The sequence below is a fragment of the Phalacrocorax aristotelis genome, chromosome 4 (genome assembly GCF_949628215.1).
Source record: "Phalacrocorax aristotelis chromosome 4, bGulAri2.1, whole genome shotgun sequence".
Taxonomy (NCBI): domain Eukaryota; kingdom Metazoa; phylum Chordata; class Aves; order Suliformes; family Phalacrocoracidae; genus Phalacrocorax; species Phalacrocorax aristotelis.
Window position 1 is genome coordinate 43,610,180 of NC_134279.1, and position 70,936 is coordinate 43,681,115.

Here is a 70,936-nt window from a genome sequence, read left to right on the forward strand (position 1 = left end):
TTGGGGTGTTTTTCTTTCTCTTTTCCCCTCCTTTTTCATTTTATTTTATTTTCCAAGTGACCCGGCCGTCACCCTGCGGTGACAGGGGACCCTCCTCAAACAGGGGAGGAAAAGCCAAGACCCGGCCCGGGGCTTCCTTCGCCCCCGGCCGCTGCGGGCGATGCCACGGGGGGAGGCGCTGCCCCTCGCGTTTCTTCCGTGAAGAAGTGGAGGGGCTGGGGGAGGTGGGAGTAAAGCCGAGGGTTTGCCTATTTTGCGTTAAAACGGGGGGAAATTACAATGGGGCGGAGCGGCCACCTGCTCCGCGCCCGGCGCGGCGGGGCCCCCGCGGCCGCCCACGTCCCGCGGCCCCCAGCGGGACACGCGGGGGGCTTTTATTGTCCATAAACAGTCAAACAGGAGCGGGGCGGTAATCGGATCAGGAAAGGAGGCATTAGGCGGTCACGGCAGGCGGAGGAGCGGCCTCGGCCGAGCCGCAGGAGAGGTTTTATCGACGACTGAGCAGCCGCCCGCGCCCGCGGGTTTGGCATTAACCACCGCCGCCGTGGGGAGAAACCGCTCGTGGGCGAGCCCCGCCGGGCACGGGGCGCCGCGCCGCAACGAGGAATTACTGAGGCGGTTGCTGCCGAACCGGCGCCGGGTTTAGGCTCCCATTTGCCGGATAGGCTTTTAAGTAACTACGAGAGCAGGCCAACAGCTTTTATAGAGGAAAGGAAAATATTTAAAGGCGGTGACTTCTCTAGTAGCTGAAAATTAGCTTCTGACAGCTAACGGGGTTTTCCCTCCTCGTTGAATCAAAGGAATGTCTATACTTAAATTTCGCCCTGACAGATCTACTTGAAAAAAAAGAAAACAACACCACCCCGCAGGGCAACTTTTTCAGCTTTAGAAGAGCCCTTTAAACCAAACGGAAGCGCGGCGCTGCCTGGGGCAGGCGGGTGCGCTCGGAGGCGCTGCGAGCGGGGCGCCCGCGGGGCTCCGGTTCGGGTTTCCCCGTGTGCAGGGAGCACAGGGCTGTTATTCACCCCCGCAGATCCCGAAGTTCTTCCTGCAAGATTTTCTTTCTGATCTGCTTGTTGTCAAACGAAGCAATTAGGAAAGGGAATTACCCGCTCTGGCGCTGTGCCTTCTAGGTAGCGGAGGCATTACGCCTCGCCGTTCCCGAACGTCCCCGGCTCATCTTCCTCCACCTCCACCAGCACTGGACCTTGCAGGGCTTTTAAAATGTGAAGTTACTTCTGTGTTATTCAGGTGGGAAGGGGTGGGTGATGTCGCCGCCTCTGCCCATTTAAAAGTAATAGCCTGGTTCCAGTGACTTGGCGTCTCTGGGTAGGGACAGAGGGAGGTTTCGTGGGGGAGAGGCAGCATCCCGGCCTGCCTGCCTGCCTGCCTGCCTTCCTTCCCTCCTTCCTTCCCTCCTTCCCACCGCCTCCCGGCCCGCTCCAATGGCAGGGCTGGGATTCGCGGGAGGTCACTGCTAGGAAAATCGGACGGGGTGTCAATAAACCCAGCTCCCGCTGTCTTTGGGGAGGCTCCTGCCCTTTGCCATTGAAAATCTACCACGAGAATTTCCTCTGGTGGGCCCCTATATATTAATGCTCTTTAATGTTAAAGTTACTTAAAAAAAAAAAAAAAAAAGAAGAAGAAGAAAGCGAAGGCGCATGTGACTAATTAACCTTTGAATTTTTACATTTTCTCGGACATGGTTCTCACCTCTTAATTTTATCCGTGCAAACGAAAGCACTAAAGACTGAAGTACAGATTAATAAAGATACAGAAACGGAAACGTAGCTATAGTGTCAGTACATATATAAGCAGTTATGTCACTTGTTTAGAAAGAGGCCAGAGAAACGGTTATCCTTTCGTTAGATTAAAATCCTCCTGTTATTTTTAAATCCTTTCATCAGGATTATGGCTTTATGCCAAACGACGAAATATAGAGGTTTTGCCTGTCGCAGGAAAACACCCCAAGCAAACAAACAAACCAATCACCAAACTTTTTCTCCACCGCCCCACCTCCGAAACAACAACAAAAGCCCAGAGCATCCCAGCCGTTTTGGTGTTTATTTTGCTTTCGTTATTCAACGCTGAGACTTAACAAACGATTACAGGTTGGAAAACACCTTTGAAAACCGTAGGGTCACGTTACGACGAAGGTCTGGCCAGCATTACTCTAGTGTTTGGAAAAAGAGTTGACGGTTGCGAGGGTGTGTGTGTCGTGTCTGCCCCCCCCCCCCCCCCCCTTCCTTTCCTTTAGAGATAAACCCCTTCGAAAAGAAGCCCTATTTCGGTTACTGTAGGCAGAGCCCCCTCTCCCTTTCCCCTTGCAACCAGCACGAAGAAGTAAATTGAAAGATCATTTAATTATTTTCATTCTAATCACTTTAATCCCCTTTATACTAGGAGCAAATGATGATAATGGGATCCACATGGAAAAGAGCCCCGGGAGGGGGGCGGTGAGGGCAGGGGCATCCTCCCGGCCCTGCGCCCTGGCAGGTGGAGCCCGGCGGGGCGGATCTCGGCTCGGGGCTTTAAAATAAAGAAAGCATTTAAACTAAAGAGAGTATTAGGGAGGCTCCCTCATCTGTGGGCAGCTTATTTTTTCATCTTATTATTTTATTTTTGCTCCAAGTGACCCGGCTGTCACCCTGTGGTGACAGGGGACCCTCCTGAAACAGAGGAGGAAACACCAAGACCCCGCTCTCGCCGCCCCCCGCCTCCTCGGAGCCTGGGCAAGGACAAGCTGATGAATTTGCTCCCGTCGCCCTCGCAAGCCCCGAGGGCCGCTTCCCTTCGCTGCTATCCGCGGCCGGCGACCGCGCAAATCCCTCCGGCTGCGGGGGCTCCGCTGCAGCCCCGGGGGGGGAGGGGGGAGGAGGAGGAGGAGGAAGGGTAGCTCGGCGGCGGTGTTAGCTATAACCACCGCCGTAGTAATGCTCCTACCTGAGACTGCAGGAATAGAGCCAAGAGCGAGATCTCCGGGCGCTTGGCGTTCGTTGGGTGTTTGCAGATCTGTACAAATACGGGACCTGCCGGTTTTTATAAACATCTTTCGGGACGCAGTCAATCAATCATAGTGGCAGGCAAGCAGACCAGGAGCCTAGGGTATATACAAGGCATAAATATACACATATAAACCCTGTCAACTTTGTACTGTTTACACTTTTTGTTTTTTTCTATAAGCCCTTCTGAGAGAAACTGTATCTAAAAAGATCCCGACTTTGTCAGGAAATCACAGTGAAAAACTAGGAGGTATTGTTAGGAAGTTATGTTATGTTGTATGTTTTAATACCAGCAAGGGAAATGTTAGAAAAGAGAAAGAAACAAGGTGTCTAAGCAAGTCGAGAACTTAAAAAAAAAAAAATAAATAGAATCCTATTATTCTTACAGTCAAGGACACAATTTCAGGAATATGTGGCTGAAAAACATGAAACCTGGTCATTTTAAAATACAATGCAATAGATATATCTGGAAAAGACATGAGTTTACCAGATTTTCTAGTCAGCAAAGTATTCTTGACATTGCAGTCATTTCTAGTCTTACTTTAATTTGAAACATATTTGTATCCAGGGATAGGTCCTTGCAAATGCACTGGGGATTTTTTTTGTTTGTTTTTAATGATCTTTTGATAATAAGAGCTCTGCACAGCATGGAGTTTGTGCCCTCTCTTTCTGACATAGGGTATTTTGCTTGCAGAAGGACATTTGTGAACAAGGAATCCATAGCATGAAGAGCACAACAGAGCTGAAGCATCCCAATAATGCAAAGAGAACAGTTACATATCAAGGTAGGAGAAAATCAAGTTTCAGGATGTAAAAGAGAAGGGCAGATTCGGAGCTGGTGTAAATTAGGAATTTCACTGAAACAGAGGAGTGGCTGGTGCTGCAGAAATGGGGTGTGTGTGTGTGTGTGTCATTCTTCTGTTGCCATGGCCCGAAACTTTGGCCCCTTCTTCTGGACAGTGAGCACGATGAGAAATCCTGGGCTGCTTTGGCCTCATGGAGGAGCAATGCTCAGAGAGCAGAAGCTGTGCCTTGGCAGAGAGTATGGAGGGGAGCTTCTCCCAGCTGGCGAAACCTGCCTAACAAGATCATAAATTTGGGGACCAGAGTGTTGGTTTTGCTCAGGAAAGACCTGGTGACTGCATTGACTCTATGGAGCCACTGTCAAGCATATTTTTCTTCTGCTGCAATTGCTGCATTTGGTGTGCAAGTTTTTCTATCAAGAATAAACTTGATATTAAACTCACTTTCACCCCATGCTTGTCATCTGTTAAATCATAAAAGGAGCCTGAGCCAAGTACTGCTCTCGTCAGGAGAATGGGTTTTGGTGCTGCCCTTCCAAGCTGGCTGGGTCTTACAGACATAAACAGTATGGAAAGCTGGTTTCATTGGCTTCTCAGGAACTTAAAAGCACATGTTTGAAGATGTGTATCATCAGCAGAATAGGGATTGGGTTATTCATCCGCTTCCACCTAAGACCCCCTTGTAAGGACTTGTGTTTAAAATGGATTGAATCACTCGCTTGCTTAAAAGCCGTTTTCATTTTTATATAACAATTTATACTTATCGCCATGTAAGTGAGCACTTCATCAGGCAAAGCTTTGTTCTTGTGAACCTGATGTATTATTTTCCATAGCAGTGTATCATGAAGCCCTTTCACAGACACTTGTCTTGATCTGCGGTAGGTAAGACTGACACAGTGAGGGATAAAAGCATTAATTGACAATTTCCAGTTAAAATAGCACATGAAATGAATAACAATAATTAAAATAGTAGGTGAAGATTCTGTAAATATTTACTAACTTCAATGTAAGTGATATTTTTATAAGAACGGTAACACCAGTTCCACGTTCTAACCCTCTCGGGTGGTAACTGTAAGGTGACTCTCCTTTGCTCTCAGGTATCAGTGGATCAGTTTGGGCTCACATTAAGTTTGCAGTCTTTATTAGCAAAAAATCTTGGCAACCACAGGAATGATATTTTAATGTTAAGGAAAAACTGTGAAAGCTCACACATTTTTTTTACCCTCAAAGATTCACAGCCTTTTTTTTTCCCCCCCAAGATAAATTATTGTCAAGAATGATATAAACAAGCTTTTTTGGAAATGAAGAAAGTGAAGAAGGAGGAAAGGGGAAGGGAAGCATACAATACACATACCTGACAGTATAAAACTCCCACCCACCCACCCAATCTGGCTTCTTCAGCCTTTGAGCATACCTTCTAAACTTTGTGGTACAGCAAGTGACAAATCTCTCCCTGGAAGCTCTTCTAAAGACAACGCTACTGACTCACCAAAGACCGTTTGTTGAAGGGCCAGCCAGAGCAGACAGATAATTACTCATCAGCCTATGAACACACAAATTCTCCTTTGCTAGATTATGTGGTACACCTGCACCCTGAGAATTGGCTACAAAGGTGGTGAAACCAAAAAGGCACTTCAGTCACCATTTGTGAAAACTAGATTTTACTACAACTGAGACATCTTTTCTTTTAGACCAATATTCTGCTATGCCCGTACAGGTGGGCCTCTGCTATTTATTTCACTGATCTCCTGTGCATCATGGGACTTGAATTTTACTATTTCTCTTTTCTCTGAGGTTAAATGGTTTTTGACTAAAGCATTACTTTTATTAAGTAACAGTACTACTTGCACTACTTGTAGTAAGCATAAAGCCTCCAGAGAGTCAACCTGCTTTTGTTTCTCTTCCTTATTGAGAATGGGTTATCAAAAAAAGTTTGAGAATACTTCTGTATCGCAACTGTTAACGCAGTGACATTTACCAGCCTGAACAGTGTGCTGAGACCACAGGTCTGTCAGGAGGTGAGGCACTGGAGATAACTTCTAAGCTTTCGCTTCTTCGAAACCGTAATGACATCCCAAGATGTAGGGGAATAGACAGGGATCGGCGACCGGAAGATCACGGGATGTGACGGAAAGATAGACTCCTCCCCATAGGAGTGGCAGGAACAGGAAGCGCAAGAGCTATATAAGCGTGTGACGCAGCTAAATAAATGGACATTTTGTATCCATCATATTGATGTCTGTGCATCGCTGTCCCCAGGGTGGGTAGAGCCCTGTGTCCCGGAGATATGCGGCCCAAGATAAGTTCTCCCGTAGAAGCGTACAGCAACACCAACTCTGCTTCCTTGAGTTACTGATTTGCTTTTGACAGTGGTGTGGCCAGAATTTTACTGTCTGTAAACAAGATACTGGTGTATCTTGTTAAGTGTGTTGTAAGGATAATGCAGATAAGCCTCTCCAAGTGTTATCTCATATCCTATGTAAAATTCTGCTTAGCTCAAGTATGTAGTAAACAACTTCTAAAATAGACTAAAGATTGTTAATCAGCACTTGTGGAATTAATTTGAGGATGATTTTGGAATAATTATGAGATTGACGTTATTGACATAAAACTGTATGATCGGCAACATGGCCTTCCTTTTCGACTTCTTTTGTAGAATGTAACAACTGTCTGCACTTAAAAAATATCAGCCCTCACTGAGAGTACATCTTAACTACTAGTTTGTTTTTTTTTCTGTTTAACCAGTGTTAAGAAATTACACAGAACACTTTGTATTTTTAAAACAATGAGATTACACACGGTCCATTTACTAATCTGAGGGGAAGAGAAGAGAAGGCTGCAAAGGAAGACTCTGCTGCGGACAGCTGTGGAGAGGAGCAGACTTGCTGGACAGGGCAGGAAGGCTGTTATGTTACCACAGGAAAGAGGGGGGGGATGAGGTATGAATATGGCTGGGACCAGGTAACCTCTAACAGAAACCACTAACTTCTTACAGAAACCTCTTCAAAACTTCTGTCTTTATCCGCATTAAAACTGACAAAATTTTAGTTTTAACGAAATCTTTAATGAAAAGTCTTATCAAAGAAAATGTCTTCCTTTGGCTTTCCCCCCCCTTTTACTAATTTGTGTCTTTAGCCCCAGACCATAAATCTTGATTTAACAATGTAACTTAATATTACTAAATATTACTTATTTAAAATAATTCTCAATACATTTCAGGGTCCTTATGATTTTAAATAAAACCTACTTACACAGGAAGTCGGCACAATGTCTATGTACCATTTAAATCTTCAAATTAGGCCTTTAAGTCCTGCGATTTTTGGTATAGTTATGCAGTGCAATGTACATTGTGAACACTTAATACCAAGAAAAGTAAATAATATTTTTAAAAAGCTGAAAAAAGTTTTAACAAAAGCTGAAACTAATCATATGACTTCTGTATTTTATTACATATCTGAACCTTATATATAGGGAAAAAAATTCAAGCATTTTTTATCATATTTTTACTGTGACAGATGAATGTTGTGTAAATGCTGTAAATTTTGCTGCTATTCCAGCTTAAAAAAGAAACCAACAAAACTAGCTTTTGCTAGTACAAGTCAGAAGCGGTACTGTCAAACTTTAGACAGCATGGAACAGTAACAAATATATTTATTGATATAAATTCCTAAGTGGAATATGGAAAGGAAAGTCACATTTAATATGAAAAAAATGCAGGATCTTGATTGTCACTAAGCAGCGCACTGGGAGATGCACTTCTCTGGCACTTTTAAAGCAGTTCTGTGATTTCCTCGCTTGTTTTGTCGTGCAGGTGATTAATGCTGCAGAAGGCAAGTAAGCTTAAGAAGTTCTCCAGTTATAAAAATACATTTGACGTCAGTTGTGTGACAAGTAATTATGACAATCAGTCTGAATTCTGGATGTGAAGACAGGGAAACAGCAGTTGTGAAAATACTTTTTTTTAACACATAATAGCTAAGATGAAAGTCATGCTGAGAATACCTGCGGCATCAGGCCCCATAAGGAGTACGTTCTGCCTGGAGCAGCAGAGCAGTACTAAATCTTGTTCACCTCCTACATCTCTGTGAAGCCTCACAGGGTTTTTGGCCTGCCGAGTTAGTGGATAGAAGTGATGTACAAAGGGGTCCACAGGAGTGAATGAAAGGTCAGTTTGTTGATCCAGGGTCACGGGGCTGCAGAAAGCCTTGTGCAGCGCAGGCAGACGTGTATTTTGCTGGAAGGGGAAGGCTGCGTTTGAAATTAAAGTCTTCTTTTCAGTTTTGGCGTAGTTCATGCGTAAGGAGAACACAATGCTCAAGCTGTGGCCCAACAGGATACATTTCCACAGGGAAAGCGGAAAAGACAAATAGTAAATGATCTTCAATATCTACCTTATATTTCAGAAAAATTGCTCGTTTTCTTATGTTACGGTTACATATGAAAAGCATTGCGAACTTGTTACGTTTTGGCTATTAGCACACGTGCGCACACAGATGCCTCTGCCTCGAGTCCGCCAGAGCATTCCTTGCCACTCGGCAGCCTACGTGCGCGCGCAGGGCTCGGAGGACGAGATCCTCCTAGCGGAATACAGCCAAAACCCAGACAGGTTGCATAGGTGGTCTTTCTCCAGAAAAAACTTACCTGAACAAGCTTTGGTAATTTTTGTTTTCCTTTAGAGAATTTCTCATCTGCATGGATTGTCGCACTTGCCATAAAGTTACTAACAAAGGCTACGCTTGCTCTGAAAACTTAAGCTTATACTGGTGTCCGCTGTCAAAACCAGACTACTGAAATAACGAATGAGCTTCACTTCCTCAGAATGTGTAAATGTCCCAACTTAGAGTTAAACTTTCAACAAGTGAAAGACAATACCATTGACATGTACCTGGCACCAGTTACTCAGGTTTATTTTTTCCTGGAAAGCTGTTTTGGGCGACAGAGTGGCGTCCGGGTTTCCCAGGTTGTTGTGCTGACAAACTGCAGTGGTAGTAAAGGCAGGGAGTCTGACAAAATCTCATTAATCATTTTAAATTAAATCCAACATTCCTCTCCAACACTGCCAAGAAGAAAGCTAACTTTTACAAATGAATACTCTCTCCGAAAAGAACTGGTATCCTGACTATGTTGCTTTCACATAAATACGCTTGATTTCTGTCACGTACACCTACTCAATAAGTAGTATTTTTAAGCTTAAAAAACAATGCATTTTTTATAATTGCTAGAAATCTGAAAAAGTGCTTTTAGCTCATTTTTTGTATCAGGTGCTGAGTGAACCACATATCTGAAAATCAGAGCCTCTTCATTCTTTCAGTGAATTGTGGGGTTTTTTTTGCCTTTTTAAATCATAAAGCAAATTCAGAAAGCTCCTTTTTAATGCAAGAAAATTTCACATAGGGAATGGAAGTATTCTGTGTAACTATTTTCTAATCCATCTCTTGTCTAAGCTTTTTTACATGAATAAGGAAGGAAAACTGCAGATTTACTAACATCACTGTCGGCAAAAGCACTGAAGTGATGAAGGAGCAATGTGATCTCTCTGAAGCTTTTTACACACACATTCATTTCTCAATGATGTAACTAATCCTAGCTATCTGGCTAAGATTTAATTACACACATCGTATGGTAAGTCTTAACTTTTAACATCTGACAAATAATATTAGAAGATCACATAAAATTTTATCTTAGTAAAATCACTATTATATGTAGATTATAAACATTTGTATATTATTTCTCTTTAAGGCAAATGAAACCATAATGTGCCTATGGGAGACACAGGAAATCCTTTAAGTCTGTCCTTTGTCCATTTTAATAGTGCTTTTGAGATTAGAGTGGTAGACTTCACAACGGCAGAGAACAAGTCATCAGCCTTAATGTTTATTAGTTTTGATACTTACATGAAATACGTGAAAAGAAAAAAAATCCCAATCCCATATAAGGCAAGTAAATCTGACTTTTCTAAATATTTAATATTGTTATTTTGACATTCTAACATGATCAAGTAGGTATACCTCAATTTTGCTTAAGTACTTAATTTAATACTTGTTTTCTAAAAACAGAACTAGAAAAAATACCAGATTGCACAATGACAACCTTACACAGAGAACAAAACTATTACCACTTCAAAAAGGAGCAATTCCTGTTGATGAAGTGGTGTAAAGAACATTAATAAACTGCAGCATACTGAAGAGGGAACAGTAACATTTATTTGCCTGGCTAGTCAGTTTATTTTCCTAATCTGTATTTTGAAACTGTTTATAATTTTTCTTTTTCCAGAGTGGGGGGTGGGAGGGAAAGGCTGAAGGGAACACACTGAATGGTTTTTTCCTGAATGCGGATGTCTTGCCCACTTCAAAGTTGACAAACGTGTCTCTAACTTAGACTTGTTTGCGCTTTTGTATGTTGAAGCAGCTTTGATTAATTTTAAAAAGCCAAAGCTGTATGTTTAGAGTATGAATGGATAGTAGTCAAGGCAGAAAGTTTTAAGAAAATGTAGAATCTCAGACACTGTCTATAACTAAACCACGCAAATATGTACTATACGCAGTATTCCTTGAATAAATGCAATGAGGGCCTCAGAATTTAATACAGGCAAAAATGAGCTGTATTATGTGACACTTTACAAGGACACAGGTACACTCCTTTCCCCTGCCTGAACAAAGACCAGTTGTCCTTCTGTCACATCTGTGTATACTAAAATTAGCAAAATTTCAGAAATGGCCGTTCAGAACACAACTTCAGCGTCTTTTAGGACCAGAACGACTAGCGTTTGCAGGGGGATGGGCTGCAGGCTCATTTCTTCCTTCAGTGCTGCGTACAGTTAGCACGAAGGCAATATCACGTAGCCAAAGCTCAAAGGGCACGAAATGGTGGAATCACAATAGCTTGGGAATCACTTTGCAGTTATGAATATGATCATGCTCCTGTAATTAAGCCTTGGGATCCTCTTCTGAAGCGCTTGATCAAGGAGCTTGTTTCCACATCACATCATTCATTGACACCTGGATCAATGAAGTATCTATCACCATTTTCTTTTAAGATGTACGTGGAGACACCACTAGTGCACTGAAGAAGACACTGCCCAAAACTTAGTTTTTAGAGGGCTTTTGGAGGATGACTAAGAGAATTCAAACTTGATCCTTCTCACTTTGTAAGAGTAGTTACACCTGCGTAAGGTATTTTTTCCTTTTAAGGCAGAAAATTGCCTAACGTCATGAAAAGTCTAGATTCTTAAAATGAAAAAAATTATTCCTCTGCCACTCTGGAGAAAGACTCAAACTTCAAAAGAAGGACAGAAGAAATGTCTATTGTCATTTTTTGTTTCTTGGTTACCTCTAGGGGAATTCACGCTTGGCATACTGGGTTTGCCGTTTTCTGTTCTGCTCTGAGTTAGTAACATGATGTACAGCACGAGTCGGGCACTAACCATCTAACACAGTTCAAAATCCTGTTGTGAGGGTCAGATGCTGTCATCCGTACATGGTTAGGGTTTTGGTTTGGCTTTTTTTCTTCTCCCCTAGACTTGTGTATTATGGGAGCTATAACCATATCATTCTGTTTCTACTTTATCTTCTTGGCTGTTACATTGGCCTTGAAGCTTTCTAAACCTTGTTAATAGATGTACTCATCTACTCCAGAAAAACACATTCTGTCTGCTTGGAGACTTTGTTCTGTATCTGTCTGAGGATGGGAACCGAGGGTAACTGGAAATTAAGAGAAATGCAGATTAACAATTCGTACTCTCGTATCAGTGCAAAATCAAATCTAGTATCACTAATGCCAATATATAACTACCAGTCAGAAGACAATTAGGCCTCGCTCTGCATTTGTGTTTTGAGAAGAAAACATTTCCCGATAAGATTAGCTGTAATTTCAAAGTTCACTAAATTCTTCTTTTTAAGTGTAAAACTTCTGACGAGTATTTTCTAGAAAGCCATATTCTGCAGTCTGGATGTAAGATCACTTTAAGGAGCACAGAGACACTTATCCTTTTTTGTTGGTTTTACAGATTCTGCTAAAAGTTTTCCTTTTTTTTTTTTTTTTTTACAGGACCAGGTACCTGTGCCTTAAACAAAGTTCCCCAACATACCATATACTCTTTATTTGTGTTTCGCGTTTCAGATTAACTGACCACTGCCTTGGGCTTTCTGAAATATATGAAATGACACAGGGTGAAGTGATAACAAGTTATCCTGAGAGAGGGGAGTGGTATTGTAAAACCTGCCCAGCACATAGCTGCAAAACTACTGGCTCCTGGCTTTGGCTGTGTATGCTACCCAAACACAAATGACATCTACACTTGATTAAAGGTAACATAATTAAAAAATTACAACTTTTTCTGGGTGCATTTTTGCATGTGGACCAGAGCTATAATAAAAATCTTCTAAACACTTGAAATAGCAGCAGTAGCTACATTTTTTTTCTCCCTCTCATTTATGTAGCCCTTACGTGGACTGTCATTGTCATCACTTCTCATATTTAAGACAAATATAACACCGCCTAGGTGCCAAACGGAAAGCAGCAGTGTGGGTAAAGTGCATGCCTATGAGGACTACGACCTGCATTCAATTCCTGGTTCTGCCATAAGCATCCTACATAAAAAATCAGATTAATTTGTAAAACAACTATCTTCCTACCTCACCTCACAGTATGGTAGGGGAAAAAAGGTAAGTCTGCTTGTTACCACAATGAATCCAGATGCTAGCGATGGCTGAATAGTACGTAAACAAATATAATGAGGAATAGCTCTGATTTCAACTACATGTTATGACAATTTAACAAAAGCACTGCTCTATGAGTTATCTGAACAAAAACAAGGCAAATCCTCATTCAATTCCTGCACATGCACAGCGGTTGCACTGCTAATATTCTAGACACTTCAGAAAATACAAGAGACAACCTGACCGAAACCATTCTTTAAGTATTTTCATAAATCTAGAACTATTTAAAATCTAGCTACATGACAGATTTAGAGAAAGCAGTTCAGTGCCTGAGTCTGAAACAGCTCTCCAGTCCTGCTTAGTCACTGCTCTAATCTTGCACAGTCACTTTTTAACAGCTTTAGCAATGAGTCATCTGGTACATATTTGCCTAGGCATTTCCATCATTGACACTTCTAGACAGAGGGAAGCAGCTGAAAGCAGCAACACGTTAGCTGCCCCTACCACTTTCCCTGCTGAGACTTCTCCTTGCCTACTGTGCTGAAGGGATGACTGCAGTTGCCTTGTGTCCCCAATAACCAGTGTCTGCAACACAGGTTAGCTCTCTCAGTGTAAACTGCACGGTTGCCCTAGGCTATCCCTGTATGACATCGGGGTTCATCTAAAATAGAGGTTGTAATCGCCCTCAGAATTGAGTGAACAGCAGATTGGCAATATACTAATTCAAGTTAGTCAATATAGTATTAAATATCAGCTTAGATATTTCACAAGTGTTCTGTCATCTCCTAGAATAAACTTTATTGTAGTATTCAGACAATAGTTTCTCTAAGTTACGTATCTGAGGTAGTCAGCATTGTAAAAAAATGCTAAAGAAAGAAGTACAACGCTATTTTTAAGAGATAAAAGAAGACATTTTAGTTAAAATATTTTACAATAAAATAATTATGATTATAAATCTCTTTAAATATATACACATTACATGGTATTCTAAAAAGAATGAACTTATTAAAGTTTCAAGCAGATTTAATGCACAAATTCACCACTTTGTCAGCTTAGATTGTAATGTCAGTTTAACATTCGTAAAAGGCTGTGTCAGACTAATGGCATTGTTTTGTGCAAAACTAAAAAAATTATGAAAACCAAATCTCCAAATCCTTCCGTTTCCACAGTAAACAGATAGAAAAGGTAGTTTACACATACGCACACTTACACACACAAACTTTGATTGTATACAGAGGTTAGAATGACCAGCACTAAAATAACCCCCATCTCTACAAAATAATTAATTTCTTGAATGGATGTAGTTTTTGAAAATTACAAATTTTAAGTGCTAGCAAATTGTGCTTTTAGGCAGCCACATGGCCAATAAGGTAGATGTTGTCATAAAGGTGCCCTACAAAATCTTCGCTAATATTCTGTGCAGCTCGTCGCGTATTTCGGATGAATTCCCTTTTTGACATTTTGTTCTTCACGTGAGGGCTTGTTAGATCAATGGAAAGTAGAATCAAAGAGTAACACAGTACGTAAACTGCATCTAGAGAAAAGAGAATGAATGAAAATAATTAAAAAGGAAACTGTGGTCATTAAAAATATTGTTCCCTATCCAAGAACCTTATGGTCTTCATCATCTGGGCTTATAATTTTACACATGTATCTATACACACACATATAACAATTCAAAAGGGTATCCCAGTGAAACAAAATTTAATATAGCAGTTTTCAAATTAATAATGACAGCACATTACCAAATCTCTTAATATTTCTACATTATCCAAAAGTCACTAAGGGCTTTATTCACATTAATTTAAACAGATTCTTGAAGTTTTTGTAAATTAAGGCCAAGATCCTGCTAAAGCTTATCTTTAAATATATAAGTAGTCCCACTGCTGAAACTGGCTCCCCCCCCAAGCAATTAGAAATGCTTGTTAATTCGGTGGAGGCCCAAAATTCCCTCTCATTTCTGTGGGACCATCCACAAGGTAAAACAAAGTGTGTAAGTCTTTGCAAGAGGGAACTTAGAGATAGTACAGAGCTTAAGCACAGACAAAAGTGAAGGAAAGATAACATGAAAATAAACCCCACTTATCAGCTAGGTCTAAAAAAAGAATCTGTATGTTTTGGGTTTTTTTCAACCTGAGTGGGGTATACTGTATACTGAACCCTCCTAAGCCATATTTGTACTTTCAGAAATACTTATTTAGGTGCTGACTTTGGAACTGTTATAAGCAGTAGCATCAGCTGGAAACATAAAGGCTGATCCACTGAATCAAAGCTCTTTTTTGCTTACCAGGGCTAAGGCCAAGCTCTCTCATCAAATCGGGGTTACAAGCACAGAATCTGTGAGAGAACTTTGTTATGAGAGTCTCAAGGTACTCCCCACGCTCCTCAGGAGCATGAATGTGTCTGAAGAACTCTCTCAGTGCATTTGGCAAGAACTGATTTCTGAAGTTGTGCAGCGTCACAAGGTCGTCCAAAACATCTCGCCTGATAGAAAAAAATCCCACATCATTAGAGAAGTTTCTTTCAACTGTTTAAATATGAAAATGTAGGTTTTAAAAATAAAAATGAAAGCTTTAAAATAGTTTATGAGCTTTGTTTTTTGCTGAAAGACAAAGAAAATTATCACTAACAGCACGAAGATAATATAAACACATGTTCTTTGGACACTTACAATAGTAGCCAAATACTATAAAAATACACGTTAATCAGAATTCTAAAATTCTTTACATGCATATTCATGGTCTACATAAAGGCTTAGCTTCCTTTAAACTGTCTGACAAAGCCATTAAAAAAAGACAGTAAAGGGAATAGATTCATGTGTGTCACACATTTTAGTGCCTAAGTAGAAGCTGTTACAGGATTATCTTGTTAAAACCAGGCTTAAGTTAGACAACGTTTGCTCACAAAACCTCTTTAAAGTCTAACTCCATCAGGATGTGATGCTCTCTAGCGTTTCCCACTGCACACAGAAACCTCTAAAGGATTCAGTCTAGCCTACATGATCAGATGTGCAAAAGACACCTGAAGGAAAGCTGGAAGCAAATTTGAAGTGAACCAAAGAATATTTTTGTATGTTTCTCCTTTCTATTAAACATTTCAGTACTAAGAGGGGAGTCTCAACATTTAGAAATCTAGTTTTTAGTGCCTGATTACAATCTGTTTATGAAGGGAAGATGCATGGCAGTAGGGGTTGCTAATATTAACTTGCAATCTCATCTGTTAAATAATTTTGTATTTTTTCTATTGTCAAAAAAATTGATAATCTGAAGCTTTACAGCACAGGACTGTCTGTCAGTGGTGACAACACTACAGGATGACTCCTTTCATTCCTTTAGTGGTACAGGCTGAGGAGGATGAGAAGCAGGAGAGGATTCCTGCTAGAAGCACTGCTGTCCCTATTTAGGTTGTTATTACTGTCCTCCTGTTTCAACTTCACTTGAAGTGAAGTTGGTGCTCCTCTTTCCTGATGCTGCACTACCCCAACCTGAAGGTATCCTGGAGGGCAAGCGAAAGCATTGCGGAGGCAGAAGAGCATGCTACAGCAGGGAGTGTGTTCCCTACTGCAGCTCATCCTGTCTCCAAGAGGATGCTCTACTGCATCTTAGGAGGTGGGCGTGACTTCCATTCGAGAAATATCAGACAGCCAAATGACGGTTAGATGACTCAACATTAGTTAAAAAACTAACATCACCTGGTAAAGTGATAACCACATTTTCTAATTAACACCCCTGCCAGATAGGGAAAAAAGAAACCCAAGTCAAAGAGAGCAGCAAAATACCTGAATGTCATACAGCACAAAGATTACCCTGTGTAGTTTAAATGCTTACTATAACTTCAAAACAATTTATGCCAGAACTGCAAAAATGCAGAAAAAGCAGAGAATGTGAGATTTATTAGTTATAGGTGGTATTTTCAGGGGTTCTTATGAAGTGTTACAGTCACGTGAATACTTGAACTGAGTAACTGTTCAGATTTAGCAGCAGCATTACTTAGTTGCATTTACTTGCATTTTTACATCTTTAAAACTACATCAGTACAAGCAAAATATTGTTGAATGGTCTTGTATATTGAAAACAAACGGGGAATGTCTCAAGAGAAATTCAAATTACCTTTCATCAAGGTAGATTCTCAGCTTCTTCCAATTTAGTGTTCTTGTGCAAAAGATAAACTTAGCTATTTCCTTCGGTGAATCGTCTAGTATGCCCTTGGACATAAAGTAGTTGACTCCCTGAGAGAAAATACAGGTATGTTTAATCTTCATAATGTGTTTAGGATCAAGCATTATACTTGGCAATGTAGGAACATAATCATACTAATTAGTTGGTTTGTTTTTCAGAATGACTCCTCTTCCTCTAAATATCATTTCAACATGCACAATGCACTCTAAAATTATAAATCAAATGCAAAGAAACCATTTATTGTTATGGTTGAGATTTTACATATACTTACAGTAGGAAATTTAAAATTATGAACCCCATAATGAGCATGATGGTTCTTTAATAATTTCTGTACTGTGTAGACTAGTATTTTGGTTTTCATACTTTTGTAATTGTATTTAAAATGCTGTGGGGACCATAACTTTTAATTTCATAACTTTTGTAAATAAGAAAATCTTAGCCATGATGCGTTTAGCATTTAATATCTTTCATTAAAACATTAATGTTCTCACATGTATACAATGTATCACATTCAAATAGATGCATTAAATGCATTTGTTTAAATGTGTAATAATGCAAATAAACACAAGCACGCTGATTTCAAAGCATAGGTAAATATCAACATATATAAATATGCATACACATAAATAAGAGCACTGTGCCTAACATAAACAAAAGTTTTAAAAGAGAGAACAATTGTGTATATTTTATATTCATATTTTGATTTCCAGAAATTTCCACACTTTGTCAAGCACATATTTCTTACAGAATACACACGCCAAACTTAATTTAAAAATATTTTCGTGATATGCCGGATTCTTTCTATTCATTGAAATATTCTAAAGCGTAAAACTATTTTGCTTACGATCTCAGAAACCAAAACTGACCTAACGGATTTTAAAAATATTCGTATTTTTCAACAACACGAATCTAAACTTGAGAAGAACTAACCAACTAGTTTCAATTCAGTTTGGCAAGGGCTGGGAGTGGTTCTGAGCATTTGTTACAAAGAAGTGTTACAATACTTAAGTACAGTATCCCTTGACTATACCATAATGTTGAAATAATGTAAAATATGTAGGACAGGGCATTTCTGCATAGGATAGGATAATGTACCAAGGCCACGACCTAAATCACCTTTAAAATACTTCTGAAATCTTTTTTCATAAATCTTCTGATATCAGACTTCACAACATTTTGCAAGTCTGCCCTTTTAGTTTACATTACGTCTATAAAGATGTAGGGGCAACCTGTCATGTAGTGTATAAACTAACTTCCCAGTGCTTTTCAATTTTCCTTAAAAAAGAAATAAAGGACTGAGTGCAGGTTTGGGAAGTTGTTTTGTGAAGTGGATTAGTAAAGCAAAGTCTCAGTTATAACTATCAAGCGAGAAAGAAGCTAGAATATATGCTTAAGATATTGATAACACAAGTGAAGAGCCAACAAACACCTGTAATATTATCTAGCTGTTTTTACCAGCCCATAATTTTTGCTTATATATTTATAGAAAATAGCAGTCAACAGCATACTTTTTTATTTACCCTTAAAAGACTATTTTATAAAATAAATAAAAATATAAAGGTTTTATTAAAAAAAAAATCCTAGCAATTTTAGGCCCCGATTTTAAGAGGACTCTTTATTTAGGACTGTAATGAAACACGTATTGCACTATAAGCGTGCATTTAAGTCCGAATTAGACCATATTTAAGTTTGTCCATAATATGGACGGACAACATAAGGTTGAGTACTTTCTTGAATTAGAGCTAAATAGGAAACTAAAAAAGGGAGATCAAAACTGTATTCCTTAAGTATTATAGCCACTTATACAAGACTAGCAGCAGAACATCTCCTTTATATATCCTGACTTAATGAGACATGCATTTGCTTCAGTAGTATTTGCTTAAGGCGATACAAACTGAAGCTTGGCGAGGAAGTCTCAGTAGTATTCCTGCTGCAATTATTTAACAAACACTTCTGCAACATATCCAGAAAATACCTGGCAAGTCATAGATGAGGCAGGATGAAAATAACACCTTCTTTAAGACAGACAATGATTGGTTTCCCTGAGACAGTAAATGCCGTAAGTTATTTTCTTCACGCACTAGATTTCAACTCAGTGTAGAATCTTCACCTGATAGCCTACCAAGTCTTTGCAAAGCATTTGTATTCCATCTCTAATTCCCCCCCCCGCCACTCCCCAAATGCTTGACAGTATCTTTCTATGTGAATGCAGTCTCATTATTCATCTTCCTCATCTCCTTCACAAATCAACACAAATATTTGAAGTAAATATACTTTAGCACATGCCATCATTTTTACTTGCTTTTTACTTCTTCCTAAGCAACCACAAATACTTTGCAACAATAGAAACATGATTTCTCTTTAAAGTTCTTAAAATTTGGTTCACAGCGAATGAAATTTATTTACAAGATTTATGGCATGTCATCGAATCTGCTTTTTGTAACACTGTAAACACTGCCTGGAATTCCTCTCAGAACCCACACTTCAAATAAATCAGTTTTGGTAGCTAAAACGGTCGCTTGTGGCAGGTATACTAGCTGAAATAAGTAGTTTTACACACTATTAAAATCTATGCTAAGATTATTAATCAGTCATCTGGTGATTCTCTAAGGAAACATTTGACTGAAGTCAGGCAGGCCGATCTGTGCCACTGTCTACCAGGTCTGATGAGGTCTTTTTAACACTTAGGAAACATTGCAGGATGAGCACACACAGTATGTTCCTCCAATTCTTATTTAGTGGAAGAGTAGTTAGGTGAAGAGTACAACAGCCAAGATTTCCAGTAGCTCCGTGCTTGCCTAACTTATATGAGGACCCTGCTTTCCACTGTAATGTTCTTAGCATTAGAGAATTAGGAAAGATGCCTTAAGGATACCTTGCCTTTGTGGCAAGAACGTTACCACTGAATTTCAGACAGCTCTGGATAAAATTTTACTGCATTAGAAGTGTTATTTGCGTATGTAATTCAAATCAACAAGCATAGCCATCAACTAATAGTAACAACAAAAACCATTTGTTTTATTTCAACATGTTTTTTACAGTTGTTCCTTTTTTCCAGACACACAGTGCCTGTTTTACCAACCTATTCTATTACAACCCTGGCACCCCTAGCTTGCTTTCTACCTGTTCCCAAGAGACTTTGCATTCATTTGTATCCATACAGGATATCTAAAATGGAAGAGTTTTCTCTTTCAGTTCCATTTCTGTATTGATTTTCTTCCCTGCTAAGAGTACTTTCAGAACATTTCAGCAGTCAATATTAAAACTTTTGTAGTTGCCTTTGTTTAGATGTCTGTTTACATATGCATACAAAACAAACCAGATATATTCTAAGTTAACTGTATAAAAATTTTGGAATCGGTATTCTTTTACACATATACACAATTTCTCTTTTTAGTATTTAAATGGAATTGTTTGCAAAATCAGAATTGGGAGACAATGAAGCTTTTTACTTAATGTGCATTTAAAAGTAGTGCAGGAAAATATATGACAAATACATTTGTCAATAAAGACAAATTTCACTTAATATTTGAAGTTTCGAATTCCACATAAATGGTTGTATACATGCTCTATTTGCTTAGCTTTAATAGTTTTAAAAGGTGACTAAATAAATCACTAGTGGGATATTAACGTTTTTAGGTAATTTATATTTCTGTGAGTTATATGCTTTTACATTTTGGTAGGATTATGTAAGGAACAACAGAAAATGCGGATTTCTTTCTAGTCTGTACTGTATTAAAAAAAGATGATTTTCATCACCAACGAACCAAATCAAAACATTCTTAAATAAAAGCTGAGGAAATATAGGAAATCAAGCTTAAATACTAGATTAATTATTTAGATAAATTCTTCGGGGGCAGTAACTGTCATTTTATTCTGTATATACAGTATCTGGCATAGTAGGGCCTCAATTTCTAATTGGGGCTTCTAGGTAACATTATTAGTAAATATTAATTAGACATTGTGCTGGTTTGGCTGGGATAGAGTAATTTTCTTCACAGTAGCTTGTATGGGGCTGTTTTTTCAATTTGTGCTGAAAACAGTGTTAGTAACGCAGGGATGTTTTTGTTACTGCTGAGCAGTGCTCACACAGTGAGTGGGCTGGGAGGGGGCACAAGAAGCTGGGAGGGGACACAGCTGGGACAGCTGACCCCAACTGACCAGAGTGATATCCCACACCATATGATGTCATGCTCAGCATGTAAGGCTGGAGGAAGAAGGAGGAAGGAAGGGACATTCAGAGTGATGTCTTCCCAAGTGACTGTTATGCGTGATGGAGCCCTGCTTTCCTGGAGATGGCGAAACACCTGCCTGCCCATGGGAAGGAGTGAATGAATGCCTTGTTTTGCTTTGTTTGCGTGCGTGGCTTTTGCTTTACCTGTTAAACTGTCTTTACCTCAACCCATGAGTTTTCTCACTTTTACTCTTCTGATTCTCTCCTCCATCCCACTGTGAGGGAAGTGAGCAAGTGGCTGTGTGGTGCTTGGTTGCTGGCTGGAGTTAAACCCAGGCAGACAAGTATGGTATTTTTATTCTCATTTTTCTAGGGAAATGCAATGCCTTAATTTATTTCATGGTGCATCTTCTGGAAGAAAATGCACAGTACTGATGTTATATTTTCTAACAGAAATTTTTAAGATTCTTTGCCTAAGCTACGAATCAAGTAATTGGTGACAAATGTGGACACAATACAGAACACACATTTCAAACAGTGTCTCCTTCACTGTTTGTCTTTAAAATACAGTCTCAGTGATACACATTTATGATGGCAGAAATCACAAGTAGAACGTGTAAGTATTTTTCATGTTACACAGAATCCATAAATAATAATTTATTTAAGATTAAAGTTCTCTGACTTCAATGTAGACTTTTCAAAAGGTTTCAGCCGCCTGGTTCATTCCAACTTTTTAGATAAATCCCACAAAAGAGCTTCTTTCCTCTACAACATACACATACTTTCAATATTCTTAGGACAAATAAATCAAGCAAGCCAATTCTGAGATGTATTAATAGATCACTATGAAATAGGATAAGTTTTAAAAAAAAATTCATTAGAAGTATACCTCACAGTAACTATTCCATCGTCTAGACTATCTATAATTAAAAGACAGGTAAGGTAGCTTTATGCAAGTGGCTAACAATTCATTTATAATCAAGAAAAGGTCAGAAAACTGACCTCCCTGGCAAAAACTAAGGGCAGTTGGTAATGAATGAGACAATCAGAAGAGTAGAAAGCCAGGCTTAGTATAAGCACTGCCTTAGTATCCTTTATTGTTATTATGCTACATAAAGGAAATCCTAACCTTGTTGTCCCAGAGTTTCGGTACAATCCAGATTCCAATAGCAAAAAATTCCATAAAAATAAAATGTTATTAAACAGAATCAGTTAGGATTGTTCTCATTAAGAATGAAACAAAAACTAGACCTTTCCTGATCAAATGATTCTCTTTTCCACCTTCAGTTCCAATTTTAACTACATAGCATAGCTCCATGTAGTACACTTGACAAAATATTTTGTAGGGAGTTAGAAACAGTATACAAAACAGGGGGAAATAACTACTGGTTGCTTACAAATTCTGAGTCTTAAGTGTATGAGATATGAAATGAGCACTGCATGAGAAACATTTCACATACACCATACGCTCTTTAGAATAAAATACAGCAGAGACCATGTAGGCAGATTAAATAACATAATATTAATATTCAAGTGTTAATACTAACACTAAACCTCCCCTCTCCCCAAAGAAACAAAAACCAAGTTCCAAAATCTTGGCTACAATGGTGCTGCCATATGAAAAAAAACCCAAAACAACAAACAAACAAACAAAAAAGAGAAACCAAACATGCACTGGAGGTTTTTTTTCCGAATTATGTGTAATGTGATTAGGCACATCCTTTCAGCAGAATGTGAGCACCTGCTATGAATTATGCAAGCTCATGCACACAATCAATACATTAAGTTACAGCAGATACCACAACACCATGCACACAACAATGGCTAACCAGAGAATCCTACCACAAAGTGTGTAGATGCTCTTCCCTACCCCGTGAGCCACCGCTAGCTCTGGAGCTGTTGCTGTGGAGCCTGGTTACCCATTTTCATGACATGGGCGGTGTCCTTTGGAGAATCTTGCTCCTGTGGCTGTAAGTATTCCTATTTTTATAGTAATTTGATCAGGTCTGTTATCAAATGTAAAGCAGAGTTTGGCAGGAAATTCGGAGACGCAATTTGTAATAGTGGAATGTCATATCATATATTCCAGTCACAATGTCCTTATAATAATAATAATAATTCTGCCAATATCACAGTCATAAACAATAAAAGCAATAGTATCTGTGAATTCTCCTGAAACTCAGGCCCTGAATAATTCCTACCAGGCTATGGTGCTCCACAGGGAGAGAGGAACAGAAGCCCTCAAGAGATATCCTGAGGTTCTCATTTCTCACTAAGCCTGAAGCAGACTGTTTGTTCTACTACTGTAAAATATAACCATAGTGAACCCAGAAGAAGTAAGTGTAGCATAATAAATTTGATACCCAATTTAGTATACTATAAGGTATCTCTAATTTGCTGATCTTAATTTCCTTTAAAAATAACAGATTTTTTATTCAATGCCTCTTATGAAGACTCCAATTGCTTTAAACCTACCAAGATTACTTTAAATTAGGTTGGAATGTAACAGCATATTATAAACTAAGATATTAAGTGAAAAATTATGTTAAAACAAATTGAAAGACAAAGAAGAATTTGGGTGGGTGGCAAAGCTGCTACCAATTAAAGCCTGATATATTCTTGAAAACACATTTAAGTTACCTTAAATTGCATTTCATTTGAAAAGCTTTGCATTTATTACTAAATTCACTAAAAGCCTGCTGAAAATCAATGTTAATCGCTCAAGCGGCAAGGTGCTGATAAGATGTCTCAGCAGTGCATACCACAGTTCAAGGCAGAGCTCTACCAGAGAAATTACAAAATACTGTAATCTGCAACTAATAAAAGTAGGGTGTTTCTTTACCAAGCAGGATATGAGATAAAACAAGAATTAAACAAAATCACATTCGTGTAATGATTCATATGACTGATTTATTTCTGTCATCCCATGGTCACAAGTTCATGTCTTCCATATCACATCAGCAGAAAAAACTACTGGCTCCTAGAAGTATATCTTTTTGTGTCTCTTAACCCTTTTCCTACTTTGGATTTATTCAATTAACACTTCCTTGTGTATGGATAAATATATGCAAGAAGTTAATCATATTTTTCATTCAGTACTGTGTACCTTCTTTTCCTAGGAAACATGAAGCAGGAGTCTGGTTTTGGACACAAAAGACTGTCAGCTTGGGTGTTAACTGTGTATCTCCCAGGCAAAAGCCATCTCCTCTCAAACTCCTTTCTTCTTTGAAAGGTGACAGTGAAAGCAGAAACTGACGTCTTCAGTTAGTTACATGAATCAATAAATGGAAACCTTTTAGTGTGACATGGGGGATTTTTTTAAAATATGGTGTTATATACTATAACGAAAGATTATGTTTATGCATAACAAACATCCACAGAAACCAAACGAAACTGATCTTTAGGACAGTTCAGCAGTACATCTTTTTCACAACATTTTCAAGATTTGCTCCATGATCGTGGAGAGATTTAAAAATCCCTTACAAGAAACCATAATTGTCATAGAAGTAATTTGGTGTTAATTTATACCTCATCGTGCTTTAACTGAAGTAGGATCAAACTCATACTCTGTGGAAGCATTTTAATTTATGTAGGTGTATTATCATCCTTTTAAAATTAACCATTGTCTCTTCAGTTAGGATCTCTGCCTCATACCTAAGTCAATATGTGGTTACGAATTTCTGGCATCCATAGGTTGGACCACTGTACAGAGCACTTAAGAGGCAAGCCATGTAAATGATGTGCACAGGTACCATATGCAAAAAAAGACCAGGATAGGGCTGGAGCTTAGTATTAACCATTCCTACAGTAAAGCAAACACCTATTAAAACTTGGCTTTCAATACGGCTGTACTTATAAAACAACAATCACAATTATTTTAACTGTTTATTACTGTGAGCAACAATTCACTTACCTCATCAGGGTTGGCGTTAAAGGTGAGACTGCCCTCGTCTAGCTGCATATACAATTTTCTGAAAGAAAATCCTAGAGGTGGATTCTTATTGTATATAGAACAGTGACCCCAAGTGGATTTGCACAGCCTATGAAAATAAAATGAGTCTATTATCAAAATTCTTTTCTGTATTTCATATATTTTACAGAGGCAAAATGTAATCAACACTGCAGGGCCAAATATTCAAACTATAGGAAAAGTTAGAAATAGCTTACTTGTAACACTCAGTTATTAAGCCTTTTGCATGTGTGTTCCTAAAGTTTTCATTTATGTGATCATTGTTTTCTTCTCACACGGATCTTGGTGTATTTCAGTGCAATCTCAAAACATATTCCGCTAGGTGGCATCGTAATGACATCCACTCAGCTGAGACCTCTGGCACTCCTACCACCTGAACACTGGACGACTGTGACAAGTTGTTCTGCAGCAGCATGACAGTTTTAAAAATTGGGTTTCTTTTCTTGTGCCCCAGCTGTGCAGTGAGTGGGACACCACATCTGCACAAAATGATGCCATTAACTCACTGCTTTCCCCATCTGTCCTCTTCCACCTGACTGTCCTTTTTTCCAGTCTTGACCACTCCTAATTATCTGATCCAGCCCCATTCCTCTGTATCTTCCATCGCTTCTCAGTTTCTTTCCCTTCTATCCCACCTTGACTCCATATCTCAGGTTCATGGGTTTCTGTCCCATCATCTCAGTCTCTTTGATGACACCATCTGAAATTCCCTTGAACTTTTACTTTCTAGGCACTCCCGTCGTTATCTAGATTCCTTATTGAACTGGTAGTTCTGCTTCAACACATCTGTTTTGCAAAAAATTAGGCACAATGCTTAGGACCCAGCAAGTAGCCACTGAGTACATGGGAGAGGCTGTGTTTTCAGTTCAGGAACCTTGGTCTTATTTGGACTGAGTTCAGAACTGCAGCCACAGGACTTGCCAAAGCCTAAACTCAAAAACATCCAATAAAGGTGCAATATTGAAGGCTAAGATGTCTACAGAGATTATGGGTTTGTTTAGCCTGGAGAAAAGACTGAGGGGGGATCTTGTCAATGCTTATAAATATCTAAAGGGTGGGTGTCAAGGGGATGGGGCCAGACCTTTTCCAGTGGTGTCCAACGGCAGGAGAAGGGACAATGGGCACAAGTTGGAATACAGGAAGTTCCACCTGAACATGAGGGAAAACTTCTTTCCTGTGAGGGTTCCAAAGCAGTGGCACAGGCTGCCCAGGGAGGTTGTGGAGTCTCCTTCCCTGGAGACATTCAAAACCCGCCTGGATGCGTTCCTGTGCCCCCTGCTGCAGGTGTGCCCGCTCAAGCAGGGGGGTTGGACAAGGTGATCTCCAAGGTCTCTTCCAACCCCTACCATTCCGGGATTGTGTGATTATGCAGTTTGAGGTTTTTATTAATTTGCTAAATCAGGACACATTTTCACTACTTTGAACTGAGTATTATTTGGGAAGCTTTTACTAAAAACGGTTGAGCTATTTCCCAAGATGAACTCTGAGGAGAATATGGGATTTTTTCCCCTCTATGTTATGAATATATACTGCATACAATTAAGAAGTTCTAGTATCTTCAGGCTTTGGTCCAGGGAGCTTATTTGTATTTAGCGTGGTTTTGATACCAAGAACCAAGTACAATACAATGCATACTTACTCAACTGCCAAGCTATTAGAAGCTTAGCAGGATCTTCATTAGAATTCCTGTTTCCTGCCAAGACAACAGTCCCCAACCACAGAACAATTGTGACTAAGAAGTTATAATTGCATTATCATACTGCTGAGTTCATAAAGCATGACAGGAAGGGAAGCTGTTTAATTCAAATGCAGCGGAGCAAAGAAATAGATGAGGAAGGAAGAGACACAGAGCACCACGAAGGGAAAAGAAACAGAACTTGAACAACCACCCAACTATTACAGTAATACTATTTACTGTTTATTAAGTTAAGAGGTAAGAATATGTTGTGAAAGAAGATACAAGTTCTGTTGACCATCTACTCTAAAGCTAGGTATGATTTCATGAGTCTTTCCTAGTGTTGTAAAACACCAAATATTGAAGAAAATATTTTTAATTAAATTTTGATTTTATACTATTTTATTTGATAGTGTTCCTTTAGTTTTTTTCCTGGACATACAAACTCTGCATATGTTATATAAATGCATTTCAACTGTTAGACTGCAGAAATTCTACTTGACTCTTTTGCAGAACTGACTTTTTCTTTCCCCTTCCCATCACTGCCACCCAAAACCCATACACTTAAGCTGCTCTAAGGCAAGTATAGTAGCTGAGTTCTCATCCTTTTCTACCTGGACCTTCACCTGTATAGGTTAGTTTGCTCAAGTAGATACTTGTTTGAAGTTCAGAAAAAGAATAATACAAACATTTGAGATGCGCTTTGAGCCAACACAGAAGCAAAGACAAAAGTCTTTGTTTTTTTCCCCATGATAAGTCAAATAACAGATGTGTAGTAATACACACGTATACTTGTATCAAGCACACTTGTGCATGTAGTAATCTCCACTAATACCTGACAGTAGTTAAAAATGTTATTCTGGGTTTCTAAACTATATTCATGTTTCCCCTATACCAAATCTCATTTAACTTAAGAAACCTCTGCTAAGGTTAGAATGACAAAAAGCACATGTTGAGACAAATTTAAAATCTAGTAATTATTTTTACTATGTCCAGGTGATTTTTTTTTTTTTTTTTTTGCTTACCCTTGCCAGAGAAGCTCATCATTAGCAAGATCCTGCCAGACACATGAAGCTAGACAGAGATCAGTTGCATTCAGGTATGACAAAATGGTAAAACTAAGCTCTGGTGGCAGCATTTCCAGGTTAATGAATCCTTCTTGTTCTTTAGATTTTCTTGTCTTCAACAGGTGGTAGATGTCAATGCCTCCTTGGGCTTGTTTGCGATGGGTTGTGTTGGAAACGTTGTTAGTAGCTATCCTCCTACCATGTTCTCTGGTAAGATAGCCTTGTCCGCTGTATCCTTGCTGTTGCAGTTGCTGGTTCCTAGCAACTCTCCAGAGTCCCTGACCCATCTGCGAGCCTGCTGGACATAAAATCCAAATTAAATGTTGGCAGCTATTTATAAATATTTGTAAGACAGCCTCAGCACAAACTAGAAAAATAAAAGTGTAGAAATGATCTGAATAGGAAAACAAAAAAAAAAAGCAAGTTTGGTCAAAGTTATGCTGACGATGTAATCTGCCTCCAGTGGAGAAACTGAATAAATATTGAAAACAAAAGCCATAAAAAACCCTAGAAGATTTTTTCAAAAATGTCTATGCTTGAAGTGTTACAAAATTAACAATAAGCTTCTGCAAACAGTACCAAACATTACCTACGTCCTGTGCAGATTAAGAAGCCTTAACCATCAGAACATTTGGAATTATCTCCACACTTCCCTTAAAATTTAATAAAAATAGCTTATTTAGAGTCAGTGAAGTGCTATACATTTTATAGCATTTTAAGGAGAAACAAAAATGTCCTGAGTAGTGGGTAGCACACAAAATTAGACTCTGACTGACATTAAGACAAAGCTTGACAACTTCAATGGTAATGCATCAAGGATTCAGTTTCTTACTTCTGAGCACCCAAAATATCTTTTCAAGCTTTCTGCACAGTAGCATAAAAACTTCATGATAAGGCTTCTATGCCTTACTTGTCACTGTGTTATTTTTCATCAAACTTTGCTGCAGATGGTAATAAAAAGAACAGATCCTGAATGTTAGTCAGCTGTCAAGATTTCTGAATGCCACAACTCAAATTTCAGGAACCACCTCTACTTACCAAGAGAGAAAACTAAAGTACAAAAAAGCATACTAATTCAACATGGAATGTTGTCTTAATCCCATCACAGGTATTGTATATATGATGATCTGTCTTATTTTTCAACCTTTGTTATAATGGCAGATCACTAAAGTGATCATACAAGGAATCTGCAGGTTCCTGATGCTGACTTTCAAGAAAGAAACACTTATGGCCCTGTCTGGTAGGGTCTCACATGTATTTGAAATTATTTATATTCTATTAGCACAGGGAACTAAAAACGGGGCTTTAAAACTGTTAAATGTTGGCCATGAATGGAAACTGTTCTACATAAGCAGAAAGAAACAAGCCACAGATGTGACTGGGGGGAGGGACGGGGGGGGGAGGAAGGGGGAGAGAAGGGAGAAATTACAAGAAAAAAAAGCATAACTGAGGTGGAATTACACAAAAGACAGGTTCAGCTAGCTGGTGAAGCAGTTATCTACATAAGAATCTATTCAGAGCAAGTTCAATTATTCATTTCTAGATAAGAGCACAGTTGTGAAGAAACAAACTAGTCACATGTATTATACTCAATTTAGTAATATGCAAGCTTTTACATAAATTAATATTTTTATTATCATTTCTTGTGCAGTTATATATTTGGCTTAATTTTTTTTTATCATACAGAGGCACGTTAAACCATGATCAACTGCTGTAAGTTATCAGGCAGGTTTAAAAAAGAAAAACCATACCAAGTCACAACATAAATAGGATATACAATTGGCTGCAAGAACGTATGCATACAGAAGGTATTCTCATTTTCTTGACAGAAGCATAACATTTTTAAAAGTCCCTAGGGCTACCAGTAAAGTTGCTTCATGAGAGGAAGCTATACCACAATCCATTTAAAAAGTAGCAACACAAGGATGAACAGTCTGATGAAAGTGGGTCTTGGTAATTCATGCTGGTATTTGCAATTAATTTATGAAACTTCTAGCTGTAACTAAAATGTATTTCTCCACAAGATGAAGAACTCTGCCTCTATTTTTCATTGCCCAGCTAGATTAAAATATGAGGTAGCAACTTTTCTTAAAGAGACATTGTTAGATCTGCAGTTGCTCAGTGCTGCCTTTTCCTGTTTTTGAGCAACTAAATCTCTCCAAGCAGAAGGAAGTTACTAACCTTCAACCCAAAGGAGGATCACCAAGCGCTATCACAATAAAACCAAGAGCTATGAAATGAATCAGTGGTAGGTGTGCCAGAATTGGCATTTGGGACTACAAGCACAAACCCATCAAGTCGCCTACTGTTCCGATTCCAGCTGCTGCAGCCATTGCCCCTCCTGAGCAGTGAAAAAGCAAACTAAAAACCAGTTTGTGTGGGTAGGCAGTAATAGCCAAGGACTAGAAGGAAGAGGGGACAGTTTCCTAAGGGATGAAAAGAGCAGATAAGGAATATTTCTGAGCAAATACATTTCAGAAAGGGACACTATCACTGCGCTAGAGGATTCAATTAGAATCCTAGAATAAATCATAGAATGGTTTAGGTTGGGAGGGACTTTTAGAGGTCATCTAGTCCAACCCCCCTGCATTGAGCAGGGACATTTTAACTATATCAGGTTGCTCACAGTCCCGGCCATCCTGACCTTGAATGTTTCCAGGGACGTGGCATCTACTACCTCTTTGGGCAAACTGTTCTAGTGTTCCACCACCTGCATAGTAAAAAATTTTTTCCTTATATCCATTCTAAATCTACCCTCATTTAGTTTAAAGCCATTACTCCTGTCCTGTCACAACAATTAAAATAAAGTTCCTGTTTTGCTAGGTACTGTATATGAGCTTGCTGATTTCTTAAGTACAATACTTAGTACAGAGATCTCTCTAATACCTTGGGAGGCTTCAACCAATTCTTCACCTTAGCCCTGAGAGTAAACTGAATACTGCCACCAAGGCATTACACTTTCAAATACGTAGATGCTAAGTTTAGAGGCTGTGTTCATTCTCAGAAGATATCAGATGATCTGAATGACTGAATAATAATGATCTTTCAATTCAACTACATAAAAAGTTTAGGGTTTTGAAAAAGGTAAATGTATACATACACAAATAGTTGTAACTCAAATATAATCTGCATACACGAAGAGCTACACTGACAAAGTAAATACAAAAATAAAGGCCGCCTGAAAATATAGCACTGACTCTGAACAAAATGATAGAATAACCAAACAGCAAAATACTAGTTTCAGGGACAGAGAACCAGGAGCAAGGGCTTGTAATTCCTCCGAATTATTTCAAGTCCTTAACCACTAAATCAACAGAAACCAGCAAGAAAAAAAAAGACATTGCAATATTAAACCATAGATTTTACAAAAGACTAAATGAGACAACCTATTCTATGTAAACTGTGGATGTCAAGTAAAAAGAAAGGAAAGTTTTGTTAAATGCAGAAATCTGTTTGCTGAGGTAACTTTTTGTAAGACAAATAAAGGAATTTACTTTGCTAGCATTTTTGCCAAGTTTTCTGACAGTAGTTTATGTCATTATAAAAAAAACATTTCTATATGCATTTGTTAACTTCCAACTGTTACTAGTATCTTCAGAAGATTTTTTTATTTAGGCATAGTTTAAATAAAAGGAAAAAAAAGAGGAGTAACAGGAAATTCAAGGCTCTGAAGATCATCAGAAATCATAGTGTGACAAGTTGCGTAATCATAATACACCAGAAAGATAAGAGAGAAAGACCAGCAGCATTATCAGAAACAGCTCATAGAAAGGCTGTGCCCAGTCAATTATCAATTGACCTTTATGCTATCAGGTAACATCTGGCAATTTTATAATAGCTTTCAAACCTCTTCAAAGTCAGATTATCTTTCTGTTCTACATGTACTACCTGTAAAGAATTCGGTAGTGGTCATAGAGGACCAAGTTTTCCTGCTTAGCCCCAAATCAAATACACAAATTTTAGTTGACGGTTTATTATCTTCATCGCAGTATTCAACTAGGAGTTCCTGTTCACAAAATACATTCTATTGAGGAATACTGAGCTAACAAGAATATCAACAGTTGTTGGCGCTCACAGGGTTTTTCTCCAAACAAAAAAGCTAACTGCTGTACATCAACAACAACAACATAATCACTTCTAAATTATTTAACACTAGAAGCGGCTCCAAGTCAGAAAAAACCCCACTACGTCATCCAAGAAACTAGACTTCTTATAACGTGCTCCCATGCTTATACAGAAGGTAACACTGCAGAAATGGTTTAAAAGTCTTTTGTAATGTAAAAAATGATAAAAAGTTACATATTTGTTATTTTAAGTACCAACTGAAGAAATTTCAGAGAAGAAACAAAGTGAGACACAAATCAAACCACTCTAGAGCTAGCTGCTGGAAATTCACAAGCTTTAATATGTGTATAGCTATTCAGCAGCGTATATGCCGTTTGCTAGATTGCATCTTATTTTCCTCATCACACAATTACTTTCAGCTTTATAACAATCCAGGATGAACGCTTTGAGAACTCATTCATAAAATAAGATGAGTAAACTCATTGTAATTATAAAGCCCTTTAAACAATGGTGCCCAGAACTATATTTCTAAGTTATTTTGAACATACATTTTCAATCTCCAGAGAGTCCGCTCAAATGTACATTTCCAAACTTACAATTATGTAACTTCATCTAAAAACTGAAACCTCTTGATAGCTCGGCTGTCATAACTATGACAGTAAAAATAACATCAAGCTTGCTTATAAATTGCTGCTCTCCCCTGGCTCTTCCTGGAATCTATCAGAGTCTGATTTCAATTTTAATCATATCTTCTTCACGTTACTTTGTTACTGCATAATAAATTCTTTTGCAGCGTTGAAGAGCATGATAGGAAACTAAAAGCTAAATGTAAGCTAGATTGACGCTTCTGCTTTTGACTGATTTGAAACCAGACTAATGCTGGCTTCTACTTTATTAAATACAACACAGCATACGCTCTCGATACAACCCCCCTCCACGCCACGGTAACCGATCCCTACAGCCGCTGCTTTACCACCACAATTACCCTAAGGGAGGAACGTTCCTTCCTTCGACGTTACCGAAGCCGAAGCTTCGTTCATCGCAGCTGCGTTGGTAACCGAAGCCGGCTCATCCCCCAGCGCGAGCGCCTTCCAAAGCCGACCGCGGGCAGCGAGGCCGGCGCTCCCGGAGGCACGACCGGACCCAGAGGCACAGCCGGTCCCCAGTGCCCGCGGCCGCCCCGGCCGGCGGCAGCGCCCCACAGCCGCGCTCCCACTGCCTCGCCTCCCGAGCGGCTCGCAGCCGCCTCCCCGGGCCGCGCCTCTCCCCGCGGACGGAGCCGGGGCCTGGGCCGGGCCGCCCCCCGCCCAGCGGACACCGGCGGGCCTGGCCCCGCGGGCACCGCCCCCGCGCGCCATTGGGCCGCCCCAACGGCCCCGGCTCTCGATTGGATGTGCCGCCCGCCCGTCCCCGCGGCCGCCCGCCCCGCTGAGGGAACCCGCGGAGGCCCCGTACCTGTGCGAGCTGGGGTCCCAACCGCCGCCGCGACGAGCCCGGCCCGAGTCAGTGCGTGAGCCTCGCCGGGCGGGAAGGGGCTGAGCGGCCCCCGGCGGCGCGGAGCGGAGCGGCGGTGGGAGCCAGGGAGGCCCCACCGGCACGCACAGAGGCCACTGCCGCCCCGTCTCCTGTCTGGCAGGTTTGACGTTTGCTATTTGTTGCTGGAAGTGACGTCACGGCAGAGGGACGGGCGGGAACCGGAAGCGGCGGTTGGGTCTCGCGGCGGCAGATTCGGTCTGTGCCTGCTGGCGGTCGGGGCTCGGGGAGAGGAGGGGGCTCCCGCAGCGGCGCTGGTTGGCGCGAGGGGGTGTCGGCTTCTCTCTTGGGGCAGAGGTCTGCCTCTCCCCGCTCAGGGGCCGGCCCCGAGCAGCCCGGCCTCTCCTCAGGGAGGGCGAGCCCGGCGGTGGAGAGGGGGAGGCCCGGGCTCCGGCGGGGCGAGGGGAGCGGGAGGGCGGGCAGAGAGCCGGCCGCGGCCCAGCTCTGGCGGCTTCGCTTCGTTCGCTTCGGCGCGCTGAAGGGGGTGCTCCGGGAGGGCAGCCGGCCTTGCTCCTGGCAGGGCCGCGCTTTGTTTTTTGCCGGTGTTTCGGTGGCGCCCGGGGCAACCGGCCCGCCACGCGCGGTTCGCCCGTTTGCAAGTGTCCTCTGTGCGAAGTGCAACGTTTGTGTTTGACGTTTTTGCATCTCTGGATAATGATGTGATTCCCCCTCTGCTCCCTGCCACGTGTAACAGAGAAGTCTAAATACAACCTGAAGAAATCAAGTCTTTTTTGTTTGACATTTCAAAGACAGTGTTTACAGTGCTAAGAAACTTGGTAACTTGTCTGTTCTTTTTGGTGATTTTGCTTTTTTTTTTTTTTTGGGGGGGGGCATTTATTAGTTCTTTGAATACTGTATGCAATTTTGAGAGTTCTTGAAACCACTTGCAGTTTTAGGGTATCATTTAAAGCTTTGTTGTACCTGATTCTGTTCTGGGTAGCCAATGTTCTGTAACTGTTCTGTCATGAATTCCTACAGGCAAAAGCTATGTGCCACTTTCTACAGTGTTCACCTTCCCAAGATGTTAAAGTATTTTCTGCTAACTTAACTCTGTTATTTCTATGATATCTTAAGCTATTATGTTTCTAGTGACAGCAGTTGCCAGTTTTTGCATCCAGACGTCCACCCTAGAAAGTGTTGTTGATATTTTTGGGAAACAGCCTACACGATTAGATGAACTCCTGTGAGGGTGTCTTCTTTGAGTATTTGCATTGCAGATTAGAGCTTCATCTCTATGTCACACTCTCCGATACTTGGCTTGACAGCTGATTAAATTGGCAAAACCATAGGGTGGATCACTTTGTAAGGTAATGCTGGAAGGAGAGCTGCCTCAGTTTACAAATATGTGAGGTTAAATTGTCCCTAGCCTTCCTTTACCAATGCGTGAGTGTACTTATATTTAGCATGACTAATAACCCAGAGCGTTATGATTAAAGAGGAAAACCTAATAATTAAACGGGAAGGAAATACTTTAACAAAGGTGGAACACATGTGAAGATTAATAATATTAAAGACTGCTGGTTTAAAGCTTTAAACACCATAGAGGCACAAGAAAAAAAAATCAAAACCAAAAACCAAACCCCTTTGTGAGTGCAAGCTTTTAATAGGTTGGTGTTGATTTTTTTCTTACTATAAGTGAAGTGTGTGGTCAAGAAGTTCCTTTCAAAAAGACTCATTGCTTTAAGGGGTAGGACCACGTAATAAAGCTGCAAAGTGGAGTACCCATTGGATTTGATTTCTGACAAGGCTAGGCATAATCTCTTTGGACCATTTGGGTTTTTTGGTCTGAATCTCACGTCAGCAAGAGAAATGATATAAAATTTTGTATTTTGATAGTATCCCTTCATGTATAGGCTGTGAGGCAATGCCTCTTCACTGCTTGGATTGGTAGGCTTCAAAGTATTTGTTTTCTGAACCCACTGAGTTTGGCAGTTTGCTAATAGACTTTCTCAAGCTCTATCCATCCGTCCAGAGTAGTAAGATGCAGGTCATTTGTTTTCATTTGTGACTTTAAGTGTTGGGCTATCATTCAGGCTGTTCTTTTAAAGCCTGGTGTTGAAGAAGAATTAATATTAGTTCCTTATAAACAAACAGTTGCAAGATACAGTAAATAGTACTTGTATGTTGTCTCTAAATATGAAAGTAGTATGAAGCAATGGAGTTAGGGACAAGGTTCTTAAGATTATTATTAGTATGTGATATTTGAAGATACTGCTGCAGGTGTTTCTTTTTATTCTCTGCCAGCCAGGGGGAGTTCCCAGTATTTTTAGATCTATTATGGCAATATTTACTTATTTATATACTAATTTCTGCAGTCTCCTCTTCCTCCATTTGAGAATTTACTAATCAGTTCTGTTTGGCAAAATGTATTAAAATTGTGAGCATTCTGTATTTAGTTATCCCATTGATAGGTCTGAAAACTGATTTGGATGATGGTGATTTTATGCTTTGCTGATTCTCTTTTGTTGTATGTGTGGGTTTTTTCCTTCCTTCTTTTTTTTTTTTCCCTTTTCCCCCTCCCCTTTCTTGCAGTCTTCAGTTTCCTTGCAGAATAGTTCTGCAGGGACAAAGGCACCTTTTTGTAGTTTGCACCGAGTCCTTAGAAGAGTCCTTCTTCTGTGAAGCAAAACCCACAATATATTACAAGTAGTTCTCAACCTGTGTGTTATAATGTAGAAGCTAAACAGGGTCCGTTTGGTTATCATCCCAGTAAACTTGCACTTATTTTGGGGTATCTACACAGCCTGTTACCCGTTCCCTTCTCCCCCCCCCCCCCCCCCCCCCCCCGGCCACGTGAACAATTTTAAGTGTATTTAATGGATCATCCAAATAGAGAAGTATTGTCTGTGATGAGTTGCTAGTCCTGCCTTCTGACGTTTACATGTCCAAACATTGCTCTTTTGGTCAGTGAGCTTGGGGCCTGGTGAAGAAAAGGATAAGAATTCTAAACTGAAGAATGCAAAAGGTTTTTACTGCTTCTGGAGTTTCCGCTCCTTTGAAATAGTGAAGAAACTTCTTTTCACTCAGGTTTACTGGATTTAAGCCAGCCCTAAATTCTTATATGTTTTCAGATATCTTTAAAGATCTTTGATAGTTGATCAGATTTAGGATTACTACCTGATCCCATTTAGAATGAATGAAGATGATGACTGATATTAATTGGTATTGAACCCTAGCTCTGTGCTGTATTGTAACACTTTGTAAATAGTAGTGTGTAGAAAAAAGGAGCAAAAACCTTTGAATTTCAGTGATAATTCTCTTGGATTTTGTAATTTTTGTGTACATAATTTTTTTTAAGGAGGAGACTGTACTACGTTACCTTTATTTCATAATCTGAAAGAAGAATAGCATTTGGAATGATGGCAACAGGAGACCTAAAAGGAAGTTTAAGAAAAATAGAACAAGGACTTCGCTTGTTAAATTATCCAAGAGATGTGGATTATACAATGTAAGTGGTGGTGTGAATAAATTTATGCTAATACATGATGACAGCAAGATCTGTATACAAGATATGTATAAATATTAGCATTGCACCCAGTGGTGAGTAGGCAGGGCATATGTCTGTGGGAAGTTGGGGTTTCATACATGTGAACAGGAAGGTAAAAGAATGCAGTTTTGCTTCTTTGCGTGATCCTTAGACTAATCCTGAAGTGTATCACTATCTTGCTCTTTTCTTCTGTTGTTTTTCTCTTTTCTTTGATTAATCTCTCACCTTTCTAATTTCTTTATAAGTGCTAGCAAAACTTTCTTCAGGAAATTTTATCCTCTAAAGATTTAAAAAAAAAAAAAGTGTTGAATGTTGAGATGGGAATGCTGGTGGGCTTTAGACCTGACAATATTAAAATTATATGAGGGTCACAAAAGCATTGTTTTGAGCACTTAACAGATAACAGTAAAGACTGATGGATGAGGTATACCAGGAAAAAAATCTTAAAATAAAGGAGATACTTGGGTATAACGTTCGCTATATTAAAGCACCTTTCAAGTTAAATGTTTGAATTCATGTAACGAAAAGGTTTTGTTATCTTCTGCTGTGTAAAATACTTTTGTTTCTCAATAGGTTAGTAAAGGGTGATCCAGCTGCATTTTTGCCTATCATCAGCTATTGTTTTACATCTTTTTCAACTTATATAGCAGAACTTTTGGTAAAGTGTGATGTGGAACTCACAGCAAAGAGCGACTTGCGTTTTATTGAAGCTATTTATAAGGTATCTTTCTTTGTGTTCTTTGCAGAAGAGACATGGTTTTGAGTATGGCCTCATTAAACATCCAGTATGGGTTTTACTAGAAAGTAAAAAATTTTAGGCGATGAATGTGAATTGTAATTCTGTTAGGATTTAAGATGAGTAGTAAGTCACTGTGTGGCAAGTCCTTATTTAGATTGTCATGAAAATAAGGGTGGATGTTGTTAGCCAGATTTCAATTCTGAGATGACTGCAGAATCAGTAATATTCTGTGGAGAATGTGGAGAATATTGAAATATTTATTACACAATAGGTTTTATAGAAGTGACCTCAGAAGAAATCATAACCAAAAAATCACAGCAAACTTCAATAATTATAATGAAAACACAGTTAAGAAATAGTTATTTTAAAACACCATACAAAATTAATATACAAAGTCCAATTCTTAATAGTTTATAAGTTGGAATCAAATAAAATTCTTAACTGAATGAAAATAATTTTGAACTATCCTTAAATATATTGATAAGCACATGTTTGTAAAAGTTGGCTGGATATATTAGCGAGTATTAGCTTATTCAGACTAGTTTACCATCTGAGGAGGACAGAGACTCCTTTACAAAGAGGATCTCTGAGAGCCTTACTTAGCCCTCTGATGCATTTGCTGAGATTAATGCAACTTTTTATTATGCATTTGCTTTGGAAAGTTTTTATTTAACTTTTAAAATATTAATATCTACAATCATTTATTTAATGAATCTTAAGACTGTGAATTAAACTTTACAAGAGTGATATGAGTAAAAAAATGTTTCTGGAAGAAATATGTTGGAAGTCTGGTTAGAAAAAACAGCTAAGAATGTATAACCAAATGAGAAAAGGTTTAACTGCTGAAATGCAAAATAAAAGACAAGACTGTTGAAAAATAAGAACCTGAGCATACCATCTCTATAGCAAATTGTGTGGTGATTTTGAAAGTGAGGTAAACTCTTATTTTGTTGCAGCTTCTTCGAGACCATTTTCAATATAAACCAATTTTAACGAAACAGCAGTTTCTTCAGTTTGGCTTTGCTGAAAGAAAAATGCAAATTGTTTGTGACATTATCAACTGTGTGGTGAAGAAACATAAGGAATTAAGTAACTCAAACAAGGTACTGATTAAATGGTAACTTTATTATGAGACAAGTTTCTTTTGGCATGCTTGATGCTGCAGGTAGAAGCTGAAGAGTGGTTAGATGAAAGTGCAGCATCGCTGATAGTCAAAATAGGGGGAAATTAGTATGAAGTTTCATTGTAAGATGCTTGAGTGATGTCATGTGGAATAAATCTAGTACTTGGTATCTTTACAGTAAGTGATGTATACTCAACATAGTGACTGGGTAACTTGGTAGACTGGAGGTATACTTAAAAACAAAGCAAAACTATTTGATATGTTGATGCTCTTGTAACATTTAATTTAAACATGATATTTGTATACCACTGAAACACAAGTACATCTCAAATTATTATTTTCATTAATCATATTTGTTTTACATTGCTAAGGCATTGGGTTTTTTATCGATATGCTGTGTATCAGTGTATGCTTTAATAGAAGGAACTTTCAGTCTTCGTATTTTGCAGGATTTTGTTTTATTTCAGTTTATAACAGCCTTTAGACTTCTGTATACTTCATTTCTCACTTTTGGGAGGATAACTACATTTTTTTCATATTTGTCTTTCAACTCTGGTGCAAGTTGCCTTTTCTTGTTAGGACCAGCTTTGAGGCAGCCTCACATAGGCGCTAATGAATATGAATATGTCATTTACTTCCTGATGTTTTCTCTGTAAATTTGGGTAATATTTAAATTTTTTAGGCATTATTGTACTGCATAGGTTTAAATATGTGTGCTATGCAATATTCCTGCTTGTTAACGATGGCAGAAAATGGGATGTGTCAACATGCTGCATGCATCCTCCTGCACCCCATTAGAAGCATAATATATTCTCCTCTTCACTTTGAAGGTTAAATCCCAAACAAGGAAAAAACTCAAATCTTTTAAATATGAAGTATGGTCAAATGTCCTTGCTGATCCTAGTGGCAGTGCTCTGAATTCAAAACAGGTATGAAAATAGATTTTATGTTGTGTGTCTAAAGGTTGATCTCATCTGTAACAGGTCAGGCTCTTTCTGGACTGTGTGCTTTCATTTAGGTTTTAATGCTGATCAGACCACTTGGGTGTTTTTGTTTTTGTTTTTTTCTCCAAAGTGTGGCTGACTGAAATAATAGCTGAAATGAAGAGTATATTGCTTCCCTCTTTTAATGAATAGTTGAAGTCAAAGTCTTGGTGGTAATGGTCTACTACTGTTGTTTAACATTTGAATTGTATCAAATGAAGGGAAAGCAATGAACATGGAGATGCTACTGGAAAAATAATGTACATCCTGTTTGGAGACTGAAGTGCATTTAGCCTAAGATTGCAAAGTTTTCAAACATTGCAGCTTTCAAAACCCTTTTTGCTCTTTTGTCTGGATCTGTTCAGCAAAGATTTCTTAATGTAACATTCCTGTTCGCTTTGGTTTTACAAGAGTAACACTTGATCTTATTCGTTATGCTTCTCTTGGCCTGGAAAGAGAGGCAAAATTTGTCTCTTATTTTGTTCTAAGGGAAGCATTCAAAGAAAATTAAATGTGTAGCTTAGTAGGGCTATTTTGCGTACAGTTGTCAAGGAAAAGAGAGGGTTCTAATCTTCTGAGTTAAACTTTTTTATTCCCTGAATGTTTGAGTGGAGGTTTTGATGTTGGAACTGCCTGTACATGTATTAATACATAGAGTGAGATTCATACCTCCCAATCCACACTTAGAAATCTAACAACCCTTACAATAAGAGATGACATTATTGCCTTCATTACTGCTTATGGAAGGGAACCAAGGTTCCCTTCCCACAGTACACGTGGTGAAGTGTGTGCATATTTGTTTTACAGTTCTTTCATGACTATATCATATTTTAAATTAAACTGCCTGCTATTGCCTTCTGTGTTTTGCAGCCAGCTGGGATAAGGTTGTCAGTTTTAAATAAATCAGTAAATACTAAAATGATAGGTCTTTTGTGTCAGTTACTTGGCTGATGAATTGAAATATTCTTGTAATGAATAACACCAGTGAATTTTTTTTTTAACATGCTCAAAAGAAGCCTGAAGTAGAACGGCATTCCGGAAATGAAGTTAGTGATGACCTTCATCCACTACCCCTTCCATCACAGGGAGGTAATGAAGAAGAATTGTACCTAGATCATGATGTTGTGGAAGTTAAATGTGAACAAGTAAGAACTTTTAAGATGCTGTCCGCATGTATTAACTTTTCTTCCAGGGCTTTTCTAAAGGGATAAAGGTTTTAGAAAGATAGCTGGATGCTCCTTAAGTATAACTAACTAAAAGATATATAATAAATATATTGGAAAAAAAAGTCAGTTAAGTTGTACTGTCCTTTCAAGAGCCAGTTCTGTCAACAGTTTCTTTAGAAGCCAAGTTCCGTGAATAGGCATCTTATGGCAGTTCTGAAAGAAAAATAATTTTTGTAATGTAGCAGAATGTGCTTATTGAATTTGAGGAAGATTCCAATTAATTTAATTGACTGATTGATGAATTAGATCTGTTTTGAAATTAGAGGATGTGTTCTTTATCCATATTTTCAGGTCATAGAAGGTAATTGTCAGATTGAGTTCCTAAAGAGTCAGCTTGCTGATTGCCAGGAGAAGCTTAACAAGCTAGATTGGATGGAAGATAAACTACATGTTTTAGAAGAGAAACTGAACGGAAAGGTGATCATAGATGAGAAGGACTGGAGTAACTTGTTGAGTCGAGTTCTGCTTCTTGAAACAGAACTGTTGTTGCAATCCAAAAAGGTATGTTAGCTTCTGTTTTTCTTCTATAGCAGAAATTGCCCTGACACAATGTTGTCAGCCTGTTTCTGTTCTTCCTGCTTCCTGATGGGTGCTTTTCACTCTTCTTAAAAACGTGATCTGAATGGAAGTGCTATTTATGGAGTTGGTGGTATTTTTTTCTTAACTTTTAAATTCTGTTATTTTCTCATGCTCTATGGAGCAAAGCTCTCTATTGGAAATTTTTTTCCTTGTAGGAAGAGAAGGTGTAGCTATGCCTGTTTTCACGCGTAACGACTGTGTTCATTTCCTAGCAAACTTGTAGAAGGAAGCTTTTGAAGACTCAATTATGTTGTCTTTGAAAGCTTAACGTTTCTGTAATTGAGAATTTCATCATGCTAGTGACACATTTAAGGGTTTCCTTATTCTGGTCTGCATTATTCTGAATTTCTTATACTGGCCTGCAAATGTTGCTGTTACAGTTGAATGTCTGTTTTTTAATTCTCCAAACTCTGATCAGATATGGATATTTCTTTTGGAAGATAAGTCTTCATTCTGTATAACTATCATTAACAAAAATAGATGGCATGCTCAATGGAAAAGACAAGATTAATGGAAAAGTTAATTCTTATTTTAGTCCTCTTCTTAGTTTGTGACTCTTCAAAATTTCTAGCCTAATCAATGGTCTTTCTCCTTTTTGCATGCCACTCCCCCACCTTCCTATTTCTTGTCTGTGGTGTTCATTGAATTTTTAAATGTGTGAGATTGCTACAGTTGTGACGTGGCTACCTTTGGCATGTTAGTCAGAGCAAATCAAGTATTTTGTTGCATTAAGACTCTTATTTTTCATGCTGTTGAAAGGTTCTTGTATGCAGATTATATAATTTCATATATGTGCATATGTAATGTGAGATGCAGAGAACCATGGCATCAATTTGGGGATCACATGCTTAATTTCGAAGTGTATTTGCATATATCTCGTGTATTCTTCAGATACTGTCAGATGTTTTCCAGAAGTTGAAAACCCCTGTGGAAAATAGTTGATCAGTGTTGCATATATTTCTCTGTAGTTGTAAAAATGTTTAATTTACTTGTTACCAGGCGTTCTGAACGTGGTGCTCGTGCTGCAAATTCGAAAAAGTCACTAATACTTGTGTATGAGACACATCTTTTTCTGTGTGCTTTGAAAGCGTGCTAGTTATGCAAAGTCTTGAAACGAAGACGTGTTCAGATTGATCACTAGGTTATTTCTAAAGGCTGTAGCTCAAATGGTGAGGACTGACAATCTCAGTCACTTTTTTTAAACACAGTTTCAAGTCAGTAATGACTCCAGTGATTTACTATTTGAAATAAATTTCTCATGGTTATTGTAATTTAATTAACAGTGGACATATGTCCAGATAACACCACCAATGATAATGTTTTCTTCTGCTAGCAGTCTTAAGAGGCCTTCAGCTCAACAGCCATAGGCAGTTTTACTCCTCTTTCAAGTGTATTCTCTTCAAGAGATAGTTGCTGTATTTATGACAGTAGCAGCACAGGAAAGCTTGTGTTTCAGACTAGGCATGTTCTTCTATTTCTGTAAATTGGACTTATTACCTCAGTAACATGATTATTGCAGTTGTTCAAAGGTTTGGAATGGTATTTGGAAAATACTTAACATTAGTATCACTGAAAAATTTCCAGTAAGATAATAGGATTTCTGTACTGCCTGTTATTGAAGAAGTCATCTGCAGAAACAAGTTTGTATATAGTTTCTGTGTGGCATTGTTGCTTGTCTTTTTCAAAGCAAAGAAAGCTGGTTTTTATATTAAAAAAAAAATAGTCTTCAAAACCCTAACCTTTTTTCCAATAGGCGTTTGAAAACTGCCAAGAAAATCCTTTGGGCCAGAGAATTGCTGCTTCTTTATATCACGAAATTCTGTCCAACTTGTGCTTCACAGATATAGAAGCAAGTCAGAATGTCTCTTTTCTTCTTAGTCTTGCATGTTTGGGGAACTTTTGGCATCCAATCAACATAGCAGGAACACTAAGATCTGTCTTGCACTGCTGCCAAAGTAGCAGCAGCTGTGCATTTAGCTCTGGGAAAATCTGAAAGCTTCGAAATCCATTTCAATGAAAGGAATTGAGCAGAAGTAGTCAGTGCAGATATCTTTTTAAATTTTTTTTTTAATTTGGTATCCATTATTACAGGTTTTTGTCAGCTTCTTCCGACACAGTACCTACTATTTCTCCCTCATTCACTTATTTGGGTATAATATTCCTCTGTTAACTGATATAATTACTCCAGTGTATAAAGTGATACACTTCATCAAAGACTGAGATTTCAAATCATAACAATAATTCATTGGTGAAAAAACTCTAAATGTTGTTTGAGTGTTGGATTTTTTAAATTTTGAAATTAGAAAATTGTACTAAAAAGCATTTATTGTTAGTACAACATTAATGCTGTTTCCTTTTTTATGAACAATCATTTCTAAGCTAGACCAAGTTAAACTGAAAACCTTTCTTAAAAGAGCCCTCTTTTATTTAGAAGCTTGGGAAACTAGCTTAAAATAGACTTTTGAGTTCTAAGCATTTAAGTTGAATGAATTTCAGTTCATATATAGGCTAATTTTTTAGGACCAAGGAGCTGCATTTCTGAATATCAACCAGAAGTAGAAGGTATGCCTATTTTGTTAAGGTAATGGCAGCCAAAGATGTAATTGTTAGTACAGGCAAAGAACAGTTTGGTGGTTTATTCTGCTCGTACCTAAGTTCTAGGCACTATGTTTTGACCTGTTTACATACATCAATATTGATATTTAAAAAGTCACCATGAAATAGACTGCGTTTTTGATGTAATGTATGTATGGAAATTTTGGATTTTTTTTTAGTCCTGTAAATACATTTGTGCAGTGCCAACGTATCTGGATGGTGTAGCAAATGCATACGTAATTAGTACTTAAATATACTTTTGTTCAATGAAGAAGTGATTTAAACAGGGTGTGTGGCTAAAATGCAGTAAACTTGTATTTCAGAGAGACTTATCTACAGAGTTTAGCAATATAAGTCAAGAATGTACTTCTAATAGGATTCCATTTTCTCCTGGTGAGTATCAATGATTTTTTTTTTAATTAACATCGCATGCTAAACACACGGCTGACCTTGACTAAAATAGAGTTTTTTAAGTAGACAATTGCAATTTAGTGACCTCTGAGTTTAAATGCATGCTGCAAATTAGAAATTAACCTGCTTGTCATTTAATATTTGTAATTTATTCTTCAGGAGCTTTATTTACTGAAATAGCTTTTAAAGCACTAATAAAAATATATAGCATAGTAATTAATAGTTGCAAATAACTACTAAAAGTCTCAAAGATGCGAATTTAATTTAGGTGCTATAGCTAAAGCTGTGAAAAACAATCATGTTAGCTGCACTTTAAAGCAGTTATCGTAATGTTTGAAAAATAAGCCATTTGTAAGCACAAAAGAAATTGTGTGGTGCCACGGGTTTGTTACAATTAAAATAGTGTCACATTTATGTTGTTTTTTACTTCTTATAATGGAGCTCAGGACAAATCAGGGCTTATTCATTCATAATCCATGTTATTTTTCAAATCACTGCTGAACATGCTCTATAGTTTCATTCCTTTTGAAGCACTTAGCAGCTATCCAACTACCATTTTGCTAAACTTCCTTATTTTGAAGAGCAAGATAAAATCTTCTATTTCCAACTTAATTTTGTTAATGTACAAGAGGTAAAAGAAACAGCCTTAAGTGGGAAAGAAATTAAAAATGTTCCCCAGGCCATAAAGAATTCTCTCTTCCTCAGTGGCAGCTCTTTAGTCCTACCTTGCATCATTCTCTATTAATTTGGCCTGTTTCCCCCATGGCAGCTGTTATTCCTACCACTAGCAGTAAGGAGGATATTCTGTTTCCCGTTCTCACTTGTTAGGCACTTTTGTCCAGTGTTGGGCTGTTGCACTGAAATTAAAAGGGAATCTCAGTAATCCAGTTTCTGTGGAAATTAGGAAGGCAATTTCTTTGTTATGTCAAAATTTGTTTTAATTTTGAAGTCTCAAAAATGGGACCTTCTTTTTACAGGCCTTTAGAAAGCTTGCAACGTTTACTTCCTGTCATGAGTTTAGTGGTATGCTACTGACACTTGAGGACTTCATAGTCAGCAAGCGGGCTGATGGTCTTTAAAAGAAATTTTTTTTTTTTTTCAGACTTATGGAATTCTCTTGAATTTTTTATTCCTGTTTTTCTAAAATATGATTCAGGAAACTTTTTAGGCATACAATTTAATGCATCCAGTCTTAACTCTTATATCTGAGATGTACAGTACTTGGAATGCTTTGGTGCTCTTTTTGGTTGTAGTGCTCTTCACGAATCACAGCTGTGCAGAATAAACACTTTTCAATTGATTAAAAATAATTCAATATGATTTTAAATATACTGTAGCTAAATACATTCCAAAGGTATGATCCATAGCTGATGGCCTTACTGAAAATAAGGATGTAGGAACACTTTTTCTCTTCTCCTAAATACTAAATTCTCTTCCCTGACAATAGTGTTCTGAAACTGCAAAGAGTATCAAAGCCTTCCCAATGTAAAAGAAAAGTCTTTCTGTTGAATGGATGATAACCTATCCCAGTGGGAGGAGAGCTAGGGAAACAGCAAGAGCCTGATACAAAGTTTAAGCTAAACAAGAAGGTCATTATTTTGTTTGTGTCTGCTGCTTATAAGACAGGTTACTTAGAAATTAAAGAAATGTGTGAACAGGTAGTTTACAATAAAAATAAACTACTTGAAATTACTTTTAAATGTTTGACCCAGTAATCAGACTTTCATAGGTGGTGATTTCACTATAAACAGGATAACGGTAGCGTTTTTATATAGAGTATACTGCACTTACCTTATTTTAAGAAAACGAGAAACCTTACCAGTAGCTTTTCTTTTTCCCCTCTCTAAACAATACATTATCTTCTGTTATTATGTACTGTAAATCAAGCCCTTTGATAGCTGACCTTGCAATAAGAGAGCAAAAAGGCAAAGGTGACAGAAAAATGAGTATTTCTCTGTAGATACAGAGAGGAAGGAGGAGATGCCAGAGAGTCTTCATCAGCCGTCTGGATACAGTTCACTATTATCCACAGACCCATCTCCCAGAGCCATGACCATTAATTCTTGTGGTCTGACAGACATTTCAAAGGTAAGTAAAACTGGCAAATGCGTAGCTGATTTCCTTTCTGAGGTCAAGAGAACAAGTAAGCGTTAGCTTTTGTTGGATATACTACTAGTGAAAAACAAGGAAGCTATGCAAAACTACATCTAGGTCTGTCTCATAAAAATCCTTTTAATATGTAAACAGTGCTTAAAGTCACATTTTCTCTGTGTTTTTCAGGTTGAAAGTCCGTCTGAAGAATGTTAGCTTTGAAGAGTTCACTAACTTTGTTGCTTTTAAATTGCAGGAGACAACAAGACAAAGAATGGAAAGGATAAGTAAAATGTAAGTAATAGGAAAGGGCAGCAGGAATTCATTTCCCAGGAGGGAGTTGTACTAGACTACAGCATATAGAGAATGTACATATGTGTTCCAAACCTCAAAGGTCTCCACATCAGGTGTGGCATTTCCTTATGACTCCACTGGATAATAAATCCACTTACAGTTCTGTATTTGTGGGATGAGTCACTGTTTTGGTTTCTAAAAAGCAATAGAAAGCATTCTTAATAGTATTAACCAGGGATTAAAGAGTGTTTAGAATCTGGTTGACAAGGAATAGGAATATTATTTATCTTCCGACAGGAATTCCCTAGTACTTGCAACTTTTCTTCCTGAAAAACTACAGTATCTTAACTCTGTTTTTTATTGTTTAAGGAAAAGTAAAACCAATTTCAGGCTAAGCATTCTGATAACTTTATTAAGGTTTATCTGATACTAGTCCTGAGATCTGTAATGAAAATTTTTTTTAAGAAATATTTTTATTACGCTTGAAGAGAAGTGCATTGCTGTATAATGTTTCTTAAGCAGGAAACTATTCTGGAAGTGCCTGGCCTGAAGAAAGCTGTAGTCTTTTCTGTTACTTAATTTTATTGTCTGGGTTACTTCTTTCTTTTTGTATACTTGAGATTTATTGATATATGGTAGGCATTTAAAACACAAACCAATTGCAGAGGAAATTTAAAGTTTCTTGCTGCTTGTTAGTATTTTGGATTCATTTGAAAGTTAAAGACAAGTCAGTTATTTCATACTGTATTTTAATAAGTGTACGTAAACAACATTTATTTTCAGAATTGAAGAAACCTCAGAATTGTTGAAAACCTCAAGCAACACCTTTGAGAAGACCTGAAAGCACAGGTCTTCAGACCTGGTCTCTGTAGACTTACGGGTATCAGAACCGATATGTATGTTTGTACAGCATTAAATTTTTAATATATCAAATTTGTAATGATCACCAGTGCTTTTATTCCTTTGAATAAATATTTTCTAATGCATCCGTGTACTGACTTCCCTCCCCTGGCCCTGATTTTTTTCGTTTTAAAAACTGTTCAAATAGCTTCCTCTCCACTTTTGTAAAGTGAGGTCATCACAGGAGTGTATTTTTGTGTTGACGTTTGTTAGCAGTGTGCTAAGTAATATGTTTTTTAAAGTGCAGGTTTTGGTTTACATCCTGTTGGAAACATTCCAGCTGGGACTTGCATATTGCACCCAAGAGGATTTCTTACACACCATCTTACCATCTGTACTCTTGAATAAATCTTAATGAAAACTTAAATACACAATTTTAAATATGTACCTTTTTGCTGTTTTTTTTAAATATAAATTTTCATGCAGAGCAGGAGAGCAACAACACATTATGGCTTCCATTAACACTGACAAAGTGAGGGTCAGTTTGAGCCTAAACACTAAAATGTGCAAGTAAGTCCACAGACTTTGACTGCAAGAGATGTGTTGAGTGTTTTAGTGTTCTTACCCAACACGTTTTAAGACCAGCAGCACAGATGGACACCATCCAGTACACAAAGATACACAACATTTTTATGATTTGAAGCCATATTAAAATTTCTCTTCAGAGACAGAAGTAGATGTAAGACTTCTATAAAGAGTATATAATCAAACCAAAGATGCGTGGGGTTTGCTAAGATTTTATTTATTTATTTATTTTTGTAAATTGGTAGCCTATCGTATTGAGTTTTTTTTGTGCTATAATATGCACTTCATTTGAAAAGGTTTTTAGAGTTTGCTATCACAAAACCAGTGGACTTCTTTGGCAGAGTTTGCGAAGAAAGGCAAAAGCAGCTGCTTGACTTTATGCTGTAAAAAGTGGTTTATATGTTTTAACAATAATTATGATTTCTTTTTTTCTGTAACCATATGGAATGTAGATTGACTTTATTTTACATACAAACAGAAGAACATATGGTGATCCATTATGTTATATAAAGTTTAGTTGAGGGTTTTTGGACTTTTGCAATAGAACTTACTTTTCCAGTTTTCCAGTTGTTCCCTGCCTGCCCCCGCCTCCCCCCGCCGAAAATCGGAAAGTTAGATGATGTGAACATGTTTTGTACCTTAATTGAAAATAGACCTTGCAAATCACTTCATTATCCTAACAATGAATTGAAATAAGATTTTCTTATAAATCTTAGACGAACAGAAGAGGTGATATTTTCTAAAACAGAACTACAGCACCATCTTGTGGAAACCTTTGTACAAAGTAATTAGCAAAGGATAAAAAAAGTATATTTTTATACAGTTAAAGTTATTGCATTAAACCAGTAATGATCAAATATTTTTGAAATATTACTTGTCTTTAAATTTTCCTTTTTGTCTTGGAATTGAAGAGGCTTTTATGTTAAGTAAGATAATTATTCTGTATGATATTTGATTATGTTCGTGGCAGGAACCAGAACAATGAATCTATTGTTGATGTTATGGCAAAAACGAGAGGTGTTAGTCAATATAAATGATTCCAGTTACAAGGATTTATCATTGAATGCATGTGCTTGATGTGGAAGTGTTAGAAAAAGGTCTTTCTGTAAGCGCACAACTTAATGTGATCTCTACTGGGTACTGGAAAACTGAAAATCCAGAGTTATTAAACTATTTTCTTCTTCCACAAGCTTAAATGCAGTACTTTCCTCTGCACAATGGGATTCAGCCTTTGTAATTAAAGGCTTTGCTTTTCCTGTTTTCAGGACCAGGCAGGGGATCACTTTGATCAAACTGAAGCCAAGGGTGTTTTACTGTGAGGGCAGTGGAGCTGGTTTTCTAAAGGTCTTCCTCTCATGTTTGCTGTCTTTTTTCAAATGAAATTTGGTTTTGGAAGGTAGTGCCATCGTCTGAAAAAGAAATATTCATAGTGCATTCAAACCCTCTTTACACATTTGAGTTATAATTTTTTTTAAATTCTGTCATTGGAAAGAGTTAGAACTAGTAGCGGTATGTATCACAGTAAAACTTCACCAAAGCTGTGCAATGCTGGGAAATATGTGCCATGACTGAAAATAGCAGTTTTTGAATAATTACTGGCACAATGCCACTTCGAGCATTGTCACAACAGTCAAAGAGTTGACATTCTACATGTGTAAACAGTTGCATGGGTGGATCTTGCTGAGTGACAGGAAATGTTAGATACCTTCCAAAACATAAATCAAATTAATGCAGAGAATGTTCCTCATAGTTTCTAGCATGCATAGCTCTCTCCAGTGACTTGGAAAAGATTCCTGCTGTTCAAGATATATGTTCTATGATTATAAATTTTTAATTGAACTACTGCTGTTTAAGGTTACTGAATTTAATGATTACTTTAAAATATAATTAATTTTATAGTTAAGAATTGTTTTGATAACTCTATTTCTTTAAACATTGATAGTTCTGCCTTGTATAACTGAAACTATTTATGCATTACCTGGGATAAGGAAGTACAATTGCATTAAAGTAAAACTAATTCTTCTAAACGCTAATGTAGAAGATTATGCTAAAACTTAATCTTCTACAAAAATATACTTTTAACATCATTTTTTTAGCAAGATTCTAAATATATTAAAACAGGATTCTCTAACTTTATTTTGACTCTGCCTTATCTAACATCAGTATGTACTTTAATTCATTTACTGAAATTAAAACATAATAAGAGTCCTCTCACCCCAAATCTGTAACATTGAAAAGCAGTCTGATAACCTCTTTTAGTTATATTTTCAGTTTGTGTATCTACTGCTATATGTTGTGGAATTCTAATGCTCTGTGTCATAAATACTAAGAAAATTATTGCTGTTTTGACACTAGAATATATTCTTTATGATGTTACTTTTGATGTTTAAGATCTGATACTTGTATTGCAGATCGCTCAGTCTGGTTGTACCCAAGTATGAGACAGGCTGGGTTCGGTTATATCCTTTTGTTTATGCCTAACTTGTTTTGCATCATCAGAAGTGTATCAAAGCTCAAAGCCTTAATTACTGAGTGTGTCCTGTTTCCTTACAAGTATAACCAATTTTCTTATGCTTACTGTTGGAGTTCTTTTATGTGTTTCTGACCTGGTTTAGTCTCATATCCCATGTCAGGCTCAATTCAGTTTCTAGTCCAACAGCAAACATGGTGCAGAAGACAACTTGGACTGAAAATGTTTTTTAAAGTTGTACTTTCTTTCAAATTTGCCTGATACAGAATACTTGTTGTCCTGAAATCAGTTCTATTAAGGAGAAAATCTTTCATGGAATTTGCAGAACTGAAGTCTAGACTCTGTGGGGAGGGAGGTTACTTGTTTTTCCTTCCCTGTCAGTCTAGCAGTGATTAGGAGAGCCATCTTCTTTGAATTCTAATAAAAAGAAAAATTTATTGCTGGTTTTTTTTCTTGTAATGTGGTATATTTGTTATAGAGTTTTGAAGAAATATTCCAATGTGAAAAATACTGCATGTATATTAAATGGTGGTGGTGGGTTTTTTCCTTTTTTTTTTTCTTTTGTTTGTTTTCAGCTTACGCTGCTGGTAGCATGTAGCGTTGTGACTTCAATTTAGCTATACCTAATGAGAGTGGCAGTTTTCTTCTCTCCCTGTGGAAGATCAAATAGGTTGATAGTTCTTTCAAATGAGCTATTCTTTTTAATTTCTTAAGCAAGAGTATGTGCTGAGTTGTGGGGATAGCTGTCTGGTGCCCATATGGCTTCACAGCAAATTTTGTGTTGCTGAAATTGCTATTACAGCCTGCGATACAACCAGCCTAATAAGCCTATTGCTCATACTAAACCCAAATTTTTTCTAATGGCTATTTTGTTCCTTCCCCCAGCCTCTTCCTTTGTGCATTGGCTTTTTTGTCGGAACTATTGTATCTATTTTTATTTTATTATAGTAACTAAAGTCAAGAATATGGACACAATGGACACACTGAAGTTTGAGAAGTGCATTCTTGTCTTGTAAAAGTTTAGTTTTTTCTGGAGGAAGACTAAAAGTAAGATGATCAAAATGTATTAAAAGCTACTAATTGTGGAATTTACTTACTTTTTATTAGAGATGCTTAAAATTCTTTACTAACCATCAGTGAACAGGGGTTACAACTGCTTTTTATTTCAGCTGCTTGTTTTGACATTTCGAACAGTTGCAGGTGTTCGAATTCCACCTTGAAATTATTTGACATTATAGTTACCTTTCCAAACACTTCATGCCACCTGTAGATCCTTTTCAGTTTCTCTCTCAGATATTTTTTCAACTCTACCTGGTGAAAATCTAAGTAGTTCACTTATAATTCTCAGTCAGCAAAATAAGCTTCTTCAGGAAAGGTGTTAAAGGTGCAAAAACTCTTTCATGATAGTATGTTGCTTCTGTGGTAGGTAGGCAGATTTCTGTGTGAGAGAGATCTATGTTGTGTTATTTGTAGGATACTTAGGATGATGCAATCAATACAAAGGTACTAGTTAAAACACTTGTTACTTGAGTGTTTCAAATGGGGAAAAGAAGTCATACTAAAACTGTGATACTCCTTCACTTAAGCATCCCACAGCTTATTTATGAGGTGTAGTAAACTTAGTAGCGTTGTTTATGTAATGTGAACTTATGTAAGAGAGAAAGATGGTTGCAAAACTCATCTTCTTTAGCCTCTATCCAGAGCAGATGCTTGATTTGGAAGTAGTGAGGCTTTTTTACTATCTGGGAGAAAACTGCTCTTGTGATAGGTTAACAACAGCAAGCAGTAGTGTGGAGCGCTCATGTTTTAATACACCAGTGTGTGTTGGTTTTCCCCTCCCCTTTACCTTTCCAGTTATCCTAAAGGAAGCTTCATATGCCATAAAGCAAAATAACTTTTGATGTTAGGCTCCAAAATCAGCAGAAATATAATTTTGCCAATGTTAGGTTTAGAATGATTAATTTTTAGTCTAAGCAAAATCAAAGAATATTATACCTCAGGGTATTTTAATCAAAGGCACAATTATATTTCTAAAACATACTGCAAGGTCTTCATAAACTTTCACACTTGTATGTCTGTTCTCATCTTACCTGGAGCTGCTGGACTTCATTGAGTGCATGTTGAAATATGAACTGGGGTTGAGAGAACTGCAGTTAGAGAGCCTTGAATACTTTCTGTGAATGCTTAGTTTCACAAAGCTGAAGTTTTTGGCAGCTTAAGGGATTTCCTCCCACTGCTGCTCATTCCCATCTGACTATGCTATGAGCAGCGTTTTGTAACTGATGTGACTTAAGTATACACTTCTGAAAAAGCGTTGTGAGGGATATTGGGGTTTTTTGGTGTGATTTTTGGTTTTTTTTTCCCCATCCACATCATCTCTGTGATCCAGTTTATGACATTACTTAGAAATATTTGTGCCTGAACTTTCATTTGGAGCAGCATGCTGTGGTGACAACAACTAACTGGGCAGCAGGAGGGAGAATGGGTCAAGCTAGTGTTTTACTGCTGAAGGATTTGTTCTCTGAGCCCATAGTGTTCTAGAAGTAAAGAAGTTCCAGTGCAAAGTCCCAGTGTATGAATTAATGAAATCTTGTTTATTGCATGTTTGTTTAATTTATGTTTGAATTGACTGAATGAAGGGGCAAATGTGTGTCTGAAAAATAGGGTTAAAGGGAATCTGCATTTTGCAGTTGGGTCAGTTTTCAAGTGATAAAGTAGTTCTATTTATTACACGTGCTTCTGATTCTGCCCCCCATCTTGTCCCCCCTCCCCCCACAGTCAATTTTTGTGGATTTAGAGGTATATTTTTCATTGTGTTTAAAAAAAATACTGTTGCTATGTAAAATGACTATAAAATGTACAGGCAAATGCAAAACCAATCCTCAGGGAATATGTTTGGAAACCTTTTGTATTGTGTTATAAACATATGCACATATAAGTCATTTAAAATAATATTTCATATAGGTGATCACACTGTATTATAAAAACGTGAAACAAATCCTCCTCTCACCCTTAGTTTAACTGTAAAGTGATAAGCCAGACAATATAATTAATGTAGTTCAAAGCATTTAATTACTATCAATATAAGCGAATTTTAATATACATGAAAACTCTCCAGTTATTTTTAGCAGTGCATGTTCATTCGTTTCATAGGTGATCAGGCTGAATGTGCAATGGCTTTCCTATCATACTGACTTATGATCTGGGATTGCATAGAGTCCTTATCCCTATATCATTGCATAAGTCAGTCATAGTAACTTTATGTCTGCTTTCTCGAACTGTAAAATTAGGTGATTCCCTTTTTTTTCCTCCTGAGAGTATTATGTGGTTTGGTTCATTGTTTATGCCCACTTTAAGAATTACTCAGGGAAAAAGCTAATGGAAAAAAATGTAGCCTGGTATTAAGAGTTCTCTTAATTGAAACCATTCCATTGGAACCTATAGAAGGAACTAAAGGGTGAGTTCATGAACTTACCTGAGCTTATGTATTAGTAGTAACTTAAGCTCCAGCTTCTTGTAGTTATAAAAGTAGTTGACAGCTGTCATAATTTCAGATAAAGTGGTTCTGCTTTTGTGTGAACTACAGGAAAATAGGTGCTGATGTGGTGGGAGATTGCTAGCCTGAATACTTTATCAAATTCCTTTTTAAGCTGTGATACAGCAATTTAAGACCAGTAACTGTAGGTGTTTTTGCACGACTGTTGGAACATTTCTGTATTCTCTATTACACATAGCCTCTTTTATGAAGACATACCAGCAAACAATTTATTGCTCCTAAGTATTTTGTGATTTAATGACATATTAAACCCTATCAAACTTTTCATCTGAAGCTGACTTTGACTTGCATAATACTGCGTTGATGCACTAATCCTAAATTGTCGTCAGTATAAAAAAATCCTCATACCTCTACAGAGGGAAAGGATGCAATTGTTATTTTAGCATAAAGAACCAAAAGCAGTTGTTTTAGTGATTGGGAAGACACTGAAAAAGATTAATGTCTTTAGTTATTTCATAGTTGATTTAATGACCTTGGCCTTGAGTGAAAGTATTTTTGTTACAGGCACAGCTTTGATATACTTTGGATTTTGGTTTAGTGAGTTTTCTGATGGTCTTGCCCACAACTTAAAAGATTGACATAAATATATACTAACTAATACTGACTTAGAACCACAAGAAGCTGGGACGATCTGGAGGTGTTCTGGAAAGATTTGTGAGCTTTGCTGTACAGGTACAGTTTCATCTTAGCAACAAGTGAGATTAATCCTCATCGTGAATCACTTCTTGCTTAAGGAGAGAAGCTGTCTTGAGTAAAGAGCAAACTGAAGTCCTAGTAGAGATGTTTATGGCATTGAAAAATGTATGTCCACAATATGGAGGCCTTTCCTGGTTGCAGGAGATTCTTCTGGATGAGATAAAAATGAAACTACAAGGGAAGCAGGAAAAAGTCTCTGGATGAACCAAAAGCAGGTGTCAGCAGGACATATTTTATTCAAATAGCGCTTAAAAAGTTAGGTTCACAATGTAACGTGTCTGACAAACAACGTAAAATACAAAGGGGGTGCATTTAATTAAAAGTATACTAATATTGAGAGCCATTTGAAAATAAAACAAATGAGTAGGGAAAATACAGTACAGCGATGGTTGTAGTGATATCACAATGGAATAGCTCATTTCAGGAGCAAGGCAAAATGATGATTAAGTTGTAATCTTCAAAGGTGATGTGTGGAATGGTTCAGACTCCTAGACCCATCAGAAGTTCAACAAGCTTTCTACCCAGGAACCCCTTTAAAACTGGGACAGCGTTGAGCAGTGGTGTAAAAATGAAAATGTTTAATGTAATTCTGTTTTGAGCTTGGGGGAAAAAATGGGGCTGTATATCCCTTTGGAAGGGGATGGTTGGACTTGGAATCTGAACTGGTGTCTGGTATTTCTGTTCAAAGCTTTTTCTTGTTGTTGTTCTGCTTCCAGGATTTAGGTAGTCCCCTCTGCGTTCTCTGTGTTTTCATCAGAACACTTTTCACTCTCTTAAAAAATATCAAAATCTCATGCTTTAGAACATAGCCAGCAAGGCCAAGGAGGAATTTGTGTCCAGCACATGCATGACTGGTGAGGTGTATTGAGGGCTTGGTGGGGATGGAATGGGATCTCTAAAGAAATATATTGTCCAATTTTCATTGCTAATATTAATTCATGCTAATAATTCAATACAAATTTAATGCAAACTTTAATATAAGTTATTGGTATGTTTTTCCTCCTTTGCCCATACTGACAGCTATTCAGGGTCAGGGTCCCCTCTGACTCACAGATGGAGTGTTAAAGATCTCAGATATTTTGCTTTCTCTGCTGCATGAAGTTGATTCTTGCTTTCTAGCCTTGTTTGGGCATATCTCAGCTAATCAGACAACCACCATTGCAGAAGCTTGCTGGAGGCTCATTGCTTTTGATAAGCCAAACCTGTCAGCCTTCTTTCCCATGAGTTTCTGTCCTGACCCTACATCTGTCTCTCTTAATGAATTGGTTTATCTGTCAGGAAGCTGTGCACATGGAACAGTGTGAACTGGGTCGGTTCAGCTGGGGGGAGACCGGATGCAAGAGGGAAGCAGATTTCAGCCAAACTGGCGAGGCACAAAGACAAGGCAACACTGGAGGGAGAGGACGGGAATAAGCAGCTGGGGGTACGCAGAAGTGAGTGTGGGGTGGGTATCCTTTTTGGCAGTAACAGGCTGTGATGTTGCGTTATGATATTTATTGCACATCACCCTCAGTTTTCTGGGGACTAAAAGTCCCTTCTTTACTAAGGACTTCCTTGTTAATAGCTTCCCTGCACACGTTAATTTGCCTCTTTTATGATTTATGAGGTGAGTGAATACTTTGGTACTTTGTCTTCTATTATAGTACCTCCTCAGAGAGGCTCTTCCCAACCTTCTTTAGGTCTGCTGTGGTGATTTTTGAGTGCTGTAACGTTTCAGGATATATATGAGGTCAGACCTAGTATCACAGATATCACAGTCACCTCGAACACAATGAGGACTAAAGCATTGTTACTTCTTCTTTTTTTTTTTTTTTTTTTTTTTTTTTTTTTTGGGGTGGTGAGGGGAGCGGGTGTGGTGGTGGTTTAGGTGTTACTGGCCAGCTGGAGTTGTGTGTTCTGGTATGTATCTATATTTTTCTTTTCCTGTCTTAAAAATACAGCTATGGCTATATGGCTGTGTAATAATAAGACATTTTCGTAGCAAATGTAACAATTAATAAATACGTTCATTGTTCCTAGCTCTATAAAGCATACAAACACTCTCCTTTGATCAGTGAATTAGTAACATTCAGTCACCTTCATTAATTTTTAAATAGCTTTCAGTGCTTTCTAAACGATTTCATTTTGTAGTGGGGTGAAAAAGGAGAAACAAACATCGTTAAGGAAAACCAAACAATGGCACAGTAAGAAGCTCACTGCTAAAACAGTGATTAGTGCACAAAACGAATTCTTCTCAAGCCTCTGAAATAGAGCAAAAGGAGTTCTGGCCGTTCCTTATTTAGGTGCTTGTGGCCACATGGCTGAACTGATGTAATAGATGTGTACTGCTTAAAGATCCTGGTCCTTTCCCCATGGTTGACTACAAGGTTTCACTCACTCTTCTATGCCTTTTCTCACCGAAAGAGAACTGTTCCAGAGTTCCATGTTTCATCTTTAAAATGAGTGTTTTGACCCTGCAAGGAACCGTTGCAGCCGAGCACCTATGCAGGAATGGCAGGTCCCCGAGAAAACCAGCAGGACCAGGACCAGATTGGTGTACCAGATAGTCAAACTACACTGCAGCTTCTCAGCGAACCTGTTGTGTGTTTTCTCATTATCAGATATTATTGTTTGTATACTTTATTCTACTCCAACCTTATCTACTGTGCAAGTCTGATTCTATATTTTCTGGCAGGCTTTTAAAACGCTACAGGTTATTTAACATGTACTGTCTCAGTACTTAGGACCATAACATTGCTTCAGCAAATGATTTCATAGACCTTTAGTCAACATGAGGATGGAATGTGACAGTCACTATCTTGAATTTTGTACAAGTCAGACCTGTAAATGAGAGAAGACAACTTAATTCAACAGGTTATTTAAAATTGCATAGATGTCGGAGAGGGTTTTGGGGCTTTAGGTAATAGACTGGTCAGATCTGTGCTGACCCTCAGCAGCACACTTTAGCACATAGCTAACTTTAAAGACATCAACCTCAGTTAAGTCGTCTGGACTACTCATTGAGCTCTTTCTTCATTTGCAGTGTCTTCTGCATTTTTCTCACAGTATGAGTCCCATCAGCTTTGCTAACAGTATTTATTTCTGTTATGCTTATGTATTTAATGTTTGGAAGCAGGGGAAGAATGATTGGAGTGGGTTTTTTGTTGTTGTTGTTGTCTACCTGAGTGAGCTTTTATGTGGACACTTAAACCCCAGGTGTACTCAGCGGAGTAAGCTATCTTAGGTAATCTTTGGTCTTTTCACTTAAAGTCCATTTAAATAAAATTGTAACCGTAGCCTATGTCAGCATACCTAAGTTATCAGTAAATTAAGTAGCTCGGGTCCTGACTTGTTACCAGGGCTGTAATGTCGAGGTCAGCACAGGTTACGAGACCCAGGAAGTCTCTTGGCCAGAACATGCCAATCTCTGTTGCTGTAACTGCTCTCGCTGATAACCACTCTAGTTTGATAACTCTAGTCTTAACAACTTGGACAGCAGCATATACGTCATTAACTGAATATGGGGTCTAAAGTTAAATGGTGTTCTCAGCAGTTCATGTTACGCAGTTGTAATATCCCATGTATCCCCCAATGGTTGTTATGTGTATTTTTATGTGCTTTCCTGTGGGAACTAAAGGGAAAAATACGTTTAAAAATATGAAGAAAAAGGTTCAAAACAAAGCTTAGTTTAATATTAGTTTTTAACAGAAATGGTGAAAGCAAGTAAGGAATAATTCTTGCTTACCTTTGAGTTTTTTCATAACACCTTAAAGCTAATGAGTTTTTGCTAACCTTGAACTTACCTGAACTCAAGATTTATATTTTAAAATAGGCTCAGTGCTTTCCTGTTAAAAAATTGAAGTTGTAGCTGGAGTGATTTAAGGAACAATATCCTGTTCCGTGTAAAATAAGCCTGCTATTCATGCAAAAACAATGCTTTTAAAGTCAAATAATGTACTAGAGAGCCATTCTTTTTTTGTTGCTCCAGTGTTAGTTGTTATAAAAAACCAAAAGTTGACTCTTCCAGTAAGTAGAACTTACAGCATGTTCATCTAAATAAAGCATCTAAATTATGATACGTTTTCCATTTCAATGTAGTTTATTGGCAAACGTAGACAGATGTGTCTACTATAATATAAACAGTTTAGTCTTTAAGCTATGTTTTTTTTCATAAATGACTGACATTTGCTGCTTTTTCCAGATAACAGTAGCCAACATTGTCTTATCGGGAAAAAGGTTAGCTGCAGTTCTGTAAGTCATAGAGAAGATAAGAATGGCTTTAAATAATGGAGCAATGGTGAGAGTTTGGAGCAAGGCCTTTGTGTTTGGGAAAAGATTAAAGACTAAAGAACCTTCCAGCAGGCTGACAAAATCAGCCCTTTTTCTGCATAAAAGTTCTCAATAGCTTAGAAATATGAACTTCAGATAAACATGTTAAATTATATGGCTTTTTATAAAAAGCTTAAGTTCTTAAATTTTAAAATTATAAAGCTGTCTGCAATATAGAGAGTATTTCAAAATTGTGGGGTTTTCTTTTTAAGAGAAATTCAATTTATTGTCATTTTTTATTCTTCATGTGGGTCCTTACTTACAACAATGAGCCTGTGTTGCAGATATAATCCCTATAATTTAATTTTTTCTAACTTTTAAGATACCAAGTAATGTTTTCTTAAAATATTTATAGAAATTGCTGTCTTACATTTCTTGCATCTCTAAATATGTATCTATTTCCTTGATAAGAAAGATTTCCCTGACGCCAGTGACAAATACGCTATTGCACATAATGATGGGTAGACCCAGTTAGTTCCAGCTGTTTTTATGATTATTAGCAGATATGTCAGATAGTCCTTATTGTAAGTTCAATTAAAACTATTTTTGTAGCTGAAATGGAGCTTTATTCCCCTTTTTCCTTTTCCTCTACTTTTGTCATACCCAGCCTGCTAATGTTTTCCTTCTTTACAAATTGAAGCTATGCTTTTCTGTTTCAGAAACGGCTTCTTGTGTTTAATGTCTGGAATATGTATCTGGGAGAAGAGAGAAGAGCGAGCTCATACCTTTAGTACTGGTAGCAGATGCAGATGCAGTTTTATCTTCATATTTCCTGTTGTTGATCTTTGTTCATTTACAACACTGTGCATGTTTTAGGATGAACAGAATTTACTCTGTGATTATTTGAAAGAAAAAGAATCCAAAAACAAGAGCTTTAAGAAAATGCCAGAAATACTGTTTCCAGCCGTATTATTCAAATATGGCTTTCAGCACGCATATTACTTAAAGCCCTTGCATTACGTTCTTCGAATAACATTGCGCTTAAGCTGATACATTTTTCTCACCTTCAGTAAGGAATAAATAATTAATGGTGTTTATTACTGTATCAGGTGAATATGTGAGTATTTTGCAATTCTTTATGCCTTGCATTTCAGAAAGAGGCAGCAACTACTGTGATGGGTTTGCATTCCAGTCTATCTATGAGAAATACAGGGAATAAATAAACAGGATCAGTCAAGCACCATAGCGAAAGTGCTGTTCTTGTTACCTGATCCCGTTGTATTGGTAGAGATTCTCCATCGCTTAGGATATTTTTCAGAAAAGGGAGACCACTGTGGACCTTCTGCAGGATCTTGCAGAACATGAACCTTGAAAGAGGTGATGATCTAGAAAAGGTAATGCTGGGAAATACCCCAGGGAAGTTGTAGTTGAGCGTACTAGTAAAATTGTGACTGTATTTGTATAAATTGCATGACTGGAGAATAACAGTGGAGATAGAATTTTGATTTCTTTACCTGTTCCTCCTGATATATCCAGGCAAAACAATTTTCTTTTCACTTCCTTTCTACCTTTCTTAGGTCAAATATTGGGTTCTTTTAGGTATGTTAGCTCTGTATGTACTGTGATCCTTAATGAATATTGGAAGCATAATATTAAACAGAAATTCCTAAATATCCTTTTAAAATGAGGATGCTGAAAAAGGCTTCTGCTTCTCCTTTTGAGTCCTTTGAAGGTATTGTATATCTAATGTTTATATGATGTGAAGAAAATTAGACATTTGTCACAGGAAAGTGCAGAAAGACAATATAGATAAACTTGATGGATTCTTAGGAATGTGCCTACCTCTCACATAATTGCAGAAACTGCAGCTTTAACTTGAGTGCAGCTCCCTTCAAAGGAAACTTAATTTCACCATTAGTGGTGTAACATAACTTATTGCTTGGTACTTAGTAACAACTTGCCCGTAATGATTTTACATTTAAACTCCCATTAAAAAGATAAACACCTTTAAACTGACCACTCAGCACACTTAACCATGGTGTCCCTTCAGTATGAAAGACTTTAAGCATTTTCCCCCACTTTCTTTCGGGTTTCTGAGGCCTTCTGTCTGGTACTAAGCTTTAACAACATGTCTGCCTGAGACCTTAAGGCTACTCAGAAGTCTCTTTGATGAAATTGAGGAAGATTCAAAGCTACTTACTTACATAGCTAAAATTGCATCAGATGACCTGTGAGAAACGGGTACCATTGCAAATTCAAGTTACTGTTAAGATTCCTGTCAGCAAAGGCAATCATTTCAGCCCTTGCTTGCAAAAGCAACCAAATAAAGTATTACTCAAACATCTGTCAACAGAGACTTCAGGGTCTAACCCTCAGCTAAGCTAGAAACCCGTAATGAATGACAGCTGGTCCAAACTGCTTCTGCTTACATGAGGTTTCAGCACTTCTTTGATGTATAGGTAGGTCACATTTGCGACAATATAATTTTCTAGAAATAGTCTGTCTCACATAAATTATGCAGGCTGTTTAACTTTTCTTCATTAGGCTACTTTGTTTTTTATCTTCAGATTCTTAAAATGCTCAGTATCTGAATGTACTGTGTGTTTCTTTAAAACTGCTCCTCAAACTTGCTGTGCTACTTTTTACTTGTAAAGCAATTAAGTATTTAATAATTTCTGAGATAAGCAGAATCCTTCTGATCTGCTTTCCGTATCTCTATCCTGTAGAACCCGCTTCCTCCCTTTTCTAAAATGGTAAATATTCCACTATTCCCCGTGGCTTCTCCCTCCGCATTGCTTGAATGTGCGTACTTGCTATTCCAACCTGTTACCAAAGGGCTGGATTTGTTTCCTTTAGATTCACCTTCTTTTTAGGTACTCAGATGCTCCCAGAGTTTTTCAAAGCTCAGGGTGATCTAAAAGTTGAGAGCTAAGAAAAACTAAGATTTCACATTGCATTTCCAAATGGGGTGAAAGGCAGAAGGTGAAGGGCTCTTTTTCACAAAATAGTGGATAATTGTCAGTTCAGTAGATACTTTAACTGCTGCTCTTTACTGGAGATGGGATAGTTCATTTACTTGGAAAAAAAAACTAAGAAAGGACATTAACAGTTGTTTATAGTGCATGACAGCATCTTATAATTACTACTATTCTACCAGTAATAACCTGAAGCTTGGTGTTGTCTTGGGGGGGAAGTCCTAATCCCACAGAAAACAAGGTCTTTGTCTTTTTTTCCCCCTACTTTTAAATGGCATTACTGTTAAGAAGCTTAAAAATAAATACCTAATAGTTAAAGCTATTGCTGAACCTGAAGTTTTTTTTTTTCTTTTAGACTGCTCAGATTTGACTTTTATGGGTTTCCTTCATTGCAAACCCTCCCCTGTATTTTCTCTTTTGTAGCCTTCCTGTAAGGATCCCTGATTCTTTGTTTCAAATATCTGGAAACTGCTGAGAAAAGTTTAAATTGCCAGCCGCTTAAGCAACAAATCTTTCTTGTGGTATCACATGGCATGATATTTTTTGAAAAATAAGGATATACAACTTTAACGAATTAAGAAATTAAGGAAAATAGTTTCTCAACCTTGTAGTTAGAAAACTGAGGAAACTAGGATCAGGATTCGCTATCTTACACAGAACTGTCGCCTTCCTCAAGATGGTGTAGAAAGTTGTGGGCTGGGGTGTTTTGTTTTGTTTGGGGTTTTTTGGGTTTGTTTTTTTTTTTTTTTTGTAGTGGAGAGTGGTTAATTGATGTGGAAAATCTTGTCTAATGCTAAGTAATACCTGACTATTCCAGGGATCTTTTTTTAATGTGTGTATCCACACTGAGATATCCAAACTTCCATGTTTGAAGGTGAGTCAGCTACAGCAGAGCCTTGTTCCCCGATGGAGAAGCAGCCCTAAGAATTGTTTACTGACTGTGTGTAGGTAGATGATTTTTTGTTTGTTTGTTTTCCAAAGCCTCCAACCCTACATTTCTTCACATACCCACCCCATATCTCCAAGTATTGTTTTAGGTTACCCTGACCCTTCTTAGTGTGTGTGGTATGACTGGTAAAAATCTGAAATACACTGTAAGACCCATATGAGATATTTTTTTTTAAAGCAAAATCTAAAGTGTTTTAAAAACCTCTATGGATTTTTATGCAGACTTCTGGCTTTACTGTGATTAGGTTTTCTGTATTAATTAGGCTTCATACTTGAAAGCTACATGAGACTTAAACTATGTGAATTGTACTTCCGTGTGCTAAGGAGCTTTGCAATGTTCTGCTATTGATGAAGTAGCTTGAACTATTCCAACTCTTACTTTAACAGTGACCTCTTGTTATACTGGGTTGTTTACTCAAAATTTGCTAGTGTTTCCTGATTTACTTCCTAATGACATAAGAGCTACTGCAAGTCTACTTTATATTCAGAAAAGAAAACAGATCATAACTGTGATGCGTCTGGCATACAACTTTTTTGAATGGCTGATCCTGTAGATGTTGCAGTTAGATCTTTGCTGATGCGAAATAAGTTTAGTAACATGTAAGTTTTGTCATCTTCCTCACACATTAATAAAGTTATATTTTAAGCAAAGGGAAAAAATTGTCACTTTTCAACATAAAATATTTTTCTCCCTGAAAATGTCCACTTCCAATGATTGCTGGAAATTTATTTCTAAATACAGAGCAGATTGAAGACCCAAAACTGGCTACAACAAAAATGTTCAGGTAATTTTATGACTTATTCTAATGTACAATTTAAAAAAAAAAAAAAAGCCGCAAAATATTTTTTTCTGTTTTTCTCCTCTCTTTTTCCCTTCAGAAAAATAACCAGACTGGTAATAGCCAGTCAAATTACTGATGCACAGTACTGCAATGTGTTTTCTCCCTTTACCGTTCAGAACAATTCTTATTATGTTCTCAGGAGTATAATTTAACATACTTTCCATAGATTAGAAGATGTTATTCACTTTGTGGTACATTCCTGTGATTAAATCGTGGATAACAGGTGTCAGGCATACAGCAGGTCTCAGTCTTGCTGACTAATTTTCAGAATCCCAAAGAAAGAGGAAACTCCAGAAAGTACTGCTGCCTGTTCATGTATGCATATGCACTCCAGTCCATTTTCTAGAGCTAGAAAACCTGAGCTGATATAAAAATCTGAAGTGGAGTAAGAAAATTGGATTATTAAATTGTATGAACTCTAGACTTGGAATTTGATAGGCTAAATGCAACATAGACCCAGTGGTAACTGATGAAAGTGCATTGGCAGATAAAAAGTAAACAGTATTTCATATAGTTTAAGGGAACAAAGGTCCAAATTAGTGTTTGTATTTAGGTACTTTTAAAAAAAAAGTCAAATTTGAAGAATCATTAGCTTTACTAAAGCAAATATAATTGAATACCTATTGAGACTAAATCACAATGATCAGATAATAATCACTCTAAAAGTAACTGGGCTATTTTGATTCAGTGAGTTACCTAATAGTGGATGTTTTACTGGCTCCAGATCTTAAACTCCCAGCATGTCTGGTGGAAATCTCCATTACGCATCTGTTGTTCTGAGGTAAATATAAAGTGAAATATATGTCTCTCTAAATATACAGAGAAGGCAATTTGTGGTCAAGGAAGGTCTTGGCTGGTGCAAACAGTGTATGAGCATGATTCAGGCAGTCTACCCCAGCACTGTGTCCATAGAGCATTTAAGTTAATTTTCCTTCTAATTAAGTAAACCTGAAGTATATCACTGAACCTTTACATTCCAGGATTTGAAGCACAGAACATAATGTGAGTGACTGAGTTGCTTGCTAATCGAAGCAATCAGTCAAGATAATGAGGGAGGATTTTCTAGTGAGTAGGGAGGGGGGATAGGGGAGACATTCAGAACCTCATTGAAAGCAGGAACATGATTAGTGGACACAGGCCTGGGAGGGTTTGTGTTAGGGTTGGCAGTGAAGAAGTTTTGCTCTCTGCACTCAGGAATGATGTTTGAAAAGTTCATTGTTTATATTTGTTAGGCTGAGCTGTTTTACACTCTCACTAAGCATGCTTTTCTTATATATAGCAACCACAGAATAGTTATTGACTTAATTGGAAGAGTAACTGCAAGTTCTAATTTAAACTGAATTGTTACTTCAGGGTGGAATTTTTCCTTGCTTAATGTAGTTCTTGCAACGAAGTATGCGATCTGGACGGTGTTCAGCCCTCATTTATCACTTTTGCATACCCCTTTCACAGCTGGATTTTTAAATCTGGTTTTAAAGTTCATTTAACATGCCTTCCAGAAAGTAAATATGTCAGTAAGTTTTGGTTTATTTTACACACTCAAGATAGTTTAACTTAGTACAAACCTATACTGCATTCAAACTTTATTCAGAGCTGGTCAAGACTAGTTTCATTTTAGATTATGGAAAGTGATTCAGAAACACCTGGAGCCAAGATTTATATCTTTACCTAAATTCTGAAAGCACTGTGGTTTTTATAGCTCTTTAGAGGAAAGGCAGGAACTACATTAACACTTGTTAGTGCAACAGTTAATGCAATGCTGACTAGAACTTCAAACCCCCAAATATTAATGTTAAAATGTTAAAAAAAAGGGGGGCGGGAAATAAATAAGTTGAAATAATTGATCTTTAATGAATGAAATTGCTTTTTGTCCTTTAAAAAGAAATCAGTGGAGTTTTAAGGCATTTGAGGGACATTATAGTAATGTGAACAAGGCTGGCTTCTTTATTTTCTGTTGATCTGGTATTGAAAATAGAGACCTCAAGTCCTCCTGAAAGTTATTCCACTGGCATAAGCATGTGCAGATTTTAAATCCTCACAGATTATGTATACCACTCAGAGACTTGGAAAGTGATTTATTTATCAAAGAATTGAAATTTCTTGTTCTTACTGAAAGATACTTTGTGCTTAGCTTTTTCTTGTAGCGGAGAGATTGAGGCCCAATATGAAATCTAGGTTTCAAGTTGCAAGGATTTGAAAACATCTTTGAGTGCTTTTGTATAGTAATGCTATATCAATTGGAAAATTTGTGCCTGCATAAAGCTGCACTGATGTTTAAATCCTTCTCCAGAGATGATGAAAATTACACTGTGTGTGGCCTCAGGCCCCATAATCTACACCGTGTAATTCCCTTGCTTAAAGTAGATAGTGGAAGGCCACTAGTTATAGACGTTCTGGCAGGTTTCGGCACTCCAGGCTGCTTTTCTAAGCTTTAAAACAGTGCAATGATGCCAAATTTTGCTTTCTTTAGTAAATTTCAATCAGCTGGAATTGTCATTCATCACTGACAGCACTCCATTCAGCATCGTTTCACATGAGTTAGGGTGATAAATCATGCTATGCAATTTCTCTGAAGAGTATAAAACCATTCCAACACTACATCTGTTAAGAATATGATGCTAGTCTTTCCATGAAGCAGAAGATTGAAGATTTAATCATAACAGCACTATTTAGAGGTGCCCATTAATGTATTTGGATATTTTAACTAAGAAAGATTGGTTTCTTCCTGAAGGAGAAACAAATATGTCTTGGGATAATCTCTTCTATCCAAGCTACTTTCTCTATGAAGTGGGATTTTTGAGATATACTTGTGTAAAATACCTTCAGGAGCTTGAAGGCAACAAGTGTTTCCAGTATTTCTACAGCTGTGTGAAATGTTTTGCACATAAAAATGAAGGTGATCAATTATGGTTTCACAAAAGGGGCAAGCAAATTCTGTTAAGACTGCCAGCAAAGTTGTTTTTGTAAAACTTTTTCTGTTAAAAATCACTACAAAATAAATGAAAATTACATATTTGATTTTTTTCATTTATTTTTATAATGACATTGTGATGTATTATTTTTGTCTTCCTCCCTAAACACGATCTAGAGAAAACCAACTTTCTTCAAGTATTGGAGGAAACTGACAGAAGTTGACAGATCTGTGTCTAAATAGACCATACTCTCTTTTTTTTCTACTGCCTACATCCCCAGGACTAATTTATACATTCTGTTGTCTCCCCTCCCTGTATCCTTTTCCCCACTTAGTCTAGTTTGTACTATGAATAGGTCTTATTCTTTTGCAGCCAAAGTGACATTAGTTCTCTTTCCAGCTTAAAGAACAGATACATGTTTTAAGCCTTTTTTTGTGATTTTTAACGGTTTTTTTTTGTAATATGTAAGTCTTCAGGTACTGTTATGTTTAAAAAGAGAAAACCCTCACTGCTCATTTTTACCCCCTTCAGGGCATTGATTCAAAACGTATTGAAAAGCTTTATTTGGTCACAGTTCAGAGAACTGGGTTTGTTGTTCTCCCCCCTCCCCCCCGGCCTTTTTTGTTCTGTTCTTTTCTGAATGTGCAACTGCCAGAGAGTAGCACCACTTGAAGATTACGTTGTAATACTTATGGATGATTTCACACTCAATTTTCTATAAATATTGATTAACTGGATTGCAGGATAATTCATTTGGTGCCCAATACAAGTCTTTTATAGTGGCTTTTTACCTGGTCATTTGGCCTAGAAATGGTTCACGTGAAGTGAGTACAGATGCACTGGGCAGGGCAGTTGTCAAGAAATTAGAAGGGAATGGGTTTCAGAAAGTATGTTACAGCAAAAATGAGGTCTTGTGATGAGGGGAGAGGCAATTTTTGTAAGGCTATGTCTATCTTGGTAAGCACTGCAGCACTGTAAGACTAGATCTTTAAGGGGAAACAGTTGGTAATGTGGACTCAGTGTCCCCTCCTGTGTTTACTTTGCATGTTTTGATTCGGGTTAGACCTGATCTGGCCCCATAGACTGAATGCCTATCAGTAGTTTGAATGTTTTAGCTGCCCCCTCGCCAACAGTTGGCGAACTGTTGTTTTTGTTAAATCTGATTGATTTAGCATTCCTGCAGTATCTGTACTTTTGTCAAATATGTGACAAAAAATTAAAGCAAATCCAGTTCTTCTTGTGAGACTAGCATGCGGTTTGTGGCAAAGTAATTTCATATGTACACTCTATCATCTTATCATGGTTTATTTTTAATTTTACACCATGACTGTAGCTTGGACAAAAGGATGAGCATTGGCCTAATTTGCAGGTTTGCAGACTGTTACAAAACATTTTCAGAAAGAACTATTTTCTGCTGTTTCTCAGAATTTTATGCTTATAGATGCCTTGCTCTTCTTGGCATATGTTTATTATTCACATATCTTTCAAGAACTGAATTGTTTTCACTGATTAAGTTAAATCATTATATGTTCTCTTCCATATGACGATTATTTTTAAGAAAGCATCCATCTATTTTTTTAGTAACATCAGGGAGTGTCTTATCTCCCTTTTGGGATATGAACAAAGATGTTGCCTTATAAATTAGAATAGCAGGAGCATTCAAAGGAGCTATTTAAATTTGAAGGAAATTGGCATCAACTTAAATAAGGATGCCTATGTATAAAGCTGGATCTCAAAGGCCACCAGAATTCAAAAGAAATATTAAAATAAAAATTCAAATGCTCCACAGAATTGTACATCTATTTGTGTCTGGTCCCAACCAGTTCTGAGAAGCATTTTACCCTGTCAGCATCTAAAACCAACCAGCTCATTTACACTAATTGTCTCAAGGCTTGATCTACTAGATGTCCTTGGTTCATCGGATTGCTTGCGAGGTCGGTGGCAAGACTTGGCTTTTGTATTATGGCTTAGGACGTGTAGTAGTTTCCTCAGTGGTGGGAATGCAAATATGTGTCACCACCTTCAGGATTTGTCCTAACCACCAATCTGTAGAGCAGTTCATATAGGGAGCATTTTTTTTTCCTGCCTCACAAAACTTTTCACTTGTTATCACATTATATGTACAGTTATAAACTAAGCTGTCTTGGGAAAAGCAAGGGGTATGTAACCTGTCTCTGTGAGCTCCCTGATGGCTAGACCAGAGTTTCATAGCTCTTACGTCATTGTGGCCCAGTCAATTTCCTCTGGATTACTTTAGAAACATCATCACCATGTGTGTTTTAAAAGAGAAAAATATCCCTCTTCCAATAATATGTAGGTACTTGTGATCAGTAGAGTGTTTTCATCTGTGATCCCAAATAGAAAGACGTATCTTACTGTAGGTAAAACACCTAAGCCCCAAAGAAGATTTCTTTTTTTTAATAAGAGTTTTCTATAATTGGCTCATTTCAGGGAGCAACTTGAAGGAAGGAGTGGCAGGGGTCAGAGAGAAAAGGCATGGGAACATCTTAAACTGGCTTTGCTGACTGAAGAAAAGACCTTGTGTCATGTAACTACGCCTTAATACAGATGTTTGGATTCCTTTGTATTCCTTTGAGGGAGCTGGTCAAGTGCTTAAATGGTTCTGCAGCACCTCTAAACTTTTTAAATGTGAAATTAGAATTTATTGGACTGTAGAGTCCTTCAGAGCTCCTGTCAGCATTAAGTACTAGTACAAGGGAAATTAAATGTTGTTACATTTTATTTTAACGCTTTTGCATATAGCCCCAAACATAAGGCTGCATGTTGTCCTAACCAGCAATTAAGGTATTAAAATAAGGTTTTATATATATAAAAAAAGAACAAAAACAAAAAGCCCAACCAAAACAAAACAATCTTTTACATATAACCCAAAAGATGAGAAGTACTTTGGAGATAAGGCTGTGTGTTACTACTTCCTGGCCCACCCCTCTGCCCTGCTCAGGAATAGCTTGAAAACAAAATCATAAATTCATCATCCTTGGCCAAAAGACTCATATTCAGGAAAGGCGTTGTGTGGGGAATTAGCTCATCTCCCCACCACTATGCATTTGGACCTCAAGTGCATACCAGGTGCTTTTCTGACTTGAGACCTCTGTCAACACGTAAGTACAGAGGAAAACAGGTAAGATTATTATAAAGTGAGTTTTAAATAACATCTTAAAGTAGAAGGATGGGAAGATAGAGGAAAGCTGCTTAAGGAAGAGCATTGTATGATAGATACTTGCATGCGGTATGAGTGCGTATTTGCTGTTATCCATCTTGGGCAGTCCTTGCCAAGAGAGATTATCTGCATCAAATTACTTTCCCCTGTTTTACTTTAAAATCATACTGTTTCATTCATTTTGTCTCTATTCAAATGGCATAGACCCAATTAAAATGTGGTTGCCTTTATTTGCAGGGAGCACACTTTGTTCATCTACTTTTCTATGAACCGTTTCATGTTTTCTTTTTAGCTTCTCATTTTTTCAGTTGTCTTTTGAATACATGCTCACCTGCTTCAATGGATCCAAAGTCACTAATAAAAACACCTCTAAATATGTAACAGATGCAGACGTGAATATAAGTGGAAACAGTTGAATAAAGGAAGCAGACCCAGAGCTGTCATCAAGCTCTTCACAGTCACTAGATTTTTTTTCACCTGCTCATGCAGTGCTTGCTCAAGACCTGTTGGCAGTGACTATGTATTTCATCTCTCACCATCTTTTTTTTTCCTCCACCTCACAGGCTTTTTCTGAGAGTTTGTGACTGTATTAGATTCGTCTTTAAATCCTGCTAAATGTGCTAAACAATGTAAAGTGGTTGCCATTAAAAAGACAAATTTATGTGCTGCTAATATTTTAACTAGGGCCTCCTTCTAAAGTTTGTCCTCAGAGACTCTCTGGAATCCATCCAGCTTGTGAGAATCTGGTGTGGAAGGGTGCATGTCAACTCAGTGAGGATTGCACTGATGGGCTAGGAGTTTGTTGGCTTGTTTTCCTATATAAACCAAACTCAATTTGGGAAGAAAATTCGAAATGCCACTTGGAAACGTATTTTATGCAGTGTTTTGAATCTGAGGTGTGGTACTCACAGACATAAAAAACCCATTGAAAATACCATGATCCTATGTGCAAACTTGAAAGCAGAAGAAATGGTATTTATCTTTCTTCAAAAATGTTTTTGAAAGCAATTGATGCTCACTGCTCTCTGACA

General features: G+C 37.7%; 2 protein-coding genes and 1 long non-coding RNA gene across 14 annotated transcripts; 2 read left to right on the forward strand and 1 right to left on the reverse strand.

Annotated features, from left to right (window-relative positions):
• Positions 1–9,544: 9,544 nt before the first annotated feature.
• LOC142056423 (uncharacterized) lies at positions 9,545–12,468 on the forward strand. Its single transcript, XR_012660330.1, has 3 exons — positions 9,545–9,741; positions 11,924–12,111; positions 12,244–12,468. It is a non-coding gene; the product is annotated as an uncharacterized LOC142056423 (long non-coding RNA).
• A 767-nt stretch (positions 12,469–13,235) lies between these two features.
• FBXO8 (F-box protein 8) lies at positions 13,236–33,182 on the reverse strand. Of its 4 annotated transcripts, none has more exons than XM_075091153.1 (6): positions 33,047–33,182; positions 27,485–27,824; positions 24,728–24,854; positions 16,572–16,690; positions 14,750–14,946; positions 13,236–13,996 (listed from the first exon to the last, which is right to left on the reverse strand). In XM_075091153.1, exons 2-6 carry the CDS (start codon positions 27,811–27,813, stop codon positions 13,809–13,811), a joined length of 960 nt encoding a protein of 319 aa, XP_074947254.1. In that variant the 5' UTR covers positions 27,814–27,824; positions 33,047–33,182; the 3' UTR covers positions 13,236–13,808. The 4 variants fall into 4 exon arrangements, with proteins under 4 accessions (XP_074947254.1, XP_074947255.1, XP_074947257.1 ...); XM_075091154.1 differs by having other exon boundaries at positions 27,485–27,821; positions 33,047–33,181; XM_075091156.1 differs by lacking the exon at positions 33,047–33,182 and adding an exon at positions 32,577–32,853.
• CEP44 (centrosomal protein 44) lies at positions 33,089–47,651 on the forward strand. 9 transcript variants are annotated; one of them, XM_075091148.1, is made up of 11 exons: positions 33,089–33,227; positions 36,423–36,572; positions 37,185–37,332; positions 38,307–38,453; positions 39,304–39,402; positions 40,470–40,601; positions 40,974–41,183; positions 44,180–44,249; positions 46,228–46,355; positions 46,615–46,652; positions 47,436–47,651. In XM_075091148.1, exons 2-11 carry the CDS (start codon positions 36,481–36,483, stop codon positions 47,491–47,493), a joined length of 1,122 nt encoding a protein of 373 aa, XP_074947249.1. In that variant the 5' UTR covers positions 33,089–33,227; positions 36,423–36,480; the 3' UTR covers positions 47,494–47,651. The 9 variants fall into 9 exon arrangements, 8 of the variants coding, with proteins under 8 accessions (XP_074947249.1, XP_074947246.1, XP_074947252.1 ...); XM_075091145.1 differs by lacking the exon at positions 33,089–33,227 and adding an exon at positions 33,238–33,322; XM_075091151.1 differs by lacking the exon at positions 33,089–33,227 and adding an exon at positions 33,261–33,322 and having other exon boundaries at positions 37,259–37,332.
• The last annotated feature ends 23,285 nt before the right edge of the window (positions 47,652–70,936 follow it).

Coding starts and splice junctions, on each gene's coding strand:
- CEP44 (XM_075091148.1), top strand. CDS start 36,481: ATGATGGCAACAGGAGACCTAAAAGGAAGTTTAAGAAAAATAGAACAA. Junction 38,454..39,303: donor AATTAAGTAACTCAAACAAG/GTACTGATTAAA, acceptor TTCACTTTGAAG/GTTAAATCCCAAACAAGGAA. Junction 40,602..40,973: donor TGGAAGTTAAATGTGAACAA/GTAAGAACTTTT, acceptor CCATATTTTCAG/GTCATAGAAGGTAATTGTCA.
- FBXO8 (XM_075091153.1), bottom strand. CDS start 27,813: ATGGGTCAGGGACTCTGGAGAGTTGCTAGGAACCAGCAACTGCAACAG. Junction 14,947..16,571: donor AGAATCTACCTTGATGAAAG/GTAATTTGAATT, acceptor TTTTTCTATCAG/GCGAGATGTTTTGGACGACC. Junction 13,997..14,749: donor AGAGCTTGGCCTTAGCCCTG/GTAAGCAAAAAA, acceptor TCTTTTCTCTAG/ATGCAGTTTACGTACTGTGT.